This window comes from Herpailurus yagouaroundi, unplaced genomic scaffold (assembly GCF_014898765.1).
Source record: "Herpailurus yagouaroundi ecotype Mexico unplaced genomic scaffold, PumYag 100, whole genome shotgun sequence".
NCBI classification, from domain to species: domain Eukaryota; kingdom Metazoa; phylum Chordata; class Mammalia; order Carnivora; family Felidae; genus Herpailurus; species Herpailurus yagouaroundi.
Window position 1 is genome coordinate 49,620,647 of NW_024412391.1, and position 72,089 is coordinate 49,692,735.

Below are 72,089 nucleotides of genomic sequence, written 5' to 3' on the forward strand. Positions count from 1 at the left end.
CCTCTCTTTACAAACAGGGTGAATTCAAGAGAAATGAAATAAAATCGCAAATAATGTTAATATAAGAATATTAATAGAAATTAACATACATTCAAGAAATTCCAAAATATTTAATTTTGTCTCACTATATGTATTTTTCCTGCCTCATAATGCATGTTAAAGGTGCCCTGATTTAGCAATTTTATAAAGATCAAATTATAAACATGCAGTAAATTTCAGATTCTTGTAATTAGATTTTTAGCTTAAGAGATGTTAAACTCTGTATGTAAACGACATTATTTAAAAGCCTGTCTTCTAAAAGAAAATTGCTGTTTGACAATTCTATAGAATATTGAAGAAAGGTAATTACACTGCTCTGGTTGTTAAAGATGCAGGTATTGAATAAAGTCACTGCTTCAGCTTTTGCAAAAAAAAAAAAAAAAAAAAAAACTCCAGCGAGGAAGAGAAAGAAGTGTGAGGACATGACCCCAAATCCAAATCTTTATCCTCAGAATACTAGAATGTTGGTTCACACTCTTTCCCTCTCCTCTCATAGGTGATATGATAATGATCAGAAGAAAAAAAATTCCCAGCCAATGCAATGATGCAGAGAAGCTGTGAGGAGAGAAAGATTTCTCTATAAAATTCACACGGAGGGGTGTCTGGGTGGCTCAATGGGTAAAGCATCTGACTCTTGGTTTTGGCTCAGGTCACGATCTCATGGTTCACAACTTTGAATCCTGCATCAGGCTTTGCAATGTCATTATGGAGCCTGCTTGGGATTCTCTCTCTCTCCTGCCCTCTTTCACCCTGCCCCACTTGTGCTTTATCTCTCTCTCTCTCTCAAAATAAATAAATAAAACTTAAAAAAATTTTTTTTAATTCACATGGGTACTGGTATTAGATACTGAAATAAAACATCAAGCGCAAAATGGGAGAAGGAGGGCATTAAAAAAATAATCAAGTGCCATATAATAAAATAGGGGCCCAAAAAAATGACCACAGCAAAAACTGGTCTTGACTGACCCAGTTTTACAGAAATGCTTAGGGCTTTAACATTCATTTACTTACTCAAGTACAGGTAACATTCCTAGAGGCAAATTTAATTTTGAGAATTACAAATTTAATTAAACTCTTATCTAAATTACTTAACTCTAATGTCTTGTACTATTAAGAAATGTCAGGCCTAGAGAAACCCTAAATGTTTTTATTTTGTTGCAGAGTAAAACATTTGTAATGAACAGTGGATGTGGAACACCAAGAGAGCACACACATGCACATGCACACAGATGCGTCCCGAGTGGTCAGTATTAGAGGGAGAGGATGTTCTAAGGGATATTTAATCCCTTAGTTCAACAGCAATCAAAAGGCTTGTTCTGAGTTTGAATACATACAAAGTTTCCAAAAGACATTTATGTCATCCTTTCCACTGGATGAGGAATAGAAGTTAACAGATAAAAATACAAGACAAGTCAATAAAAAGACAAAGCAAACACAAAGGTTTTAGGTGTAAGGTACTTTATTCTCCTCTTCAGCCTTTCCAGATGCTTTTGGAACAGATACTTAGAATTGTGTTTGAATTGAGAAAGAAAGCATGGGAGTCTTGGTGTTTTTTTTAAGTCTCCAAACTATTCCTATATTTTTAAAAGAAATTTAAGAAAACAACAAGAAAGTCAGCCATTTTCTCTTACTCCTGTTGAAAATATACCCAAACAATCATTCTCGTGCTCTTAATTGTAGTAAAGGTCTTTGTCTCTATTCTCTTTCCCCTGACAATGTTTTGTCTTCTACCCAAGAGCTGAAGTCCCATGCCTTCTTTGCATTTTTTTTCAATGTCTCCAGCCACTGAATTCCTACAGTACTTACTGCTTATTCTTTAATTAATGTGTACTTGCACCATTATGCAACTTTCAAATATATGATGGGTTACAATGCAAGCAGCGCCCCTAGAGTTGTATAGGAGAGTGGCCCCTGAATACAGAGAGTGGTCTCTGTAGTATAGCTCCTACCTCCTTGATGACAAAGGGTTTATTTTTAAAAATACTTTTTTTAAGAGTTTTTTTCATGTTTGTTTATTTTTGAGAGAGAGCAGATGTGCAAGGGAGGGGCAGAGAGAGAGGGAGACAGAATCTGAAGCAGGCTCCAGGCTCCGAGCTGTCAGCCCAGAGCCTGACAATGGGCTTGAACCCAGAAACCGTGAGATCGTGACCTGAGCCTAAGTCTGATGTTTAACTGACTGAGCCGCCCAGGCACCACCAAAGGGTTTATTTTTCAGTCCCACCCCTCTGCCATACTTCCTTAGTGCTCTTCCCATAACTGATGGTCAATTGAAATAAACTCACTGATTTGAAACTATTCTATTTCTCCCTCTTTCCATTTTTATATAGCAGCCTGGGTTTACAAAGCACTTTCCACAGATAACTCTTGCTCGATCCCCACCACAGCCTGGTTAGAACAGCAGGGAAAGACTTCTATCCTGACTGCACACGTTAAGGAACCGAGACTCTGAAAGGGGTAGCATCCAAACTTGAACTCTCTCTGGTTGACTCCCAATCCAGTGCTCTTGCTACTCTCTCATGTTGCCTCTCCCTTTGGTGCCTGTCTCACACAGTTTTGAGTCATCAGAATTTAAAGAAGTAAAAAGCACCTACATACTGGCTAAGGCAGAGTTTGGGGGGAGTCTGAGGCAAAGGGAGTGATGAAAAAAGCTGCCGCTATATTGTCTTTCTTAAAACCGGGCTAAGTCTGTGCTGGGCAGGGGATGCGGGGAGTAGAACAGCACTGTGGTTGATGGACTGGATGACTCGAGGGTCCTTTGAAGCAAGTAGGTCTTAGAGCTCCCAACTACCTCTTAGTGACACCTATTACTGAGAAAAACCAAACACCTGCCAGGGGAATGTAGTCATAATGGTGATAACTTTAGGCACTAGGTAGTTTACCTTCTCATGAATAGACATGCTGTCTGAGAAACTTGATGGGCAGAAAATCTGAAGCTTCTTCTATGGTACTTGCACAAAGGAAACTGGCTTTCAGCTAATAATGAAAACATGTGGGTTATGATTTCTCCTTTGAAGTCCAACTTCCCCAAAACTAGACTTCAGGAAATAGCATGTAGGTGTCATGTAAGTTTTATTAACCTGTATAGAGCTCTTGGCCCCCAGGATTTATGCTACATTTTTTTTAGGACAGCGAAGCTGCACCATTTCATGTGAACAACATCCTTGGTCTACACTACACCAGAATTCTAGCACATTCTGTAGTTTTCTGAAAAATGCCAAGTCCTACTTCCCTGAACTTATCTCACCCTACCTTTGTTCTTGCTCTTTGCACACCAGCCTCGTGGATTATTTCTGTTCCTCAAACATGTGAAATTGGTCCCCACCTTAGGATCTGGGCACTTGCTATTTTTGTGGAGGGGAATGCTTTTTGCCTAGGTGATCTTGCTGGCATTGCCTTTTAATCAGATGGAAAATCACTCCTCAGAGAGAGGTCCATTTATAATTGTCCCTCAATTGCCACAGGATCTTATTTCATACTTGTGGTTTTAGGTTTTAGGCTTATAGAAAAACTGAGCGGAGAGCACAAAGTTCCTATGTATCCTTCCTCTCTCTCCCCCATCCTCACACCGTTTCTCCTATTAACCCCATCCTACATAGTATAACACACTTGTTATGATTAATGAACCAATATTGATACATTATTATTACCTAAAATTTATCATTTATCCAGATTTCCTTAGTTTTTACCTAACGTTCTTCTCTGTTCCAGGATCCCATCCAGGATAACATATTACACTTAGTAGTAATTTGTTACACTTTTGGCTTTCATGTTTATTCATGTTTCTGCTGTGACAGTTTCTCAAATTTTCCTGGTCTGCCTTTAAAAAAATTTCTAATTTTTTAATGTTTATTTATTTTTGACAGAAAGAGAGAGAGCGAGCGAGCATGAGCAGGGGAGGGGCAGAGAAGGAGACACAGAATCTGATGCAGGTTCCACACTCTGAGCTGTCAACACAGAGCCCAACACAGGCTCGAACTCATGAACCACGAGATCATGACTTGAGCTGGAGTCAGACGCTTAACTGACTGAGCCACCCAGGCGCCCCCTGGTCTGCCTTTTTGACTGCTGATTGCCAATGCTGAAAACAGTGACAACCCTATACCTGGTATTCAAAATATTTGCAGAGCATGTGTAAATGAATTAATAGCTTGAGTGAGGAATTCACAATTAGTATTGTTATTTGGCATTTGTTTAACACTTTCCAATTTGCAAAATAAATTCATTTATCTTATTCATTATCCTGATAATCTTGTGAGGTGGGCCAAGGGGACACATATTATTCTCTAAAAGACGAGACCTAAAGTTTACAGAAGTTAGTGAATTGCCTTTGATACAGGAAAGCTGATATCACACTCTCTGATGATTCTATTCTTTCTAGTACCTCAGTGGAGAGGGTGGACCAAGAAAGAAAATACCATTGCAGCCAACTTTATCTTGGGTGGTGGGTAAATAAAATGCCAAAAGCCTCTATAATTTTCACCAAAATAAATAAAACAAAACTTGAATAAACAAGCACAACATACAATAGATAGATCGGATACAAGACAGATTTACACTTGACTCTAAAATCAGGTCAAACTGACTTCACAGATATACTTTTTTCAACATGCAAGTAAACTTGTATTTGTTGAGTGAATGTTTAATGACTATTAATTGCATGCACCTTGTTAAGGTTTAATTAGAAGATGTAACTTATTAGCCTAAGGCAAAATTTCAAGAAGCACCATAGGAGGACTGCTATAGCTTTGGTAAAACATGTTATACTTGTTAATCCTGGTAAAGGTAACAGCTAGTGGGATGTCAATTAAACAATTACTTAATTCTGGTGTTCTAGAACAATCAAATGTTTAAAAGGTGGAAATCTAAATTCTCAGATTTTTATAGGAATTACTTCTTTATCATAAATAATGGTATACACTCTTACAGCTGGAAGGGACTTCTGTTATTTAACCTGTCGTTTCACAAGTGAGGATGCAAAAGGTGAAAGAAGTTGAGTAATTTCCCAAAATCAACATTAACCAGGTTGATGGTAAGAAGAGAGTTTTGATCTCACGTATTTTGGCATTCATTCCAGTGTTCTTTCCCTTGCTCAAATTGTATGTCTAATGCCTCCATCAAGGTGTGAATTGAGTTGATATTCTAATAACAAAACTTGGCTCTTTAATGTAAGGGTAACTACTCATATCCTTCTAAAAAGTGATGGATCAGTTCTTAACGATGAGCAAATACTGTTACGTCTACCTATCAAAACTGTACTGGATGAAAAAGGGCATGATCCCCAAATTTTTATGGAAAGCTATAAAGGAGAAGTAACATACCTGTGTCAATCAACCTATTGCATATTCATTATATTCCTCCTCGAGAGAAAAATTAGCAACCTTTGTGGATACTTCTGAAATAGAAAAAATATTCTAGAATAAGGAAATATTTTAGATTACAAATCAATACTTGCCATATTTGAGGGACACAATAATTAAAAATACCATTATAAATAAGCAAGAAACACAAAGGGCTCTGTCCATGATAAAGAACAGGTAGGGGGCGTCTGGCTGGCTCAGTCAGTTAAGTGTCCCAACTTTGGCTCAGGTCATGATCTCACAGTTCTTGGGTTTCAAGCCCAGGTCGGGCTTTGAGCTGGCAGTGCAGTGCCTGCTCTGGATTCTCTGTCTCCTCTGTCTGCCTCTCCTTCACTTACACACACACACACACACACACACACACACACACACACACACTCTCTCTCTCTCTCAAAAATAAATAAATAAACATTAAAAAAAAGAATGGGTGGGACTCAATACTCCTGTTACCATCTTCCTGTACTGCAGGAATTTATAATCCAGCAGCCACACCTATGTAAAGCTGGTGAATGTTATTTTTCAGCACCACTTGAGATGCATAATGCCTCCTGACCTGATTAAAAAAGCTTATTTGAAGGCAAATGCTATCACTTAAAATGTTATATGGCATTTGGTGATGTTGAGTAGGTTTGTGTCATAAGAATGGGAAAACCCTACTGATTCAGGGAAAGACACAGAAGAAGGTTTTTGTTGTTTTTGCTAATAAATTGAGTTACTTCAGACTTCTGACCAAGCAAGTTATTGAAAACCAATGTGTCTGGTAGAGATGATAGCCTGGATGAAATAAAGAAGCCCATAAAGAACTGTGATAAGGTTCCTGGGGCGATGTCACAACTTTACTTTGTCCTACCAGCCATGGTATAAAGAGAGCCTAGGTCATGGTGAGGGGAAAGCAAATCCCCCATAATGTAAGAAAGTAGCAGCTACTGATAGAGTTAGGCTGTGACATGCCTTCTTATTTAATGAACTAATTTATTTATAGGTAATGGATGTTATTTTTTTCACAAACACAGTCACAGACTGGTTGACTTTTGTTAAGAAACTAAGAGATGCAAGAAATGTTGAGGTATTTGGTCAGGGACAACATCTGAGCTGTCTACAGCCAGGGTACTGCAGAACCCTGCTGATAAAGTATCCACAAAGGTTGCTAATTTTTCTCTCGAGGAGGAATATAATGAATATGCAATAGGTTGATTGACACAGGTATGTTACTTCTCCTTTATAGCTTTCCATAAAAATTTGGGGATCATGCCCTTTTTCATCCAGTACAGTTTTGATAGGTAGACATAACAGTATTTGCTCATCGTTAAGAACTGATTCATCACTTTTTAGAAGGATATGAGTGGTTACCCTTAAAGAGCCAACTTTTAGTGGCTCAGATAAATTAGTTATGGAGTTTTCTCTATGTCTTTGGTTTGGGAGGGAGAAAGAAAGTCAGAGGCATAGTTATTGCTGACAAGAAATTTACAATTAAATCTTAGACTATAAATTAGGGAGCTCTCTTGTGCGACTGTGGGCAGACCACCTAACTTTTCAATCTTTGTTTGTTGCAAGAATAAAATAAGAGAGATTGCTCTTAGAAGAATCATGGCATAGTGTTTAAGACCATAGGCTTTAGATCAAGACCAAACTACATTTGATTCTTCATCAATGTTTACTAATCATGTGATTTGGGAAAGTGATTTAACTTTTCTATGGTCCCTGATAGGTAGAAGTGTTCCATAAATGGTAGCCATTGTTAATAAGAAATACAGATCAGTTTTATTAAACACAAACTAATCAGAGGGTTGTATATCAGTACCAAGAAATTTGTGAGCTTGTTACTATAAATAAAAGTTTTCCAGGATAGGGGCGCCTGGGTGGCGCAGTCGGTTAAGCGTCCGACTTCAGCCAGGTCACGATCTCGCGGTCCGTGAGTTCGAGCCCCGCGTCGGGCTCTGGGCTGATGGCTCAGAGCCTGGAGCCTGTTTCCGATTCTGTGTCTCCCTCTCTCTCTGCCCCTCCCCCGTTCATGCTGTCTCTCTCTGTCCCCAAAAAATAAATAAACGTTGAAAAAAAAATTAAAAAAAAAAAGTTTTCCAGGATAATTCATGAAAGAGATGCATTCTGTAGGAGAAAGAAGGAAATGTGTCATGTTTTATGAAAACCGTAAACATGCACCTCTTAACAGAGCTGTGGCATACTGTGGAGATAACAGTATGGCAGGTGTACCGCAACAGTACAGGGGTGTTCATGGCTGATTATTTGAAATAGCGAAGATTGGGAAAAACGTAAATTTTTCTAATAAAAATTATAATTACTAGCTTATTTTGTTGACTGTATTCTAAGTATTATTGTAAGATTTTTAAGTTAATAATTTGTTTCCCACAAAACCTCTATGAAGTAGAGAGCATTTTCATTCTCACTTAACTATAGTCATGTCAAAGAACTTATGTATATTTATATGTACTGTCCTGACATGTTATTGTTCATACAAAAATAAACAAGATTCAAAACTCCATTTCTCTGTCTCTTTCTCTCTCACTCTCTCTCTCTTTCACACACACACACACACACACACACACACACACACACACATGCACACACGCACACACGTGGTCATATTGAATTTAAAGAATTAACCTAAGGGGCACCTGGATGGCTCAGTCAGTTAAGCATCCGACTTTGGCTCAGGTCATGTCTCACAGTTTGTGGATTCAAGCCCCGCATCAGGCTCTGTGCTGACAGGTCAGAGCCTGGAGCCTGCTTCTAATTCTGTGTCTCCCTCTCTCTCTGTCCGTCCCTCACTCATGCTATGTCTCTCTCTCTCTCTCTCTCTCAAAAATAAAAACATTTAAAAAAAAAAGAATTAACCTAATAATATATTTCTTACAAAAGTCTCAGTTTAAATATAATGACACTGAAAAGCTAAAAGGATAGGAAAAGATATACCACTGTATTTCCAATATCAACAAAAAAATAAGAAATAAAATATTAAAAATATTATCTACAAAAGAATAAAGTATAACAAGTCTTCTGTAGCAAATCAAAGAGAAGATATTTAAAAGTTCTATACTAAATTCTACAAAAAAACTATTAAGATCAGTTAGAGAAGACCTCAATAAATGGAGGCATATACCATGCCAATGGATTAGAAGACTGAATAGGATAAAGATATTGATTCTCCCAAAACTGATCTATAGAGTCAATGTAACTTCAATGACTAACCCCAGCTGGTGTGTGCATATGTGTGTACCGCATGTGTGTAATTTGAAAACATGATGCTAAAATGAATGCAGAATGTAAAGGATTAAGAAATAACCAATGCACTCTTGAAGAAGAATATAACTTGAAGATTTACACTACCAGACGTGGTAATGACTAATAAATTGGGATTGGTTCAAGGATAGACAATAAACCAATGGAATAGACTAGAATTCAGACACAGATCCAAAGACAGAGGGTCACCTGATGTTTGACAATGCTGACACGACAGTGCAATGGGGAAAGGATGACAATTATTTTTTTCAATAAATGGTGCTGGGTCAATTGGATATCCATTTGGAAACAAACGAATGTTGAACCTTTTATCTCCCACCATCCACAAAATTCAATTCTAGTTGGATTGTAGATCTAAATGTGAAAGGTAAAAAAATAAAGCTTTTAGGAGAAAACTTAGGAGCATATGTCATGACCTTGGAACAGGAAAAGATTTCTTAAACAGGGCACAAAAACACTAATCATAAAAGAAAAAAAAAGAGGATAAATTGGATTACATTAAAATTAAGAACTTCTGGTCATCAAAAGACATTGTTAAGGGAGAGAGAAGGCAAGCCAGAGTGAGAGAAATTATTTGCAGTAACATATCAGACAAAGAATTTTATGCCCGGGATATAAAGTACTCCTACAAAATAACAAATGAAAAAAACAGTCCAACACAAAAATGGATAAGACGGCATGGCAATGAACAAAAGATAACCAAATGGTCATTGGAAAACAGGGGAATGCAAACATGAACTGCAATGAGACCTTTCATGCCCGCCAGACCAGCTGAATGGGAACACAAGCCACCCGAAGAACAGCAAGGACATGCAGAGACTGAAGCTAACGTACACTTCTGACAGAAGTACAAAGTGGTACAATCACCCTGAAAAACTATTTGTCAGTATCAACCGAAGTTGAATACGTACATTCCTATAAAAGCATAACCAGCACTTTGTCCTGTGACCATATGAATAAGCACACATATCGCTCACACAGAAATGACAAAATAGTCTGCACCCTGAGATACTACAAGAGGAACAGCCCACCTGCGCAGGTCTGGGACTCAAAATAAATGGAAACCTTGAACATTTCCTATAAGCCTTGCGTGACTTGCTAAAACAACTCTATCACTGACTTTTGCGGCGCTGGTATCTGGAAATAAGCCATGACCTTTGTGGATATGATAATGACATGAGAAAGTGGTTCTTTCCCACCATGAATAGATCAACTAACATGAACTTGGAAATCTTGAGGGTTTTGTGTGTGTGTGTGTTTAGATAATCTCCTGGTTTTCTATTTTTGTAAGTCTTCTGAAGCCTGAATCCTTTGCACCACTTTGTAAATAAACACCTTTTCTTCTTCAAATCGACAAGTACTCTTCTGACAATCTTAAAACAGACTAATTCTGCTCCTAGCTATAGACACAATACAATGAATGTGTATGTTTAACATGTATGACTGTTCACAGGAGAACATGAATAAATGAATCATGGTATAAAATGGATTGAATAGAAGGAAAAAATGAATTATGGTTTATATATTCAATGGAATGTTATACGACATGAGAATAAACAAGGCACTGTTGCATGCAACAACAAAAAGCCATCTCAACAAACACAATTTTGAGCGAAAGAGTCTAGACACCCAAAATACTCACTTCATGATTCCGTTTACATACAATTTTAAAACAGGTCAATTTATCTATGGTGCTAGATGTCAGGATGGTGAGATATGATTACCTTTAGAGGTGGATAATGGTTAGCTTGACTCATGTGCCAGTAATAGTCTTTTTTGACCCACGCGCTCGTTACGTGGAGGTACTCACTTTGTGAAAATTCATTAAAGCCTGCAAATAAGAGCTGTGAAATTCTTTGTAAGTATGTCATACTTAAAGTTTATTTTGCTTTATTTTTTTTAAAAGATTTTATTTATTTATTTTTATTCTAGAGAGAGAAAGAGAGCATGAGCTGAAATCAAGAGTCAGAGGCTCAACCAACTGAGCCACCCAGGTGCCCCAGATTTTATTTTTAAGTAATCTCTACACCCATCGTGGGGCTTGAACTCACAACCCCGCGATCAAGAGTAGTGTGCTCTACCAAGCCAGCTAGGTGCCTCTAGAGTTTATTTTAAAATGGAAAAGGACATAGATCAATAATGGAAAGACAAAAGCATGTGCTGTGACACGGTGTGAGGAGCAGCTCAGTGCCCACAGGCTGACTGTGAGTGACGTTTGTCTGGCTCGTGTATGAAAGAAAAACAAGCTGAACAGGTTTCTTAGAATCCTTCCTCAAATCCAGGAAGACTTTGATCGGGGTGATGGGGATGGGAGGGGGGCTGGTAGTGGTCTGAAATAGTCCAGGAGAAATAGAGGATTAAATTTCAACAAGAGCGGGAAGAGACTTGGGCCCATAGTGTGAGGAAGGCAAGAGAGAGTCAACATATTCAGTCAGGGTTCCAGCCTTGCCAAGAGTTGATGATCAATACATTTTCATCTGTGTTCTTATTTCCTCTAATCTGGCCCATGATTAAATTGGCTGGCTTAATACACCTACACATTTCATGTATGTCATATCCTTAAAGGATGGGTATGAATGTAGCTGCGTCACAGTACACAACCGCAGGTTTATTTGCTAGAGCTTCCTGACCATAATCTGCAAATGCTCGCATCAAGCGCTCTCCAGTATTTAATGACTGGCTTCTAAATATACAGGCACTGGGAAAATAGAAGAAAAAACTAAGATGTCAAATCCTCAAAAAAGCTAACAGTATACATGGGGATTTAGGGCTACCACGTATAAAACTACTGAGTGGGTATAAGAATGACATTCCAGTGTCGACCTTGTATGAAGGGCTAACACCAAAGCATCCAGCAAAGGATCTCAGCTGTGTAAAGGGATCATGGGGATACAGCATCAGGAAATACCTGGGAGGATTTTCTTGACAACAAATCTTCTTTATTAACAACCAAAAAAATATTATGTTTTTAAGTAATTTCTATACCCAACATGGGGCACGAACTCACAACCCTGAGATAAAGAGTTGCATGCTCTACCAACTGAGCTAGCAAGTGCCCCTGGAACTATATACATCTTCATGTTATAGTCATATTTAGGCTATTCATAGTATTAAACATGTTTTTACATAGGTGTGGGGACTAATTATTTTCCAACATATCCAAGTAGGGTAACAACATGATGAGTTTAAGCAATAAAAAATATAGATCATGGAGCATGGAAGACTCTAGATGTTGGAACTCAATCTTGACCCAGTAATTCTGGCAGTTTTTATATGAAATGGAACATTAGTAACACTTTAGAGCCCTAAAGGCCATCCCTGCTGATCATGAAAGAGAAAGAAAACTGCACCCACTATTTCACTTTAAAAGGAACAACTGAATTGACACAAGCTACGAATATCAAGATGGTGCCAAAAATAGTGAATTTCCTGCTCAAAACCAGCAAAACAACTACCACATATGGAGTCCAGATTTGACGTGACTTCCTCTTGGTCTGGCAGGTATCAGAGATTATGTAGATGGATTCACAAGCGGATATAAGGACCCCCAGAGATTACCAGAAATATTTGGGAAGAGTCACCATGAGAAAAGACTGGGCTGTCTTTCAATGGAAGGGATCAGAACATCAAAATTGGAAGCATTCTTGTAAATGTCACCGTCACCTCATCTATTTCCTCAAATAATCTGTTCTCACGCCAGACATGACTTAGTCCCTGGGGTGATGGCCGTGGATAATAGAGAGAAGGGGCATGCTTTCAAAGAGATTATATTCTAGGGGTGCCTGGGTGGTTCAGTCGGTTAAGCATCTGACTTCAGCTCAGGTCATGATCTCATGGTCCGTGAGTTCAAGTCCCTCATTGGGCCCTGTGCTGACAGCTCAGAACCTGGAGCCTGCTTTGGATTTTGTGTCTTGCTCTCTCTCTGCCCGTCTCCTGCTTGCTCACTCGCTCTCTCAAAAATAAATTTAAAAAATTACAAAAACAAAGAGGTTATATTCTGGTGGAGAAAGAGAATATAAACTTGAAAACAAATAGGTAAGTTAAGGAAAAGGGCTTAATGAAAAAATAAAATGGCAAAGGTACAAGGAATGCTTGGAATAGTCTTTCAGCCAGGGTTGCTGGCTGGGCCACTCTGCGGACCTAAATGGTGAGAAGCAGGCAACAGAGAGAAGACGGGGAGAGAAACAATTGCACAGCTCTGCAAAGCCTTGCACATGCTGGTTACAGTAGCACAGGGTGATTTATTTCACTTCTAGGTCACTGTTAAACATATAAACAACTGTCACTAATTTTCTTGGGGAAGTCCTATAGCCTCTGATATGCTAATGGATGTGCTGGAATCAACGGAGAAAGACAATTAGAGAAATTGTGCAAAGTCAGCATTGCCCTTGCATTGATAACATGTCTGAGGACAACCTACCCAGAGACACTCCCAAGCTCTGTCCTGACAGGAACATGCAGAGCTAAAATAATCCCTGAATGCTATGTGACTCTGAAGCTCTAAAAGTGCATTCAAATGCCTTTGCCAATGCAACCACACTGAATGTTACTACGGTCTTTATGTTTTAGTAGAAAGAGCTCAGATCCAGAGTGTGAAGACATGAATGTAGGCCTGAGCTCCACCTGTCAAAATTGAGTAAACTTAGACAAGCTACGTTCTTCATCTACGTAACCTTCTTCAACCTAACCATCTTCAAGCTACATAACCAGAAGGATGACACCAAGATCCCAGAATAATTGCAATGATGGTAAGAGATCAAGACCTACAAAAATGCTTTGTTAGTTCCAAAACATAATGCAAATATTTGTCAACGGAATTTATTCATCCTGAATCAAGTCCAGCCCCAACGTGGAATGACCATGTTCTGAAACACCAGCCACAATCCTTTATATCCTTTCGTGCCCAATGAAGTGCAAACCAAGAAAAGTTGACCGGCATCTTTAGATGAAGCATCTGACTCTGGCTTCTCTCTGTAAGGACAAATCAATTCTCAATTTCTTGGTTTGGGTGATGTGTTTATCCAATGCACTATATACAAATTCAGGGCATGATTCCATTCAGCCCCAGGCAGTTCATGTTAGAAATATTTGAGCCACACCTCTGCTCATTCACTTCTGCTTCCGATGGAGCCTGTGGCTATTCCTGACTCATCATTCATTGTCCAAGTCAGAGGGAGGAGGATTGCAGCAGGAATGTTCCTTGTGACAGTGGCCAAAGACCACGGCAATGGACTCAATAATAAATAGTCCTAGCATGGGTCCCACTTTTCTGGTCAGCTATCTTCCTCTAAGTTTCATATTTACATATATATATATATATATATATATATATATATATATATATATACACACACACATATATATGAAATATATATGAAATATATATGAAATATACATGAAATATACTTTTTTTTACTTAAAAAATTTTTAATGTTTATTTATTTTTGACACAGAGAGAAAGAGAGAGAGAGAGAGAGACAGAGCATGAGCGGGGGAGGGGCAGAGAGAGAGGGAGACTCAGAATCTGAACCTGGCTCCAGGCTCTGAGCTGTCAGCACAGAGCCCAATGCGGGGCTTGAACTCACAGACTGCGAGATCATGATCTGAGCCGAAGTCGGACGCTTGACCAACTGAGGCACCTGGGTGCCCCTATTTTTTACCTTTTACTTTATATATATATTATATATATATTATTAATATATATAATATATAATATATATATTATATATATATATATATATTTAAGAACATGTGAGTTAATAATTTCCAAAAAAATGAATCACAGGGCTACCTATCTCTGAAAGCAAGATACACGTGGACAGGGCAGCTTTATACTGAACCTTGTCCTTTCTAGTACAAAATGAATGAAATGCAAAGAACAGAGCCTCCAAAGAGGATTTAAACCAAGGATAGGTGAATAGTTATTACCAGGCCAGATATGGCCTACCCAGCTTTATAAGACTCATGGCTAATGTCAAAGCAAAAGGATTCAAGAGGGAAAAGTCTCCTAGTGTCTCCACAACATTTATAAGAAAGCTAGATATGGGCCTTTCAGCCAGAGAGTGCCAGGGCTATTCACTCATATACAGGGCTGAGTCACAGCATCTCAGTCTTATGAGAAGTTAGGACATCTGGGCTTACCATTCACCTGGTGTATTAGTTTCCTAGTGCCGTTTTAACAAACTACCACATACTGAGTCTTAAGAGAACACAAATTTATTCTCTAACCATTCTGAAGTTCAGAAGTTAAAAATGAGTCTAAAAGGGCTAAAATCAAGATGTTGGCAAGACTGATTCCTTACACAGGATCCAGGGAGAGTCAACTCCGTGGCTCTTCCAGCTTCTGAAACCTACTAGCATTTCTTGGCTTGTGTCACATCACTTCAGTCTCTGCTTCTGTCGTCACATTGCCTTCACCTATTACTCACTTTCACCTTCTGCCTCTCTCTTATAAAGATCCTTGTGATTACATTGGACCCACCTGGAGAATGTGGGATAATCTCCCCATCTCAAGATCCTTAATCACATCTGTGAAGTCCCTTTTGCCATATAAAGTAAAATTCCCAGATTCCTGAGATTAGGAGGTGGACGTCTTTGGGTACCATTATTCCCATTATTGGGTGCCTAGTTCAAGCTGTCCTGCCTAGCTGAGGATGAGAGGGAACCTGCCAAACAGAGGAAAAGAAAGTTCAGACTGGCTTAAATTGACAGGAAGTAGACACGTTTTCTTCTTCTAGCCCTTGACACACAATAGGTACTCAAAATGAGGAAGATTGCTAGTTGTCCCCCAATATGCATGTCACACTTTGTCCTTTGTTGGTAGAATGCCTTGGTTTAGTTGAGCACAAGGTTACTTGCTTTTAGGTATTTTCAAGTTCTACAGAAGAGATGTTTACAACTTCCAGAATGAGGTTCTAGAGTAAAACAGTGAGTCCTTCTCCTTCCTGGTGACTGGAATTATGACGTGATAATGGGAAATGAAGCCACTGGAAAAGACCGTGAGCTGGAAGCCATGAGCTAGCACCAACAAGACAAATGGAGCCTGGGTCTCTGACAGAGTGGAACTATCCTATCAGCGTGGCACTGTTTGTGTTCAGATTATTTCAGACAATTGAATTATGGAGCAATAAACCTCTTTCTTATTTGGGTCTTTATTGGAGAAGCCAAACTCATATCCTAATGTAGTTCTCAACGTTTCAACTTGATAGTAGAATAAACTCATTCTCTCTACAGCTTTGCCACTAAATGGATATATGATCTTACATAGATCAGGTTGCCTCCCTGATCCTTGGTTCCTTTAGTTGAAAAACAAATGATAATAATATGTACCTCATGTGTTACAAGTATTAAATGGCAGTGGACATGTGGCCATCATTTGTGAACTCTAAGGCACCTTATAAATATAGGGGTTGAAAGATTAAAATGTAATTTCTGATTCCTCCTCAGACATGTTTGGCTTTTTAACATTTTATTGTCTAAAAGCCTCTGGCAATTTTCTCATTGACTTTCATTTATTTAATAAGGTCAGGAACATAATTTGTAGAATATATATACAAACTTTTTTTCTTCTAGGACTTAATAAAACTACATTTATTTTGAATGGAAAAAAATACAACCCATTAATTTTTATTTTTCTGCATCAGCCTTGGTGAAAATGTTTGCTCACCACAGTGTAGGGGAGGAAAACTAACCTTTCCTTCCACCCTTGTTAGTTCTTGGCTGGGGGAGACACTTAAAAGACAGTTTAAGGTGAGAAAAACATACACATTTATTAAATGTAAGTTTTGCATTACATGGGAGCCCTCATAAGGAAATGAAGACCCAAAGACCCAGTTAGAGTTGAATGTTTAAATAATGAACTGGACAAAGAGTTTACATTATGAGAACATGACACATCAAAGGGCTTGGGCTGGGGCAGTTAGTGTCACAGGTAACTAGGAAGATAAGGGCTAGTTTCATAAGGCTTGTGAGTACAGATCTTCCTCTGCTTCAACTTCCCATCTTCGGCGATGAGAATGTTACTTTCCTCCTGGAAGAGAATGGACATCTTCATATAGGGGTTTTATCTCCTTCTCACGAGAGCACCCATTTTGCATCTGCTGTTTTCTCAAGTGTCTTTAGCTCAAAATAATCCTTATGCCAAAGTGGTATATTTTGTCACCCTTCACCAACCTTACCCAATGTCTATTTCTCCATCAGTGATGACGTGTAAGAGAACATAGTTACCCAACTGTGGATTTGGACCAAATAACCTGGAAAGGGAATGTAAAAGGCTGTGTGCTCTCTACAAGGTAAGATACAGGAACTCAGAGTGTGAAAGAGGTAAATAACCAACACTTTCCATACAAAGAAGGTATAGAACACCCTGTCCAAGAAGCAGGGAGAGAAAAGATTCTGATGTTCTCAGTCATGTGTTCTGTCTCCCACTTCAGATCTCTGAGTTCTAGAGTTAAGCCACAGCTTAAATTCCACATTCAGAATGCCCTCAGAGCAGAGTTGGAAGAACACAAATGGAGAAGGGTGGAAGGTGGCAGCTGGACATGTTCTTCTAGAATCCCAATAGCCATTTGGGTTTGGATCAGGGACTGAGACTAGCCAAGCAAGGACTCTATGAACTCCTCAGTTTGACTTTTTGCTTACTCCTTATCCTTCATTTTCATTCCTTCCCATTCTACCATCTGTGGGATCAAAGACGTGGCAGAATAAAATGAGCATTTTGGAACCAAAGAAAGAGGGTAATATTGAACTTTTAACTTTTTGGCATCAGCAGTACTTAAATAAAGTTTGTATCAATGTTTAATGATGGGAGAATGAAGTGATTACATATGGTTCCTTTTGTTAGCCTTTTGTCCACACACGTAAGACTCCTGCTTGCATTTTTTTCTTTAACAAAAGGTCTTCACTGACAAATTTTACCAGGTTTCTGTATAAATTTAAAGATGATCCTTAATAAGTAAGTGAATATGAAAGTTGCAACTCAGTGTCACACAGAGCTTTTCGTCTGTTCCTTTTGTCTTTGGCATATATTGGGCACTTTTCAGGAGCTGTTACACATGCAAAGCGTTGTACTTCTGGATGAATAACAAACTGGTGCATGCAAAACCACCCAGTACACCGTAATTACAAACTGGAAACTCATAATTGGTGCATGAACCACTTCCTTTATGAGTTGCTCGGCTTTATTCATAACTTTTCTCATTGGAAGGGCCATGTCTTCTGGCTCTGCCTTTAATAATGGTGATAATCATAATAACTGTAATAATGGAGCATTACTTTCTAATTACAAAGAAAATTTCTTCTGAAGGGCTCAGAGCACCTCACAGACATTATCTCATTCATTCTCATCATCTCTCTGTGCTGCTTGTCGGTCACTAGCATGGTCATAGTAACAGCTTGGTCATGTTCCACTTCTCTATGCACTCATAAAGCCAGAATGGCAAGGGGAACCTTTATACTTCCCAGACTCTGGTGGAAACTTTCAGCTATTTCTGAATAGTGTTAATTATGCCACTTTAGACATCAGTAATGAGACACAAAGCACTACATGTACTTGGTGGAAAAGAAGCTTTTCATGGTTTTGGCACCTCCTTCTAAGGACACAATGCTCTGCATTCTGTCAGTGGAGAACCCCCAAATGCACAAATTCACGCCAGTTGCTAATGGCATCCTACTGTGCTCTTTCACATAGTGGAGCCTAATATACTGAGCAGTCCTCCCACCAGTGCTCAGCAACTGTGGCTCATGGGCCAAATCTGGATAAGAATGGTCTTTATGTTTTTAAATACTTATGTGTGTAAAATAGTTCTATAATTCCCTAAATAATATCTTGGATTTTGCCTCTTGGATCCCAGAGTCCAAAATATTTACCACACAGTTCCGTAAAAGTTTGCCAACCCATACTACTGAGAATAGGACACACACATGAAAGCCTGACAGTAGGAGGTAAGCAGAATGGGTAATCCCTGAACCATCCCAGAGCACTATCAAGAAAGATCCTGATGCTAAGATTCCTAACACACCTGACAGAAAAAGGTAAGTTTACTGGTGCTCTATATGTCCATTTGATTTCTCAGTTAGATGATTTCTTAGGTCTTAACTATACTTTTCCCAGAAAAAAAGTCTACCTTTAATATGGCTTCACCGAGTGATATTTCTTTGTTTCCTATTGAGGTTCGGATCTTCAAGCCATTGTACAATTGCTGAGATAGTCACACTAATGTGTACTTTTAACTGTATACATTGCTTGTGTCTGGGCTGTTTTATTTGTACTAGAGAAAAGGATTAAAAGCATAGTTATGACACATCTTAGAGATGTTTACTAGTCTTTACAGTCAGTGAATAAGCAATGGGTGTGGTGGTTTTGACTTATTCATGTTCACATGGTGTTTTACTTTTCTGATCTGTCAACTTTGGATGAAGCCTCAGTCTAAGTTTTAAGACATTTGATATTCAGAAACTTCTTAGGGACAGAGTTTGATAAAAACCCACAAGGAAAGGATAAACTGGTTATTGGGCCTGGTCTTCCTGAGCCACAAATGGCAGTGGGACTATACTGTTTCTGAGGCTGGCACTGACTTTTCTGGTATTCTAGGTCCTCATGTACCTCTTAGCTTGGCACTTTGCTCACTTTTTTTCCTTCCTGTTCATTCCTTCCCATTATTCCCCCCGTTGAGCCAAAAATATGAGAGAATAAGATGAGAATTTGGAAACAAAGTAATAATTGGGCAATTCTATATTTTGAGATCAGCTTTGGTTTAGTGAAGACTTTACAAGTATTTGGTACACTGGGAGAGTAGACATGACTTTTGGGTCATATCTTCAGTTGACTGCAAGCTAAGCAGTAAATAGAGTTGATTCTGACAAAGACGGAATAAAGGCAAAGTGGAGCACATGTTCCTCAGGCACAGAGTTCTTAATATGTGAGTGTGTCCCAACAACAGATCCAGTCCTACCTGTGAGCCTGGGTATTGAATATCATGGACAGAGTTTACCTTGTCTTGTCCCCTCTCATGACTACAAAAGGGATTAGTCACCAGTCATGGCACCCTGTAAACCAAGAAAACATTTTTTTTTTTTCACAGAGCTAGAACAAACAATCCTAAAATTTGTATGGGACCAACAAAGACCCCGAATAGCCAAAGCAGTCTTTAAAAAGAAAACCAAAGCAGGAGCCATCACAATTCCTGACTTCAAGATGTGTTACAAAACTGTAATCATCAAGACAGTATGGTACTGGCACAAGAACAGACACTCAGAATAATGGAACAGAAGAGAGAACCCAGAAATGGACCCAAAAACATAAGGCCAACTCATCTTTGACAAAGCAGGAAAGAATATCCAATGGAATAAAGACAGTCTCTTCAGCAAGTGGTGCTGGGAAAACTGGACAGCGACACGCAGAAGAATGAACTTGGACCACTTTCTTACACTATACACAAAAATACTCAAAATGGATGAAAGACCTCAATGTAAGACAGGAAGCCATCAAAATCCTCCAGGAGAAAGCAGGCAAAAACCTCTTTGACCATGGCCGCAGCAACCTCTTACTCAACATGTCTCTGGAGGCAAGGGAAACAAAAGCAAAAATGAACTATTGGTACCTCATCAAAATAAAAAAGCTTCTGCACAGCGAAGGAAACAATCAACAAAACTAAAAGGCAACTGACAGAATGGGAGAAGATATTTGCAAATGACATATCAGATAAATGGTTAGTATCCAAAATCTATAAAGAACTTATCAAACTCAAACCCAAATTTATCAAACCCAAAAAACAAATAATCCAGGGAAGAAATGGGCAAAAGACATGAAGACACTTCTCCAAAGAAGACAATCCAGATGGCCAACTGACACATGAAAAGATGTTCAACATCACTCATCCTCAGGGAAATACAAATCAAAACCACCATGAGATACCACCTCATACCTGTCAGAATGGCTAACATGAACAACTCAGGCAACGACAGATGTTGGCGAGTATGTGGAGAAAGAGGATCTCTTTTGCACTACTGGTAGGAATGCAAACTGGAGCAGCCACTCTGGAAAACAGTTGGAGTTCCTCAAAAAATTAAAAACACAACCCAGCAATTACACTACTAGGTATTTATCCATGGGATACAGGTATGCTGTTTTGAAGGGGCATATGCACCCCAATGTTTATAGCAGCACTATTGAGAATAGCCAAAGTATGGAAAGAGCCCAAATGTACATTGATGGATGAATGGATAAAGAAGATGTGGTGTATGTATGTGTGTGTGTGTGTGTGTGTGTGTATGTATATATATATGCATACCATTATACATATATATATATCATTATACATATATATACTCCATTGTGTGTGCATGTGTATATATATATACCTATAGGTATATATATATACACATGCACACAAATGTCTATATGTATATATATACATGCACACACACAATGGAGTACTTACTACTTGGCAATCAAAAAGAATGAAATCTTGCCATTCGTAACTACATGGATGGAGCTAGAAAGTGTTATGCTAAGCGAAATTAGTCAGAGAAAGACAAATATCATATGACTTCACTCATATGAAGATTTTAAGAGACAAAACAGATGAACACAAGGGAAGGGAAGCAAAACTAATATAAAAACAGGGAAGGGGACAAAAATAAGAGACTCTTAAATGTGCAGAACTGAGAGATACTGGAGGGATTGTGGGAAGGAGGATGCGATAAATGGGTAAGGGGAACTAAGGAATCTACTCCTGAAATCATTGTTGCACTATATGCTAACAACTTCGATGTAAATTTAAAAAATAAATTAAATAAAAATTAAAAAAACATTTTTAATAGTAACAGATAACAAGAAGCAAGTTGTAAAAATAAACACTGAAAATCAATGTTAAAGTTCTATTTGAAACTTTAAAAAACAACTTTTGCTATGACCTCAGAAACACAGGCAACAAAATATAGATATATTGAACTTCATCAAAATTAAAATTGTTTGTGTCTTAGCAGAGACTATCAAGAAAGTGAAAAGATACCCTACAGAATGGAAGAAAATATTTGCAAATCATACATCTGGCAAGAGATTAATATCCACAGTATATAAAGAACTCCTACAACTCAACAACAAAACATATACAATCCAATTTAAAAATAGGCAAAGAATTTGAATAGATGTTTTCCCAGAGAATATATACAAATGACCAATGAGCACATAAAAAGAGACTCAACATCATTAATCATTAGAGAAATGCAAATCAAAACCACAGTGAGATACCACCTCACATCTACTAAGATGGCTATAATAGTAATGATCATCAAAATAATAAACCAGCAAATAACAAGTGCTGGTGACAATGTGGAGAAATTAGAGCCCATGTGCACTGCTGGTGAGAATATAAAATGGTGCTAGCATTATGAAAAATGGTTTGTTGTTTCCTCAAAAAGGTAAACACAGAACTACAATATCACCCAGTAGTAATTCCGCTTCTATGTCTATGTCCAAAAGGATTGAAAGCAGTAACTTGAACAGATATCTGTACATCAGCATTCATATCAGCATTATTCACCACAGCCAAAAGATAGAAGCAACCCAAGTGTTTGCTGATGAATGGATAAACTAAAGGTGATACACATACAATGGAATACTATCCAGCCATATAAATGAATGAAATTTTAATATATGCCACAACACTATGGAACTTCAAAACATTGTGATTAATGAAATAAGCCAAACACATAAGGAATACCATATATTCCACTTATCCGTGGCACCTAGAATAGGCAAATTCATAGAGAGAGAAAGCAGAATAAAGGTTACCAGGATCTGGGGGTAAGGGAGAAGGAAAAGTTATTGGTTAATGGATACAGCATTTATGTTGCGGATGATGAAAAAGCATAGGATATATATAGTGGTGACAATCACACAACGCTGTGAAAGTATTTAATGCCACTGAATGTATACTTACAAATGGTTAAAATGATAAATGTATGCTATATTTTATGTATATTTTACCAAATAAAAGTAATTAAAAATAATCTTTGAAATCACTTCAATCCTCGTGGGGTTTTTTTGCCAAAAAGCTAACATTTTTATTCTTATTTTGGACTTCTGTTGTCATCATTAGGAAGGTAGTTTTTGAACTTGAAACTGACAGCAAAGCTCCCTGAAACAGCAGCTGTGATTCTGTGCTCCTCTCCAGGAACTGGAATCGTGTCTGTAGTTATAATTTCAGCACATGTGAACTGAGCTTCTAATATGTGTATTATAGAGCAGAGCTACAATTCATCTTAATGATGGTATGTGAAAGAACATCTCGGCAGGGCACCTTAATGAAATGACAATTGGTTGAAGACTTAGAAGATTAAAAATACCCAAGACTTTCAGAGGCCATTTCAACTCCCATTTGGATCCTTTAAGGGATAGTGTAAAATAATGTTCTCTGCCAAATAACAAGAAAGCTTATAGCAAATAGAGTAAAAATCCTTTTAATATATTTTTCAAGGATGGAGCCATTAAAAGCGTCTAATCAGAAAAGCTAAAAAGGTGAACCAAATTCTCCAGTCTGAATATATCATAGGCACCTCTGGAAGAGACTTCCTAATGAATGGACCAAAATATTGCCAAAAATATTTAGATTCTCTTAAAATAAATTACATATAATTTCCTCTATGGAGTATATACTCTTGGTCAGGCCCTGTATTAGCCACAGTATGTCTTTCACTTAACTCTGAGAACAGTCTCATGAGGCAGGAAGTAGTAAACCCATCACACTGGTAAGAAAGCTGGGACTCAGAGATGTTAAGTGTGTTGACTGAAGCTCAAAATAGACAAAGCTTCATTGTCATTAAGGTATGACTATCATTTAACAGCAAAAAATGTCAACATAGTATATGTGCCATTTTGTAATCATTACATTAACCAATACAACAAAGAGAAAAATTATAGTCAGGCAAGCCTCTTTTTCTAGGTCCAACACAGCAAACAAAAGGCAACATATTCCATAAGAATTCTAAATTCTTTCCCTGGATAACTTGAGATAGGCATTCTTTGTCTTAGTTTCCCCAAGAAAAAATCATTGAGTATCTCTTATTCCAAGTCCTGTACTAACCATTTTCACATGCATTATCTCGTCTAATTGACTCAACCTAATTTTTGCTATTTTTCTTCTGCATAGCTAGCAGGCATGAAAGATGTGATAGTATCCTCTGTGAAAATTGATACACAAGTAGTCACTGTTTTTTTAAAGATTTTTTTTAAAGCAATCTCTACACTCAATGTGGGGCTCAGACTTTGAATCCCAAGATCAAGAGTTGCATGCTCTACCAACTGAGACAGCCGGGTGCCCCTTTCAGTACTTACTTTGTTAACATAACAAACTACTATGATGTACAATTAACCAACAATACTCCTCAAATTTTTCTTACATTAAAAGCATTTACCTTAAAAATGTTTAAGTAATATATTTCAGAATTAGCTAATTCTTTTCAAATTATTATGCAATGCACAATATGGGCACATATTGTGTTTGCCAATAACTTTGACTAATATTTGGATATTTTTTCCAAAAATAGGGTGTTCTGAAAACTTCCTTATATTCATATGGCGAATTCATATTCATAGGTGATTTAGAGATGAAGTCACCCTATCAAGGCTATTCTCTAAAGGCCAAAAATGTAGCAAAGATTTGATCATCTATGTTATGTCCATCTTGTGCTTTTTTGTAGCATCATCATTTAGTACGTAGTAAGAGGCCAAGAAACAAATATTAGGATACATTCTAATAGTCTAGGAATTTTAGTGAATAGTCTAGGAATTTTATGTAGAGTACATGAGTTAATAATTCAGGTTTTATTTATTTATTTTTTTTTTTAATTTTTTTTCAACGTTTATTTATTTTTGGGACAGAGAGAGACAGAGCATGAACGGGGGAGGGGCAGAGAGAGAGGGAGACACAGAATCGGAAACAGGCTCCAGGCTCTGAGCCATCAGACCAGAGCCCGACGCGGGGCTCGAACTCACGGACCGCGAGATCATGACCTGGTTGAAGTCGGACGCTTAACCGACTGCGCCACCCAGGCGCCCCGATAATTCAGGTTTTAAAGAACAGTTCTGTTCTACCGTGCACTTTAACCCCTGAGTGTTTCTGCATATCATGCAGCCCGCAAAAATAGTAGTGGGATTCTATAACCCTTGCATTGTTCCCTATACTAATGAACAACCATTTGCCTTATTCTGTCTTTATTACACTTCTCTATGTAGTCTTATTCTTCCTGGCTTCTGACTTTGTGACCTCGTTCTATTTATTCCCTCACCTTGGCTCTCATGCTTGCTCTGCAACACTGCTTCTCCCGTTTAAAACTTCTTTTGCTTTCCTCTCATGACTTAGGCTTTCCCCTGAGAAGACAGCCTTCAGTCTCTTTGCGTGAAGATGTTTAGCATGGCCCATTTTAGTCTCTCAAACACTTTGATTTAGTCTCTCAAACACATTCCATAAGTGTAGCACTACTGCTAGGTTTATGTTTGCCTCTGAGCAGAACCTAGGTGTGCTATATATAATTAGGATGATGATAGTAGGCCAAAGTTATCCTGAACTCAACAGCATAAACTAAGCACCTTATTATAAATCAGACACTAACTGTCCAAAAATCGTCAAAGGAAAATGAGTCATCTTTTATCATTAGGTTATTCTTTCATCACACACACGTGACGAATAAGTGGAAAACTTGATTTTGTTTCCTTTTTTAATGTTTATTTATTTATTTACTTATTTATTTAGAGCGTGGGGGGGGGGGCAGAGAGGGAAGAGAGGGAGAGAATTCCATGCCAAGCATGGAGCCTGACACAGGGCTTGATCCCAGAAACTGTGCGATCATGACCTGAGCCAAAATCAAGAGCCAGACACTTAACTGACTGAGCCACCCAGGCACCCTAGAAAACTTTATTTTAATGGCTATTATGTCATCTGGGAGACTAGTTAAAAATAAGGGATCAGTATGGCCAAAGAACTGAGTATATGAGAGATTTCCTATTCAAATTGCCATTAGCAATTTTATAAAGATTACATCTACATCACTCTTGACATTGATAAAAGAAATTGAAGATAACATAAATAAATGGAAAGATATACCATGCTCATGGATTGGGTAGTTAACATTGTTAAAATATCCATACTACCCAAAGCAATCTATAGGTTCAATGCAGTCCCTATGAAAATATTAATGGCATTTTTCATAGAACTAGAGAAAAGAATCCTAAAATATATGTGGAATCACAAAAGATACTAAATAGCCAAAGCAATCCTGAGATAGAAGAACAAAGCTGGATTTATCATGCTCCCTGATTTTGAACTATACTACAAAACTATAGTGATCAAAGCAGTATGGCACTGGCACAAAAACAGACACATAGATCAAGAGAACACAACACAGAGTCCAAAAATAAGGCCAGATTTATATGGTCAATTAATCTTTGACAAAGGAGGCAGGAACATACAATAGGGAGAAGATAGTATCTTCAATAAATAATTTTGGAAAAACTTGGCAACTACATGCAAAAGAATAAAACTGGACCACTTTCTTACACCATATGCAAGAATATACTCAAAATAGATTAACAACTTAAATCTGAGACTGGGAACCATAAAACTCTTAGAAGAAAACTTAGGCAATAAGCTCTTGGACATTGAAGTGAGCAATATATATTGGATCTGTTTCCTCAGGCAAGAGCACAAAAGGAAAAAAAAAACCTAAATAAGTCTACATCAAACTAAAAAGATATTGCACAACAGAGGAAACCATCAACAAAATGAAAAAGCAGTCTACTGAATGCAAGAAGATATTCACAAATAATATAACTGATAAGGGGTTAATATCCAAAATATATCAAGAACTCACAACTCCTTATCAAAAAAACAAACAATCCAATTTAAAAATGGGCAAAGAACCTGAATAGACATTTCTCGAAAGAAGACAGACGTGTGGCCAACAGACCCTTGAAAAGATGCTGAACATCACTTAACATCAGGGAAATTAAAATCAAAACCACAATGAAACATCACTTCACGCCTGTCAGAATGGCTATTAGCAAAAGGACAAGAAGTTACAGGCATTGGTGAAGATGTAGAAGAAAGAGAACCCTCAGGCATTGTTGGTGGGAATGCAAAATGATGCAGCCACTGTGGAAAACATTTAGAAATTAAAAACAGAACTATACTACAACGTAGTAATTCCACTTCTGGGTATTTAACTGAAGAAAACAAAAACTTGAAAAGGTATATGCACCCCTATGTTCACTGCAGAATTATTTACAATAGCTAAGATATGGAAACAACCTAAGTGTCCATCAGTAGATGAATGGATAAAGAAGATGTGGTTTATATAGACAATGGAATATTGCTTAGCCATAAAAAACAAATATGTTTTATAATTTGTGACAACATGGATATATCTAAAGGGTATTATGGTAAGTGAAAAAAGTTAGAGAGAGAAAGACAAATTCCATATGATTTCACTTACATGTAAAACCTAAAAAACCAAAACAAATGAACAAACAAAACAAAATGGAAACAGACTCAAGGATACAGAGAACAATCTGGTGGTTTCTAGGGGAGAGGGTCTTGAGGATGTGCAAAACAGGGAAAGGGGATTAAAAGGTCAAACTTTCAACTATAAAATAAATAAGACACGAGGATAACAATGTACAGCATAGAAAATAGAGTTAATAATATGCAACAGCTTTGTGTGGTGACAGATGGTAGCTAGATTTGTCGTGCTGATCACTTTGTAATGTCTATAAATGTTGAATCACTATGCTGTACTCCTGAAACGAATATTGTATGCCAACTATACTTCAAATGAAAAAAAAATGATTATCTCTACACCATGCTTAGTAAAAATGGTTAAGTGGGATGGTTAATTACAAGCTTTTGCGAACAAAGGAGTCATTGTACTGAGAGCTGAAGAATACACTAGAGATGAGGAAAGAGTAGTTTAAAGTAAACATATAGCTGCTAAATATAAACTTGAAGGAATGCTGATTAGATCTCAGCCAGAGGGAGAAAAAGGAAAAACACAGATTAACTTAGGCCAGTGGCTTTCAATTAGGGGTGATTTGTACCCCAGGAGACATTGGGTAGTCTGGTGACATTTTTGGTTGTTGCAACTGGAGCAGTGGAGTGTGTACTACTGGCATCTTGTGGGATGGCCAGGGATGCTGCTAAACATCCTACTACACACGGGACAACTGCTCACGACAAAGAACTGTTCGACCCAAAGTCCAGCAATAGTGCCAAGACTGAGAAATACCAGACTAGAGCAGAACATTCTGAAACCAGCTGGGTGATATTTAATCAATGTGATTAAAGGGAGAGCCTCATGTGAATAAACTTTACAGAGTATAAGCATACTTTGGGCACAGATCAAGTTTGCCTCTGCTATTTCAATCTTCTCTGACATCCTAAATCTGATTAGGTATAGTGTTCTTTGTGATGTCTGTATTCATCAATGAGTAAAATCTTACTCGAGAAAATTTCTAAAAAAACATCAGTCCCAACACAAAATGGCTTCCCATTTCATGAGCATTTTCTCTTAAAAGCGGCAATATTTTCATAGGCAATAAAACATGACAGATCACAAAGAATAAATCTCTAGTGATGGAATCTAGGCATGAGTGGGCTTAGAGTGGAAAGTTTTCATTTGAGGGAGTACTTTGGGGGACTTACAGTTGGTGCCTCTTCCATATGAGTAACGCTTTTCTCCATACAAGAATAGATCTCGGTAACTGTAGAAATAACACTGGGTGTGGTATTACCGAACTGCTACCAGGGGAAGGGATACATATAAACGGACCACAGTCATTCACAGACTACAAACCATCTTGGAATAACAGACTTCTAAATACTAGTAACATCACCATTCTGATGAAAAGAGTAGCTATGTCAGTTTTCTTGTAAATTATTCCAAAAATATATTAGAGAAGCCTATTTACTTTTCAAGATCTCTATCAAAATCAAAACACTGAATGGCTCCTTTAATTATGCCAAGTGGACTGCTGTTTAAAACAAGTTATACTGAATCTCTGTGCTCTTCTGCCTCAGGATGTTATTCTGTAATATGTAACAAGTAGCAAGTAATAAATATGCATATAACTATATAAGCACATATACAAAACATATAAAATGTTAAAATTAGAATCAATATGAAATCAGTACATAGTTACAAAGGAAAAACACATAAATCAAATATATGTAATACAAATATTTGTGGTCTGGGGCAGTGGGTGTCAAAATGCCTCTGCTGAGCCCTGGGTTTCAGTTATGCCAGGGGAGGCATGAGAAGGAGGGAGATGCCAGCTGACGTAGCTCTACCTTTATGACTTTTCATATAAAAGCTCTTACAGAATCAGATTTGGTTGGGAAAAAAATGGGAAAAAAAACTGCTCTAAGGGGTTTACAAGGAAAATTTTAAAAGTATATACCCTGGGACGCCTGGGTGACTCAGTTAAGCATCTGACTTTTGATCTCAGCTCAGGTCTTGATCTCAGGGTTGTGAGTTCAAGCCCCACATTGGGTTCCTCACTGGGCATGAAGACTACTTAAAAGAAAAAAAAGTATATATATATATAGTAAAACCTTGGATTGTAACTTCTGTGAGTGTTTTGCAAGATGAGCAAACATTTTTTTTTTTACTTTATTATGTTTATTTGAGAGAGAGAGAGACAAAGAGCACAAGCAGGGGAGGGGCAGAGAGAGAGGGAGACACAGAATCCCAAGCAGGCTCCAGGGTATGAGCTGTCAGCACAGAGCCCAATGCCGGGCTGGAACCCAAAAGCTGTGAGATCATGACCTGAGCCGAAGTCGGACGCTCAACCGACTGAGCCACCGACTGAGCCACCGACTGAGTCACCCAGGTGACCCCAAACATTTCTAATTTTGATAAACAAATGATGTCTTGCAATATGAGTAGCACATGATGCCAAACATCACACGATCACAACGGAGCTAATGGTTCTTGACATTGGCTTTGATATACAAGCGCTTCGGATTACAAGCATGTTTCCAGAATGAATTATGCTCACCAACCAAGGTTTTACACACACACACACACACACACACACACACACACACACACACACACACACCCTCAAAGATATTTTCAAAATATTTTTAATTCACTTGACTTTTTGGAATAAACATACCATGAAAAGTTCTGTGAGACAGAAGGAAAGTAAACAGCACAATGTTGTATGCAAAACCCTTCTCAGAAGACTCAGTTGCTCCCTCATCCATGTTACAGCCCAAATGAGCTCAGATAATTTTGTATTTCAGTTACATGTGTACTCATCTGTCTTTGCAAGACTTGGCTCCTAGAAGACCTGGTCTTGTTCAACTTTTTAAAACAGTCAGTGACAGGGACATTGCCAAGGCCTTAGTGGGATGTTTGTTGAACTAAATTTGGTGAACACCTGAAACAATTTTGTATTGTCATACTTCTGCCTTCACACAGAATCTGAACAACATTAAATACTCTAGCTGTTTTCCCCCTTCTTTGGAAGACCTATTTGTTGTCTGAGACCAAGACAACAGTTTCCAGAAAGATAAAAAGCTTCCCCCCCTCATCCCGCCCCCGGAAATTCCCAGAAAGAAATATACTACAAAGGCTTTCCCTTTATGGTAATAACTAATAAGAACAGAAACCATCATTCTTCAGTCTGAAGAGCCTACCTTCTTCATACACAAAAAAAGAAGCACTTATGCATGCAAACCAAATAATGGGCAATCAGGATAGTGCTAAGTCTAGACATCTCAGGTAGGTTAGTGGGAAACAAAGGAACTTTATTTCAAGTGAAAGCCATGGAAGTCTAGGTAATTTCAAGGCACCGCAGGCCAAGTTTCAGATTCATATGGGCTCAAGACTGTGGATGCATAAGTTTCCCCAAATGGAGAAAAGGATCACCACCAACAAAATAAAAAGAGGTAATACAAATCTATGTAAACCATAGCTAATGAGTTTCCCACAGTTCTGGAAATATGACTACTTCATTTCTTTTCCTTTTAATGTTTGTGAGCTAAAGTCAACCAGGGTATCTTGAAAATGGACTTCTTTGAAAATAATGTTAATCCAAACTTATTATTAACTTATGTGTAGGACTATAATTGTCTAAAGCAGTAACCTATAGTTCATATTAACAGCAACAGAGACTGAAACTCTATTTAAAAAGGATCATGGACACTAGCAACAAAGACAACAATAAATAATACAGACTAGAAAGGATAGTACCAATTTCTATTAAAGATATACTGTAATTAGCATCCAGTAATTTGGGATTCCTATAGCATGTTCTGAACGTGTAAGCCTTACGCTCACTTTGGCCATTTGTCTCCATCTCTTTTCTAACCTTTGTCTGTGTTTTACTCATTTCTGGCTTCTTTCTTCACCCTCTCCTTTGTATATTTTCCCTTCTATCAGTGCTTGAGCTAACTCTTATTTTGCCTTGTTGCTCACTTAAATCCCATCATGTAGTCAAAGCACACACCACAAACACACACAGATATACACAGACCCACAGGCACACATACAGACACACAGACAAATATTTCAAAGAGTTTCCACCATTCTCAAGATCACTCATTCAGTCTCAGGGCAATTTTTAGTATTTCTTCCCAGCGTTAAGAAGCGGATTTCACTGTGACAGTCAGACAGGGATTTTAGTCCGTAAATAAAATATTCAAAACAAACACATACCCAAGGAGATGGGAAAACAAAAGCAATGCAACAAAATTTTAAATTAGATGAGGATACATATGAGAGCATGTATTTTTCTCCTTATAAAAATAAAATATATTTTTCAAAAATTCATTAAATATACAGAAATATAAAGAAGGAAATTAAAACCCCTGTAATGCTGCCACAAAAGCCATAATCAATTCTCACCATTTGCTATATTTCCTTCCAAACCTTTCCTTGTCTGTTCATATGCATGTATAAACACACAAATTAAAAGTAGCAAAATTGGAAGCTTACTCTGTGTGTGTCTGTGTATATACACACACATTTAACTATACATTTAAATATGTAGCTAAAATTCTGTAGACTAAGCAATTTTTAAACAGTCTAGAATAATTTGGCTAAACTAATGAGATTTTTTAAACAGAAAGACAAAATAAAAACACTTCGCAAAGAATTTGCTACATGTCATCAAAGTAAAGATGTCTCACTGTGACTGACTGGGAAGGTATAACACTGATCTAGAATGGTGTTGCTAATGAGATCAAGTCTGTGAGTTCAATCCCTGAATGAATGAGTTTAGCACCACACATGCAAAAGCTCTATCCCATGGCCCCAGAATATCCCCCAACTCCAAAGAGTGGTTCATACTTATGCACCATTACTCAAGAAATGGGTGTCGCAGAGTATATGTGGTTGGTGAAATCCAGCATTTCATAAGCCTATCTGGGCACCAGTGCCCTTCATTTAGAGTAAGAACTTTTCCCATCCTGGAGAATTACTATTCCACAGGATGTACTTTAGGAAATGCTGGCCATAGTATTTAAACTTTCCAGTGTGATATCATATGAGGAACTTTGTGATCTGGCTCCATGTAATTTTAGAAACATGATGACAAAAATCCTGGGCTCTGGAATCAGATAAATATGAGTTTGGAGCCTTAACCTATGTAAGCCTCACTTTTCTCACCTATGAAAGAGATTAATAACAACAACTTGCACGTAGTTGTGAGGAGTAGAAATGAGGAGAAAGAGGATTTATCATATTATTCTCTCAATAAATGGTGGATATCTTCATTATTATTGTTGTTGCCTTTTTCACCACATTTACTCTATTCCATCACATAATCCCTTTCCACAAGCCCAGTAATTCCTTTTTTTTTTTTAATTTTTTTTTAACGTTTATTTATTTTGGGGACAGAGAGAGACAGAGCACGAACAGGGGAGGGGCAGAGAGAGAGGGAGACACAGAATCGGAAGCAGGCTCCAGGCTCTGAGCCATCAGCCCAGAGCCCGACACAGGGCTCAAACTCACGAACCGTGAGATTGTGACCTGAGCTGAAGTTGGACGCTTAACCAACTGAGCCACCCAGGCGCCTTAAGCCCAGTAATTCTTAACAGGCATCCCGCCAACCATATGCAAGGTATGACACCAAGTTTTAAAAAACATGCAAATTTTGTTGTTTGTACAATTGAACGTGTATTGGGTTTTGTCACTGCTTGCCAATGGAGTGTTCAGCTAAGAGGACATGGGGTATCCAGTAAGAAGTTGAGGCAAATTTATTCTAAAGTAAGCTTTACAGAAATACGTGACAATTATACCTTAGGAACATACATGAGCAGGGGAGTAAACTACTCAAACACAATCACATTGCTGAAGGGTGCCTGCTTGAGTAGTGTGATAACTACGGGTACTTTATACATGTTGGGATATATTCTTGCAGTGTAGTGCCAACTGGCTTATGGTTATTGATGGCTTGTTTAGTGTTACCTTAAGTCTTTTCATCCCTTAAAGAGTGCTGCCCATAATTCCAGAATGCCATGAAGACTTCAGTTCCTAGTCATGTCTAACCACTAATGGTCCCCAATACACCAAACTCTTTCTTGCTTCCTTGAGTTGGTACAAAAAACCAAAACTAACTTTTTGCCTGATAAACTCTACTTTCAACACACTCTTTAAATATTTGTTTACTACCTAAAATCCAAGGTTGAGGTAAATTATCAATAGTAGACTTGAAGATAAGAACACAAAAGTGAGAAGATATTAATGCTATAGGAAATTCCGAAATGATAGATAACTTGGTGAATGCAAAAACAAAAGAAAAATTTTAAGAATATGAGTATTTGGAGCCAATGCATAATTCTCTGTGACAGAATTTATATGTATTATTGGCTCTGAAGAGGAAATAACAATACTTCCCAGGCACTGCTGTTGGGGGATGTTGAATGGTACTACACATAGGAAGTGTCATGGCACTTAAGTTCATATCCCATGGCTCTTTGGTGGCTGAGAAATATATCTCTTTGGTGGCTGAGAAATATATCTCTGGCCTCAAGAATCTCAAGAACATGAACCCAGGCCAGATTGTTTAGTTATTCTGAATTAATAATTCCAAGGTGAGACTCAGGAATTCACATATTCTATAAGGCCACTAATTGATTCTGAAGCACATGATCTACAAAGTCTATTTTGAGAAACAAGTCTACAAGCCATTTTCCAGTCAATTAAAAAAAAAATCCAATAAGATATAACTGAATCACAAAACACGATTTTAAGACTTGGAGGATAATATCACATATATACACACATTCCTATGTTTCTAACATTGGGAACTAGAACCATGATTCCCAAGTACTGAAAACCACTCTAGCATTCTTTCTCGACAGATGGCAATAAGATCCACTATTGTGGACTGAGTTGTGTTCCCATCCCCTTCAAACTGATATGTTGAGGACTTAACTCTGAACATAACCATATTGGAGATTTAGGCTTTGAAGACATAATTAATGTTAAATGAGGTCATAGGGTGGGCCCTGATCTAATAGGACTGACATCCTTATAACAAGAGGTAGATACTGCCCCCACACAGACGAAAAACCTTTTCAAGGGCTCCATCTGCAAGCCAAGAGGGAGTCTTTCCAGAAACTAACCTTGCTGGCACCTTGATCTTTGACTTCCAACCTCCAGAACTGTGAAAAATAAATAAATTTCTGTTGTTTAACCCCTCCCCACCTCCCCCCAGTCTGTGGTATTCTGTTATGGTAGCCTGAGCTGACTAATATATCTATCACTCTAAAAACTAAGAATATATCTATGGCCTAAATATATTGTCTATTAAGTGGAAATTACCGATATGGACATAACCATTTGTCTCTGAAAGAAAATATTTAAGAAAAAAAAATATACTTACAGATTTTTACCCATGGAGAATTTCTTTTTTCTTTTCTTTTTTTTTTTTTTAAATAATGTTTTGGTTTTGGTATGGTACTTACGTGCACTAAAATTTCCTGATAAAAATGTGTAATTAAAAAAAGTTGAACAGACTGGAAAACAAACAACTCTTCTTTGATTTGCCAAAGAAATGAGGCCACAGGGCAAATGACTGCCCCAAATATTAGAGACACAAACAAGAGGATACTAGAATCACAGCTTCATTGAGTAGAAACCCACAAGCAGAAACCACTTATAAAAATCAGTGTGAGGGTAAGAAAATCTGAACTATACTGACTAATGGCTGGAAGCTTGTCATGGACAAGTCTGACAATTAAAATCTCCAAGGGGGTCCAGTCATAGGGCAGCCCCCACACTTTTGTGGCTTTTACTTCTAGGAGTTCTACCATGTTGTCACAGTAAATATTAGAGAAAAAAATCTCTTCTTGCTTCTCACAGGGGAAGGGGAAAAGTAAATACTCTTCTCAAAAATACTACCCTCAAGAGAAACTATTTTGCCAGAGCATAATCTGTCAGGGTTTTTATCAGAGCCTAACCAACCCGAGAGAAGGGAAAAACCCACCTCCAGCCCCCTCTAGCTATCCTGTCCCTATTAAATGGGGGAGAAAAACTGAGAAGCATTTGTGAAGTTCACAGCCCAGAGGCAGGCTCACAACAAGACTAATCTCTAATCATAGGACTATATATAGACTGTTCCCCTCCCTGCCATACTTCACCACCACATCACTAAAAATCTGTTAATTTTTTAAAATTATTTTTTGTGTAGTACATTGTTCTTTCCTTTTAACAAAAAAGTAAAAGGTATAACAAAAGGCAAAAACACAGTTTATAGAGATAGAATAACCATTAGATCTAGATTCAGATATGGCAAGGATGTTGGAATTATCAGACTGGGAATGTAAAACAACTATGGACTTTAATGGATAAACAGTATGCAAGAACAGATGGATAATGTAAGCAAAGAGATGACAATTTTGATATTGAAGAATCAAAAAGAAATGCTAGAGATTAAAACCACTGTAACAAAAATGAAAAATGTCTCTGTCATGGGCTCATTAGTAGTCTGGACATGGCTGAGGAATGGATCTCTGAGTTTGAGGATAATCAATGGAAACTTCCCAAACTGAAAAACAAAGAGAAAAAAGACTGGAAAAAGAAAAAAAGGAACTGAATATCCAAGAACTATGGCACAACCACAAAAGGTATAACATTTGCATAATGGGAATACCAAGAGGAGAAGGAAGGAAGGAAGGAAGGAAGGAAGGAAGGAAGGAAGGAAGGAAGGAAAGAAAGAGGAGGGAGAAAGGAAGGACATGAGAGAGGGAGGGAGGGATGAAGGACATGAGAGGGAGAAAGAAAAAGAAAGAAAGAAAGAAAGAAAGAAAGAAAGAAAGAAGAGAAAAAGAGAGGTTTGAAACAATATTTACTGAGATTACCCCTAAATTAATTTCAGATATCAATCCACAGGTCCAAGAAGCTCAGAGAACAAACACTAAGTGGGATAAATGTGAAAAGAAAAACAACAACAACAACAACAAAGACATCTGGGTCTATCATATTCAAACTGCAGAAAATCAAAGATAAAGAAAGTCAGAAATATATCAAAGATAAAGAAACTCAGAAAATGCCAGAGGGAAAAAACACCTTAGCTATAGAGAAACAAAGATAAGAATTATGTCCAACTTCTCAGAAACCATGCATACAAAAAGGAAGTAGTGGAATATTTCAAGTGTTGAGAAAAAAAAAAAAACAACCATTGATGAAGAACTCTTTATACTGTGAAATTATCCTTCCATCTTTCCAAACTGAAGGTGAAATAAGATCTGTGTGTCTGTTTTTGTGCCAGAACCATACTGTCTTGATGACTACAGCTTTGTAATATGGCTTGAAATCCATAATCGTGATGCCTCCAGGTTTGTTTTTCTTTTTCAGCATTTCTGTGGCTATTTGGGGTCTTTTGTGGTTCCATACAAATTTTAGGATTATTTGTTCTAGCTCTGCAAAAATAGTGGTGGTATTTTGATAGGGATTGTATTAAATGTGTAGATTGCTTTGGGTAGTATAGACATTTTAACAATATTTGTTCTTTCAGTCCCTGAGCGTGGGATACTTTTCCATTTCTTTGTGTCCTCTTCAATTTCTTTCATAAGTTTTCTATAGTTTTCAGAGTATAGATCTTTCATCTCCTTAGTTAGACTTATTCCTAGGTAGCTTGTTTTTGGTGAAATTGCAAATGGGATCAACTCCTTGATTTCTTTCTCTGCTGCTTCACTATTGGTATATAGAAATGCAACAGATATCTGCACCTTTATTTCATATCTTGTGATATTGCTGAATTCATGTATTAGTTCTAGTAAATTTTTTGTGGAGTCTTATGCGTTTTCTACATAGAGTATCATGTCGGCTACAAGTAGTGAAAATTTGAATTCTTCCTTGCCAACTGAGATGCCTTTTATTTCATTTTGTTATCTGATTGCTTAGGCTAACACTTCGAGTACTATGTTAAACAGTAATGGTGACTACAAAGCTGTCATCAAGACAGCATGGTATTGGCACAAAAACGGACACATAGACCAATGGAATAGAATAGAAACCCCAGAACTAGACCCACAAATGTATGGCCAACTCATCTTTGACAAAGCAGGAAAGAACATCCAATGGAAAAAAGACAATCTCTTTAACAAATGGTGCTGGGAGAACTGGACAGCAACATGCAGAAGGTTGAAACTAGACCACTTTCTCACACCATTCACAAAAATAAACTCAAAATGGATAAAGGACCTGAATGTGAGACAGGAAACCATCAAAACCTTAGAGGAGAAAGCAGGAAAAGACCTCTCTGACCTCAGCCGTAGCAATCTCTTACTCGACACATCCCCAAAGGCAAGGGAATTAAAAGCAAAAGTGAATTACTGGGACCTTATGAAGATAAAAAGCTTCTGCACAGCAAAGGAAACAACCAACAAAACTAAAAGGCAACCAACGGAATGGGAAAAGATATTTGCAAATGACATATCGGACAAAGGGCTAGTATCCAAAATCTATAAAGAGCTCACCAAACTCCACACCCGAAAAGCAAATAACCCAGTGAAGAAATGGGCAGAAAACATGAATAGACACTTCTCTAAAGAAGACATCCGGATGGCCAACAGGCACATGAAAAGATGTTCAGCGTCGCTCCTTATCAGGGAAATACAAATCAAAACCACACTCAGGTATCACCTCACGCCAGTCAGAGTGGCCAAAATGAACAAATCAGGAGACTGTAGATGCTGGAGAGGATGTGGAGAAACGGGAACCCTCTTGCACTGTTGGTGGGAATGCAAATTGGTGCAGCCGCTCTGGAAAGCAGTGTGGAGGTTCCTCAGAAAATTAAAAATAGACCTACCCTATGACCCAGCAATAGCACTGCTAGGAATTTATCCAAGGGACACAGGAGTACTGATGCATAGGGGCACTTGTACCCCAATGTTCATAGCAGCACTCTCAACAATAGCCAAATGATGGAAAGAGCCTAAATGTCCATCAACTGATGAATGGATAAAGAAATTGTGGTTTATATACACTATGGAATACTACGTGGCAATGAGAAAAAATGAAATATGGCCTTTTGTAGCAACGTGGATGGAACTGAGAGTGTGATGCTAAGTGAAATAAGCCATACAGAGAAAGACAGATACCATATGGTTTCACTCTTATGTGGATCCTGAGAAACTTAACAGGAACCCATGGGGGAGGGGAAGGAAAAAAAAAAAAAGAGGTTAGAGTGGGAGAGAGCCAAAGCATAAGAGACTGTTGAGAACTGAGAGCAAACTGAGGGTTGATGGGGGGTGGGAGGGAGGAGAGGGTGGGTGATGGGTATTGAGGAGGGCACCTTTTGGGATGAGCACTGGGTGTTGTATGGAAACCAATTTGACAATAAATTTCATATATAAAAAAAAAAAACAGTAATGGTGAGAGTGGACATCTTTGTCTTGTTCCTAACCCTAGAGGAAAGGCTTTCAGTTTTTCCCCATTGAGGATAATTTTAGCTGTGGGTCTTTCGTATATGGCCTTTATGATGTTGAGGTATGTTCCATCTATCCCCACTTTGTTGAGAATTTTTATCAAGAATGGATGCTGTATTTTGTCAAATGCTTTTTCTGCATCTATTGACAGGATCATATGGTTTGTATCCTTTCATTATTGTGGTATATCACCTTGATTGATTTGCAGGTATTGAACCAGCCCTGCAGCCCAGGAATAAATCCCAATTGATCATGGTAAATAATTCTTTTAATGTACTGTTGGATTCATTTTGCTAGTATCTTGTTGAGAATTTTTGCATCCATGTTCATCAGGGACATTGGCCTATAATTTTCCTTTTTAGTGGGGTCTTTGGTTTTGGAATCAAGGTAATGCTGGCTTCATAGAATGAGTTTGGAAATTTTCCTTCTATTTCTATTTTTTGGAACAGTTTGAGAAGAATAGATATTAACTCTTCTTTAAATGTCTGGTAGAATTTCATGGAAGCCATCTGGCCCAGGACTCTTCTTTGTTGGGAGATTTTTGATTACTAATTCAATTTCTTTGCTGCTTATGGGTCTGTTCAAATTTTCTATTTCTTCCTGTTTCACTTTTGGTAGTTTGCGAGTTTCTAGGAATTTGTCCGTTTCTTCCAGATTGCCCAGTTTGTTGCCATATAATTTTTCATAGTATTCTCTTATAATAGTTTGTATTTCTATGGTATTGGTTGTGATCTCTCCTCTTCCATTTTTATCTATTCGGGTCCTTTCTCTTTTCTTTTTGATAAGTATGGCTAGGGGTTTACTTGTTAAGAACCAGCTCTTAGTTTCTTTGATCTGTTCTACTAATTTTTTTTGTTTCTATATCATTTATTCCTACTGTAATATTTATTATTTCATTTCTTCTCTTAGTTTTAGACTTTATTTGCTGTTCCTTTTCTAGATCCTTTAGGTGTAAGTTTAGGATGTATATTTGGGACCTTTCTTGCTTCTTAAGATAGGCCTGAATTGCAGTGTACTTCCCTCTTAGGACTGCCTTTGCTGCATCCCAAAGGTTTTGCACTGCTGTGTTTTCATTTTCGTTTGCTTCCATCTATTTTTTTTTATTTCTTCTTTAATGTCCTGGTTAGCCCATTCATTCTTTAGTAGAGTGTTCTTCAACCTTCACATATGTGAGGGCTTTCCAAATTTTTTCTTGTGATTGATTGCAAGTTTCATAGCATTGTGACCTGAAAATATGCATGGTATGATCTCGATCTTTTTGTACTTGTTGAGGGCTGATTTGTGACCCAGTATGTGATCTGTTCTGGAGAATGTTCCATGTGCACTCAAGAAGAATGTGTATTTTGCTGCTTTAGGATGAAATGTTCTGAATATATTCTTTAACTCCGTCTGGTCCAGTGTGTTATTCAAAGCCACTGTTTCCTTGTTGATTTTCTACTCAGATGATCTATACATTGCTGTAAGTGGGGTGGCAAAGTCCTCTACTGTTATTGTGTTATTATCAATGAGATTATGTTTGTGATTAATTGATTTATATATTTGGGTTTCTGCCAGTTTGGGGCATAAATATTTAGAATTGTTAGATCTTCTTGATGAATAGGCCCCTTAATTATGGTATAATGTCCTTCTTTATCTCTTGTTACAGTCTTTGTTTTAAAATCTAGTTTGTCTGATATAAGTATGGTTACTCTGGCTTTTGACATCCATCAGCCTGATAGATAGATGGCTCTTCATCCCCTCAATTTCAATCTGCAGGTGTCCTTAGGTCTAAAATGAATTTCTTGTAGGCAGCATATAGATGGCTCTTATTTTTTTATCCATTCTGATACCCTATGTCTTTTGGTTGAAGCATTTAGCTCATTTCTATCCAGAGTGATTACTGAAAGGTATGAATGTAGTATAATAGTGTTACCTGTAGAGTTGGTGTTTCTGGTGATGCTCTCTGGTTCTTTCTAGTCTTTGATGCTTTTGGTCTTTTTTTTTTTTTTTCTTTTTTCCCCACATGAAGAGTTCTCCTTAAAATTTCTTGTAGGGCTGCTTTAGTGGTCACAAACTCCTTTAGTTTCTGTTTGTCTGGGAAACTCTTCATCTCTCCTATTCTGAATGACAGACTTGCTGGATAGAATGTTCTTGGCTGCATATTTTCCCCATTCAGTGAATATATCTTGCCTCTCCTTTCTGGCCTGCCAAGTTACTCTGGATAGATCTGCTGTGAACTTGATCTGTCTTCCCTTGTAGGTTAAAGACTTTTTTTTTTCCTTTCTGCTTTCAGGATTCTTTCCTTATCTGTGTATTTTGTGAATTTGACTGTAATAGGTCTTGGTAATGGCTGGCTTTTGTTGAATTTAATAAGAGTTATTTGTGCTTCTTGGATTTTGATATCTGTGTCCTTCCCTAGATTAGGGAGGTTTTCAGGTATAATTTGCTTACATAAATCTTCTGCCCCCTTTTCTCTCTCTTTGTCTTCTGGGACTCTTATGATAGGAATGTTATTAAGTTTTAATAAATAGCTGAGTTCTCTAAGTCTGCTTCCATGATCTGTGACCTTTGTTTCCCTCTTCTTTTCCACTTCATCATTTTCCATAATTTTATCTTCTGTATTGCTAATTCACTCCTCTGCCTTATCCATCCTCATTTTTAAATTCTTTTTAATGTTTATTTATTTTTGAGAGACAGAAACAGAGCACTAGCAGGGAAGGGACAGAGAGAGAGGGACACACAGAATCCAAAGCAGGCTTCAGGCTCTGAGCTGTCAGCAGAGAGCCCGACACGGGGATTGAACCCACAAACTGTGAGATTAGGACCTGAGCTGAAGTAGGATGCTTAACCAACTGAGCCACCCACGGGCCCCATCCATCCTCGTTTCTATAGCCTCCATTTGGGTTGGCATCTCGGTTATAGTATTTTTAATTTTGACCTAACATTGTAGTCCTTTTATCTCAGCAGAAAAGGATTCTCTGATGTCTTCTATGCTTTTTTAAATCCCAGGTAGTATCCTTATAATAATTCTTTTAAATTCTAGTTCTGACATTTTCCTTATATCTGCACTGATTGAATCCCTTGCCATCATTTCTTCTTGTTCTTTCTTTTGAGGTGAATTCCTCCATCTTGTCATTTTGGAGGAAGAGAAAAGAACAACAATAATACTACTAGAGTAAAATAAAAGTTAAAAACAATTTAAGTCAAATGAAGCTGGATCCTAGGTGTGTTTTGGTCTGCTTGTTAAGAGAAGCTGCTGTATTCTCTCCTTCAAATTAGGCAGATTGTTCTATTAATTTTCAGACTGATTTTCTAGGTGTTCAAAAACAGGTTGATCTTGATCTAGCTGTGTTCAAGGGATGAGACAAGCCAAGGGTCCCCTTACTACTCTGTCATCTTAACTGCAGTTTCTAAATGCATATTATTAGGTGAATGAAGCCAATCTAAAAAGGCTACCTTTGAAAAAAAAGGCATATTATTATTATATCATTTCGACTATTCTGGAAAAGGCAAACTTAAGGAGGGATCACTGGGATCACTGTGATCACTGATCACTGGATCAAGGGATCAGTGATCACTGATTGGGATCACTGATTGCCAAGGGTCAGGGGAAAGAGGGATGCATAGAAGAATGCAGAGGATTTTCGGGATAGTAAACATACTCTGCATTTTAGTTAATGTCACTGAAAGGTTTTGCAAGTTCAGGTTTGATACAGAAAAGAACTGGAGGTAGAGACTGATACGGTAGAGGCTGTTCAAGCTTACTAGATTTGACTGTTAAATATTCAGGAATTTTGTGTGCTGATTGTTAAAACACTGTAGCTTGAAACCACCTGGTTTCAAGTGGGAGAAACCAGAGAAGTTGGCAAAGGCTACAAATCAGGTTTTGGTTCCCCACCCTACCCCCCTCTTCAAAAAGTAGTCTACCAGCACACCACCGATTAGAGACAAAATCTGAGAACTATAAAATGGGAGTAGTTACACTTTCTGCATAGTTACTTACTTTGAGGTATATCAATATAAGTTGGCTCTATATGTGAAATACCTTTAATCCACACCCTAGGGGCAATTAATTACCATTTGAAGTAATCTAATCATGAATACACACTCTAGAAATCGTTATAACTTGTACTTTAGGTGTTATAGACATCTGCACCAGAGGTTTATTAGAAAAAGAAATGCTAGCGATAATTTTTGTTGGTAGAATGCAGTGAAATGAGTGGTGTTCAAGATAAGCAGGGGCCAAAACAGGTTATAAAAGTCCAGCAAGTCCTCCAGAGAATATTCTTGAGTCATCTTAGAGTGAATCTTCCATGCAACATGTTTGTTTAGAATGTTTGAGGATAGAAAGTAGAGATATCATCATCCTGTAATAACAAGTTTTAAAACCTGTTTCTGTGTCTTCTTGATAATAATCAGCAATGGATATATAGTTGGCATTGGACTAAGATCTGCTTGTATTGCGCTATGTACCTGGTAACAATGGTATGGGAGAGACACCAGTAACTACCAATTTTTACCAAAAGAATCTGGGTTTTGAGCAGCTGTTTTGACCGAGGTCAGTTTATGATGGAGGTGAATAGGAGTTGATAAAGAATTGAGAGCTTCAGCCTCTAATTCATGGGTTGATGCCAAGTCCTCCCAAAAGATTTTTGTTTCCGTGATGCCTTATGTCTAATGACCTTACATATCACTTTAGGATTAATCTTTCAATCATGATATTCTTCTACTCTAAAACTTTCCGTGATATTCTATTAACTAAAAAAAATTACATCTCTTAATCATGTATTCAAAAGTATTCATCATCTGGTTTCAACTTATATTTGCAATTAAATGTCTCACTTCTTCCTTCATTATTGCCAGACTGCTTTAAACAGTCTTTGAAACAAACTATGTGCTTTCCTTTGTAACCAATGTGCTCTTTTATAATGCTTTACCTTGGAGATTCTCAAAGTGTTGTCCCAGGACCAGCAGTATAAGCATTGCCCAGGAATTTGTTAGAAATGCAAATTCTTGAGGCCCATCCGAGAACTGCTGAATCCTAAACCTAGAGGGTAGTTCCAGTAAATTGCATTTTAACAAGCCCTCTAGGTGATTCTGATGCATGTCTTGAGAAACACTGATCTGATTTATTCTTCATGTTCTTTCAATGAATACTAGCTAAACCCATTAGCATTACACTTTAAGACCCAGATCAAGCCTACCTTCTCTGGAAAGTCTCTAGCATTTGAAAATCTAAAGTAATAATTGTTTTATACCACATATTACTATTCTATTTTTTAAGACACATATCTAATGCTCATCTACACTGTAAGTAACACAACCATGTCAAGACAATGAAGGTGACAGCTTAAGTGTGAAATGAAATTCTCAGGCCAGGAGTCAGGAGAGCCAGGAAAGAAAAAGCAAGGGGTGAGAAAATAGAAAAGAGTCCAGGACTTGAAGAATGCTGGAGTTTCCTAGCTTTGTTTTTCCTTAGAGAATATTGAGTTGGCTTAACGTACAGGAAAAACAAAAACAGGATAAGTTGCTGGGTTAGAATCTGAAAGAGAGGAATCCCGGGGTGTAATGTCTGTCCTTTTATCCCAAAGAAAATCCTCTTCACATTTCCACTGACCTAGATTAAAACTATCTACTCAACAAGACAGAGTTACATCTTTTTATCCCAAAAATAATAAAATTATTTTTTCTGATTATAAAAACTGTATGCTATCATTGTGAAAATTCAATGGAGAATCACAGAGGTTTTTGCTCCAAATTTCATTCGTGACAGACATCTACTGTTTGCATTTTAGTGGTCATCCTTCCAGATGAACTCAACAATATGCTCTGATATCTACAACTATAGAGCAAGATAAATATTTTGAATATATGCACAAGATTGACAAGTCATAATTTATTTTTAATTGCCTATAAAAAAATAGATCTTTTCCTATAAGCAAGATGGTAGTGAATAACCATGTTTGGACATCCAGGCACACTTGTTGGATTATCTTTTCTCATTAAATTCCTAAGAGAATTATTGTTGAGTCAAAATGAATACACATTTAAATTTTAGATTGATATTGAGAAACACAATAATTTCATAAGTCAGTCAAATGGCCTTAAGAAAATTTAATCTGAGGGTGTCTGGGTAGCTCAATCGGTTAAGCAACTGACTTCAGCTCAGGCCATGATCTCATGGTTCATGTGTTTGAGCTCTGCATCAGGCTCCCTGCTATCAGCACAGAGCTTGCTTCAGATCCTCTGTCCCCCTCTCTCTGCTCCTCCCCCCACTTGCATGAGTGTGCACTCTCTCTCTCAAAAATAAATAAACATTTTTTTAAAAAAAGAAAATTTAATCTGGTGCAGCTACTGAGTTTGACAGGTTTTGCACATACCTCACCTCTTTGAGTTTCCTAGGCAGTATAAAGTCTCTGATGTTGGCTGTGGCATGAAATCAACAACCATTTACATTGCAAGTAAATTTCTCTCCACAGTGCATATGCTGATATTCAAAAGTCCTGATTTCCTAAGGGCTTACTGAATTATCAAAATCAAGTTAATGCAGGTGTAAATGCAGAAATATCATTAGCAATCTGAAAATTGCCTCACAGGAGATGGCTTAGCCTCTTCTAAATTATCCCTCCTCATAACTGCTTGTAAATATGTGTCTTAGTCAGTTTGGACTGTTAGAACAAGATGCCAGAGACTAGGTGGCTTAAACAACAAATGTTTCTTTCTTATGAGTTTCTGGAAGGTGGGAAGTTCAAGATCAAGATGTCAGTAGATCCAGAGTCTGGTGGGTCCAAGATGAAGACACTGTCAGATACAGTGTCATTTACAGAAGTCCATCTTCTTGTTGTATCCCCACATGACAGAAAAAGGGCTAGCTCTTTTCCTCTTGTAAGGACACTGATCTCATCAAGGGGGCCACACCTCCATGATGTAATTAACTCCAAAGGCCCTACCTCCCAACACCATCACATTAGGGGTTCAACACATGAATGGGGGGACACAAACTTTTAGTCCATAACAATATGTTCTAAATATTTGTTTTATGTTATTTAAAGCCTTAAAATTGTGTAATCTTTCATTTTCAACACCTTACCAGATATCTCCCCTTGGATGTTCTATAGACTCTTTGGAACCAATCAAAAATGGGAATGACAATAAATACAGGCACACCACAGAGATGTTGTGGGTTAAATTCCAGATCACTGCAATAAAGTGAATATCACACTAAAGCAGGCCAAATGAATTCTTTGTTTTAGCAGTGCATATAAAAGCTATTAAAAAATCTATTAAGTGTGCAATAGCATTATGTCTAAAAAAACAATGTACATACCTTAATTAAAAAATATTTTATTTCTAAAAAGTACTAACCATCATCTGAGCTTTCGATGAGTCATAATCTTTTTGCTGGAGGGATGTCCTACCTGGATGTTGATGGTTGCTGACCAAGGCAGTGGTTGCTAACAGTTGGGGTGGCTGTGGCAATTTCTTCAAACAAGACAACAATGAGGTTTGTCACATAGATGGACTTTTCCTTTTATGAATGATTTCTCTGCAGCACAGGAGGCTGTTTGTCAGCATTTTGCCCACAGTAAAACTTCTTTCAAAGTTGGAGTCAATCCTTTAAAACCCTGCTGCTACTTTATGAGCTAAGTTTCTGTAATATTCTAAATCTTCCGTAGTCATTTCAACAATCTTCCCAGCATCCTCACTGGGACGAGATTCCATCTCACGAAACCACTTTCTTTGCTCATCCATAAGAAAGAACTCCTTATCCGTTCAAGTTTTATCATGAGGTTGCAGCAATGCAGACACATCTTTAGGTTCCACATCTAGTTCTAGTTCTCTTGCTGTTTCCACCACATCTGCAGTTACTTTCTTCACTGAAGTCTTGAACCCCTCCAATCATCCATGAGGGTTAGATCAACTTCTTCCAAACTCCTATTCATATTGATATCTTGACGTCCATGAGTCATGAATGTTCTAAATGGCATCTAGGATGGTGATCTCCAGAAGATTTTCCATTTACTTTGCCCAGATCCATCAGAGAATCACTAACTATGACAGCTATAGCTTAACGAAATGTATTTCTTAGGTAATAAAACTTGAAAGTCAAAATTACTCCTTGATCCATGGGTACAGAATGGATGTGTTAACAGCCAGGAAAACAACATCCATCTCATTGTACATTTCTATCAGAGCTCGAGGGTGACCAGGTACATTGCCAATGAACAGTCATATCTTGGAAAGAATGTTGTTTGTTTTTTTTTAACTGAGCAGTGGGTCTCAAAAGTAAGCTTAAAATATTCAGTAAACCAACTCTGTTGTAAACAGTACTGTTGTAAACAGTAAAGCCGGCTTTGTTGTTCCATTTTTAGAGCACAGGCAGAGGATGAGTAGTATTCTTAAGGGCTCTAGGATTTTTGGAATGGTAAATGAGCATTAGCTTCAACTGCAAGTCACCAGCTGCATTAGCCCCCTAACAGGAGAATCGACTTAGGAAGCCAGGCATTGACTCTCTCTCTCCAGCTAGCTGGCATCTTTTCCCAATAGAAGGCTATTTAGCCTACACTGAAATTCTGTTGTTTAGAGGAGCCACCGCCATTAATGATCTTAGCTAGGTATTTGGACATCTTGCTACAGCTTCTCCATCAGCACTTGCTGCTTCATCTTGCACTTGTAGGTCATGGAGATGGCCTCTTTCCTTAAACCTCATGAACCAACCTTCACTAACTTCAAACTTTCTTGCAGCTTCCTCGCCTCTCTCAGTCTCTAAAGAATTGAAGAGAGTTAGGTAGGGTTTGGCTCTGGATTAGGCTTTGGTTTCAGAGAAAGTGGTGGCTGATTTGATCTGTTGTTCCGACCACTAAACTTTCCCCATTCAGCAATAAATCTGTTTCACTATCTTATCATTTGTGTCTTCAGTGGAATAGCACTTTTAATTTCCTTTAAGAACATTTTCTTTGCATTGACACCTTGGCATTCTTAGGTGTTTGGCCCAAGAGGCCTATCTTTTGGCCTGTCTCTGCTTTCAACATGGCTTCTTTGCTATGTTTGATCATTTCCAGCTTTTGATTTAAAGTGAGACATGTGTGATTCTTCTTTTCACTTGAACACTTAAAGGACATTGTAGGGCTATTAAGTGGCCTAATTTCAATATTGCTGTGTCTCAGGTAACAGGGAAGCCAGAGAAGAGGGAGAGAGACCTGGAATGGTTGATGAATGGAGCGGTCAGAAGACATGCAACATTTATTAATTAAATTCATCGTCTTATGAGAGTGCAGGTCATGGTGCCCCCCCAAACAATTACAATAGTAACATCAAATATCACTGATCACAGATCAACATAATAAAGAATAATAAAAAGTGTGAAATATAGCAAGAATCACCAAAATGTGACAAAGAGACACGGAGTGAGAAAATGCTGTTGGAAAAATGGTGTCAAGAGAATTGCCTGACACAGGGTTGCCACAGACTTTCAATTTATCAAAACGCAACATGTGCAAAGTACGATAAAGTGAAGCGCAATGAAGCAAGTTATGCCTACAACACTACTTGAGTGCGTGCTAATGCATCAGGTGCTGCCACAAAAATGCGTTACCACTCATCTTCACAGCGACACTGCACAGTAAGAATTATCTCATTTTTAGAGATGAGAGACAAGGGCTTCTTCAATAAATGATTTGGGCAAGGCCACCACCCAACAAGTGAAGGGAGAAGAAACTCTCATCATTAAAAACCCCACTATGTTCTAGTTGTTTTACATACTTTTCGTTTCCATGTAATCCTCATAGTAACCCTGCAAGGTAGTTGTGATCTCCATGTGGGGGAAAACAGACTTAAAGCATTTCCCACTCCTTACTCTGGTTTTAAACACCTAAGACAATGCCAGGCACACAGTACGCCTAAGTGAATAAATACATGAGTAGCAGTGGCCCTCAGCAAACCATGGGCTTCCAGAGACATACAAAACAGCCATTTAATTGTCTCATCAAACTTCTTATCTCTTTCAAGAAAAATCTCTTGAGTTTACAGACCTAAGAAACAAAAGGAAAAAAATACAAGTGATCACTGTCCATCATTATCCTGTGTCCATCAGCCCTTGTCAAGAACTATAACAGTGTCATACTGATGGTGGGAGGGGGATGTACACAGGAAATATAGTATCTTAGTGTAGTTTTCTCTCAAATTTAATCCTAAAATAATTACATATTATTTACAAATTTCAAGATCTTATCTCCCTGTATCATGGTCTCCGTAATAAATAAAGACTAATGTTTAAAAGAAGATGAATAAGACAAATAATTTCAAGGCCAAATATGTGTCACTTGTAGATTAAATTTGCAAATCTATTCATTTAGTATGCTCGATTGGGAAGACGAGAGATACAGAGTTAGTCCCCTAAGTGACCTTTCCCTGAGAAATAATTAATTGGCATGTGCTGTGCTTTGTTAAAGAAAGCAAACACCCTTCATGAATATGAATTTAATGCCTTTTGAAGCAAATAGAGTGAGATTTTTTTTAACTACCTCTCCCTTCTTTTTGGACTCTGCATATTTTGAGAAACCTAATAAAATTCTATATAGTCACATAGGTTTTCACAAACAAAAAGCTTCCGGAAGTCGTCTTCTATTCATGGGTTTCCCTGAACAATTATTGGACGTGTGACCACAGTGTATTATAACTCATGTGCAAGGTATTCACAATGTGTCAGAAATGAGCAATGTCTAAAAACACTGGATTTACCACCCCCACTCATAGAAGCCAAAGACAGAGCTACAGACAAAATGAGATGTTCTGCTTCTACAGCAGAAGGAAACATAAAGTGTAAATATGTTGATACTTAATGCAGAATACAAATAAGGGTGAGGAGATGTCCCACCTGCCTTGTCCTCCTCTTGGTCTCTTCAGGAGGAGCAAAATGCAAAACCTGCAAGATGGGAGTCTATAATGGCAAATGCAACACCATGAAACCTCTAACTCTTTAGTTTTGTGTGTGTATGTGTTCATTAGGATATTTAGGAGACCTATGATTTCTCAAAGCATTGTGGGAAAACTCCTGACATGGAAGAAGTTTTAAAACTGAGGAAGTCTACAAAGATGATTTTAAAATGTCCACAGAAAAGCCTTAAGGAAGAAAAAGAGAGAGAGAGGGAGTGGGGAGGGAGAGAGAGAAAAGAGGGGAAGAAAGCAAGGGGAGAGGGAGGGTGGAGGAGGAATGAGAGAGAAAAAAAGGGACAGAACTAAGAGATTTAATCTTCAGAGTTTATTATGTAAGGCAAAATGCTTGGTAGTTATTATTTGCCCAAACTCTTCAAGACAAATGAGTCTATCTTCTGATGAAACAGAGGGGAGGGAGAGAGAGAGACACACACACAGAGAGACAGAGAGAGGGAGAGGGAGAGGAAGAGAGAATGGCTCTGTCCATTTTAAAGTTAATCAGTATCCATGGTGATGTATTTCTCCAAAATAATAAAATGGATTAAGCAGGAGCTAAAAAAGAGGGTAGCCATTTTATTGCCCCCCCCCCACCACATCCCCATTCAGATGAAATATACATAACATAAGAAAGGGCCATGGGCAAGTAGCCACAGGAAGAGCACCTGGAAGATTAAAGCTGTGGCCATAACATTAACAAAGTACAGACCACACTGAATTAATGAGCACTGGAGATAGACATTCAGTGGAGTCTTAATTTATTTTCCTTTTCTAGCTCATCCTTTAAGAAAATGACAGTGTCTTCTTATCGATTTTACACTCAGAGATCAATCAGAATTGCCCTGACTCAGACAAAATTTACAGCAGTCTCTGACACCGCCCCGAGCATGTGGGCCCAAACAGACATTACAAGGAAGCAATAGATCATGTTTGTATGTAGAGCTTGACATGCTTAAAAATAAGCTAATCTGTAGTGGAATTTCCTTCTTTTTGACAAGTTGCTCTGCCCAGCTCTTCGGCCCCTTGTTATGAATTTCTCTCCCAGCTCCACTATTAATTATCACATGCGAAAAGGATTCATGCATTTAGGCCCTGAGGGAGGTCATCTGATCTGCAGTTTTAGATAAAATATAAACTAACAGATCACTCCTACTTAAACAATGTGAAATGTCACTCTGAGGCACTCCATAAAAAAAAAAGCTAGAGGTGTTCCGTCAAGAGCTATGATCAATTCTGACAACCCAACAATATCAGGGCTAAATGATGGGCCTGTACATTCCTAAACAGCCCCCAGTGGAAATTGCTGTATCCGGAAGCTCTTTTGTGCACGTAACTAGCTGTATTAAACGCAATAATTACAGAAAAGACACTGACTGTGGCGCTCAGGCAGTTGTTGGCTAAGCTGACTTGTTTCCACACCACCATTTATCTTGTAACTGGGGCTGCACACTGACTTGACACACTGGAGGGAATGTCTAGGGAGCTTCTCCTCCCAAGCCCACCAGAGGCTCTGGCTCACAGTGTGCCAGTGGGGAGAATTATTCTGGGACGCATTTGTTCAACAGGGACAGAGGAAAAGCATGAAAACAGTTGCTCGGGGGAAATGCATTCTGTGTGTGGATCTGACTGGAATGGGGCTGTGTGTGCCAACAGCTCAGCTCCAGGGAAAGCGCTGGCTGGATGGATGCGAGACCTGCCTCCATGCAAGGTTCTCCATAGCTAAACCTCCCGCAGAGGCAGACACCAAACAAACCAGTGGAAAAGTCCAGTGACACACTTCCCTTACAACTAGTTGCCATATATTAAGACAAGGTTCCCCTATATTGCTATCTGGTAGGAAATGAAACCATTTAGATATTAGAGTATCCATTTTAGCAAAGAAAGTGATTTGGAGCAGTTTGGGAGACTTCTGTCAAATCACCAATGGAGGTATTTGACCATATTACAAAACAATTAAAACTAACTTTAGGGGCACCAGGGTGGTTCAGTCCGTTGACCATCTGACTTTGGCTCAGGTCATGATCTCGCGGTGCATGGGTTCAAGCCCCGCGTGGGGCTCTGTGCAGACAGCTCAGAGCCTGGAGCCTGCTTCAGATTCTGTGTCTCCCTCTCTCTCTCTCTCTGCCCCTTCCCAGCTCATGCTCTGTCTCTCTCTCTCTCAAAAATAAATAAACATTAAAAAATGAAAAAAGAAAAGTAACTTTAAAACATACATGGAGAGTAACATACTTATTCTCTCTTATAGGAAGCAATGTCATAACTTTTAGAATTTGATTCTTAAAGTTATCTTTTTAAAAAAAATCTACCCACTCAAACACATCAATCTTAGAAATATTTAAATTGTTAAGAAGGTAATTCTACAAAAGACTTCTCTTCCTATAAAAGAAAATACCATTGTATTAAGACTCCAGATATTTCAAGGATAGTGTTTTTGTTTTGTTTTGTTTTGCTATAAGCCACCCACATTTGGACTATGAAATTTTATTTTGCCTGGAGATAATAAATATTCAAAAGCAGCAATGTAATTTAAAACTACTTACTGAAAAATGCCTCGGTGCCAGGCTCTGATAGACCCTGAGGATACAAATGAAAAAGTTATGACCACTTTCCTAGGCTGAATGTAGTAGGAAAAAGGGACAGGTCAACAATTATCTTAATTCATTGTGATAAGTGTTCCATAAAAGTGTGCAGTGCTTTAGAAACACAGTTGAGGGATCAAAGTTGCCTCAGGAAGAAAGAGGTTTTCAAGAAAAAGGACCAAGAGAAGATACCATTTCATTTGTACCTGGAAGGATTAGCAGAAACTCTCCAAGGTGACCCGGAGGAATGGAGAGGAACAGCACGAGCAAAGAGAGGTATGGAGGTGTGAGAATGTGTGCCAAGGTCCTGCAATGGTAAGTACTTAGGGAGAGCCACAGAAAGAGGGATAATAGGGCACAAGCACAGATAGACACACTCTCATACACACACACACACACACACACACACACACACACACACACACACACACGAGCTTGTCTAGCGGTAACTTAGGATGACTGTTTCCCAGAATGCAAAAGTGTCGAAGCTGGATGGGTCCTTTAGGCAAAGCTCTGATAGTTCAGGCAAGCGATGACCCAGCTTTCACCTGCAGGATGGTTGCTACATTTATATGTCCCCCAATGCTTTTTCTCTATCAGGTCACATTAATTTCTCCTGCTCGAAATTTTATAAATACCCATTGTGTCGCTGTGACTAATTTTGTTGTGCTAGTTCTAGGTAACAGGTCCATAATCCCTGGGAGCAGTGATGGAGTGCAGGGGTTGAATGCCTAATGATTCAGTGCTTGGCTCTGCTTCTCATTCATGGTTTGACTTTGGACAAGTTACTGAGCTTTGCTATGCCAGGGTGACATCCCATATAAAATGGCAACAATACAAGCACCTACACTTTAGGCTTATTGTGAGGATCAAGTTAGTCAATGCATTAAGTGCTTAAAAGGGCATCCCAATTGCCAGATCCCTGTTGTCAAATGTGAAAAGGGATTTCAAAACTGGCATAACAGAAAAATGATCTAGACCTGAATATTGTAATATGGTCAAATACGTTGACCTGTGATTTCAGGGAGGTCTCTTAAATTGTTTCAAATCATGTTCTTTCTTAAGATGAATATTCTGATACCTAGCTGGCATCCTTCCAGGTATATCTAAATATCTTGCTATAAATATTACTCTACATGATTATTCAGACTCATTTTCATATGTATCAGAGGTGTTATAAAGTACCATTGGTCAAAAAAGTGAGGATGCTGAGTCATGACAAGTGAGACCCAAAGAAAATGAACGGCATCTGGATGGCTCAGTTGGTTAAGGGCCTGACTCTTGGCTCCTACGCAGGTTCATGGGCTCGAGCCATGCATCAGGCTCTGCGCTGATGGTGTTGAGCCTGCTTGAGATTCTTCTCTCCTTCTTTCTCTGCCCCTCCTCCACTTGTGCTCACTCTCTCTCTCAAAATAAATAAATAAACTTAAAAAACAAAAGAAAATGAATGGGGTAATTAAAAAATGTCAGGGCACCCACAACGCTGTTATTTGCCTCCCCCCAACGTCGGAAAACCCAGCAAAGATACTGCTACAGAGAACTGGAGATTCCCTATAGAGGACATATTCCAGAAGACAAGACACTGACAGAGTCAAAGTGGATTACTTCTGAAAGGCGAGAAAGACATCTGGTTTCATCATATCAGTACAAACATGTGAATGTGGCATTTATTTATTTATTTTTTAATTTTTTTTTAACGTTTATTTATTTTTGAGACAGGAAGAGACAGAGCATGAACGGGGGAGGGTCAGAGAGAGAGGGAGACACAGAATCTGAAACAGGCTCCAGGCTCTGAGCTGTCAGCACAGAGCCCGACGCGGGGCTCGAACTCACAGAGTGCGAGACCGTGACCTGAGCCGAAGTCAGCCGCTTAACCGACTGAGCCACCCAGGCGCCCCGTGAATGTGGCATTTAAACATGGGACTTTAACAAGATGAGGGACCAGGGACCCTGTAGTAGTAACGCTAAAAGGTTTCCCTACAGGAGAGTGTTAAGAAACAGCCCTACCAACCTTTTGTACTTCTAAGTTTTTATCTTTTTCTTTTTTGGATTTACTCAGGTGTGCTATTTTACATTTTTCATCTGACCGGGAATTCTGAAAAGTGTGCCAGATTTTTCATCTCCACTCTCTGTACCCTAGTCTAGTGCTGTGTTTCCAACTCTGCATGCAGAATGTCTTTATTATATTACCTACTCCTGTCCCCAGCCCCTTCTCTAGGCCAAAAAAAGGGCAACAGCATTCACTTAGTGTCAATAAGGGTCTGTGAAAGCAAAGCCTGGAAGAGGAATTTTTCTGACGGTAGCAGAGTTACTCACTTCTCTTGTTATCTAGAATATTACAATGATTCCCCCTGGATGTAAGTGAACTTGGATTTAGTTCCCAGGTAATTTGAGAACTTCAACCTCTGTCATCTATAGGTGACGGAGTACATCATGCAGTAAAAGTGATTTATAAACTTTCAAACTATAGAAAAGCAAGTGCAAGTCACATGACACCTGTGAGGAAAGTTAAGTTGAAATCAAGAGACTTGCTTTTCAAATTCATTCGTATTTTGAAAACGAGTTGAATTAGTGGATTTCACATTTTGAAGTTCGATTTAAAAGTGAAACTAAGAAATAATAACTGTCCACACTTAATACGTGGTATGGATTCAATAAACATTTATTGAATGAATGTTTCTGGTTTCTAAAATAGCAATTCCATTATGAATGTTTAGTTATTTTACTTTTTAATTAAAGTAAAAGGTCTCCAATAGTATAATTGAACACATACCAAATGTAAAACTAAATAGCTCGATGTCTACTATCATTTGGAATAAAACTAATGTTAATAAAATGGACAGTACAACAATATGAGTATCTACACCTCTAGATTTGTGAGGTGCAAAGACCCAGTCTTCCTTCTAGAAGTGTTCAGTTTCAAAAACCCAAATGTTAATTTATATTATCATTCCAAAGTGATGGCTAGGTAACCGGTACTTTTGCTATGATGTAACTCTTAGGCATGTAACTCATCAATTTTGGTTCAGTCTCTTCTTATATAGGAGCATATTTGTATCCTTCCTGGTATACATTTTACCTTGGTGGTGTCCTTACCTTCATTCGTTCATATTATAGTTGTGGTAAACCATCTTTAATTATGCAGTTCAGGACTGTTAGGTATATTCACATTGCTGTACTACCATTACCACCATCCATCCACAAAACTCTTTTTGGGGAGCCTGGGTGGCTCAGTCGTTTGAGCATGCCACTTTGACTCAGGTCACGATCTCACTGTTTGTGAGTTCGAGTCCCACATAAGCTCACTTCTGTCAGCATGGAGCCTGCTACAGATCCTCTGTCCCCCCCTCTCTCTCTCTCACCCTCCCCCTCTCACTCTCTCTCTCTCAAAAATAAATAACCATTTTTTTAAAAGAAACTCTTTTAATCTTTCAAAACTGAAGCTTTATACCCAGTAAATAATAACTGCCCATTTGCCCCACTCGCCAGCTTCTGGCAACTACCATTCTACTTTCTGTTTCTATGATTTTCGCGATTCTAAGTACCTCATCTAAGTGGAGTCATACAGTATTTGGTTTTGTGTGTGAGTGCCAGGCTTATTTTCACCTCGCATAGGGAGATTCTACTCCATACCCATTATGATGGCTACTCTCAAAAACCAGAAAATCACAAGTGTTGACAAGGATGCAGAGAAACTGAAACACTTGCACACTGTGGGTGGAATGTAAAATGGTACATCCGCTGTAGAAAACAGTATGGCGTCTCCTCAAAAAATTAAAAATTGAATTACCATATAGCAATATAGCAATTGCACTTCTGGGCATATACTGTAAAGAATTGAAAGCGGGGAGACTCAAAGAGATATTTATATATCTGTGCTCACAGCAGCATTATTTACGGTAGCTAAAAAATGAAAGCAATTCCAGTATCCACCAATTGATGACTGGACAAGCACAATGTGGTACAAGAGTAAAATGAAATATTATTCAGCCTTTAAAAAGAATGAAATTCTGATACATGCTATGACATGGACACACCTTGAGGATGAGAACTGATTTTTGCTACCATGGCCACCTTCACCCTTAGGTGAGGTTGCTGTGGATGCCAAATGAATTGTATGCTCCTGAAATAGTGACATTGGAGAAGGCACAAATAGGCAAAGGAAGGCAAGTACTTATTTGACCTTTCAACTTTGCATTTGTGTAAAAGGAATACACAGATATTTTCATTTTCCCACCTAACTGGTAAAGGAGTGACTCTTTTTTCCTCACCTAGTCTCATAAGAAATATTAAGGAGCATTTCCATTGTTAGAATCGATTAACACTGCATTAATGAAAACTGCATAGTTTGTGGTGAATAAATGGATGTTTGATAGTTTCTTCTTCATTCTAACTTTACAGATTTTGGCTTTATCTTCCATACTTATAAACTCAATATACACCAAGTTTCATTTTTGAACTTCGGGGTTAAATATTATGGAGTTGCATAGGAGAAAAAACTATGGAACAGAGAAATTGGCAGTGCTAAAGTAAACATAACTTGTCTCCCAATCACAAATTTAATAATGTTTTGCTGTGCACCATGTAATCATTCCTAGTTTAATTTAACTCAGTGCTACTGAGTATAATTGTAAGGATCTTGTCCATTAGGTGATGAGATAAAGTTATATTAATTCATTCTTTCTTTTTAAAAATTTAACCAATATATATTGATAACCACATGTGTTCTCAATTTGAGTCAGCTGCTGGAGCCTGTTTTTATTCTCATCCTAAGAAATATTTCCATTTGGTCATTACCCTTCCCATAAAATTCTATTTCCATTCATTTGTCCTATTATGCTCATTTGTCTTATTAAATCATTATTTTATCAATTTGATCTATGTATTTTCTCTTCAGAATGACGTTCTACTATTTTAGTCTCCCCTTGACTCTTTAAAGCATTCTTTCTGTGGCAAGAGAGAACAGAAAAAAAATAATCTTCTGAAATATCTCCTATATTAAGTTCAACTAGCTCCACTCAATTTTCTTTTGTGTAAAATGCTTCCTGTTTACCAATTAAGTTTGTTTTCCTTCCTTAGCAACTTAATTGATTTAAGGTAAACAACCCAAAATGGATGGATTTAAAAAGCAGAAGAGAGTCGGGGCACCTGGGTGGCTCAATTGGTTGAGCGTCCCACTCCAGCTCAGGTCATGATCTTACACTGCGTGAGTTCGAGCCCTGTATGGGGCACTGTGCTGAGCGTTCAGAGCCTGAAGCCTGCTTCAGATTCTGTATCTCCCCCTCTTTCTGCCCCTCCCCTGCTCATGCTCTGTCTCTGTCTCAAAAATAAATTAAAAAAACTTTTAAAAAGCAGAGGAGATGTAGAAAATTATTTAAATTCACTAATTTGCTGTAAGTTCCTTCCCAGAAGTTTGCTTTCCATCTCTCTGCACCTCTTGCCACTTGTTCTCTTGGTGGTTCAGACTCTCCTGGAATTCCAGGGAAACTCCCATATGAGTAATGTCCCATTTGATTTTGTTTGTGCTAATGATGGCTCATACTCGAGAATTGCCTTAATTTATGAATCAGATATTTTTTTAAAAAATAAGTGAAGTGATAAACTCTAACTTACTTTATTATACTATTTTTCTCCTATCATACTATCAATATATATTCATTGTAGAAAATATAGAAGAAGAAACTAAGAATCTAAATCCTCTACAATTTTAACATGTTACCCAGAAATAATCACTGACAAGAAGGTATATAATTCTGGTCTTTTCATTATTATGTTTATGTATGTTTAAATAGATCTGTATTTCTGTTCTTAATGAAATAATCATGTAAAGCTACTCTGTATCCTTTTTAAAACTTAAAAATATTTTTTAAGTTTATTTATTTAATAAACTTTAATAAATAAGCCAGGGAGGGCAGAAAGAGAGGGGAGAGAGAATCCCAAGCAGGCTCCACACTCTTAGCCTAGAGCCCGACAGGGGGGCTCCATCTCAGGAACTATAAGATTGTGACATGAGCTGAAATTAAGAGTTGGACGCTTAACCCACTGAGTTAATAGTTATGGTAAAAAACAAACAAACAAAAACAAAAACATAAAACTTCCCATCTAACCAGGTCCTCTGCATCCTTTTTTAAAAGTAAATACTTTCACATTAACATCTTTCCTATTTGATAAGCACATTCTTTTTTTTATTATGGAATGGCTACACTTTATTGAGCCAAACTCCTGTTGTTGGTCTTGTAGGTTATATTCAAGTCTTTGGTATGATAAACTATTAACATTGTAGAGTAAGTTTTGCCCATAATCTTCATTATTTCTCACGTGCACTTTTCTAAAAAGTAAAAATATTTGATAAAAGAAAAATATTGGTTATTTTCTCAGGGGACTCTCTCCACCTTTTCTTCAAGAATAGCTAAAGCAATGAAAAACTGATCCACTAAGTATCTTTTGGAGTATTTTCTCTTCCTCTGAAGGGAGAGCAAAACCTGAGAACTTTTTGACTCCCTGTTTTCTTCCCATGCAGGGCGGCCCTAACTTTCTTGAGAGATCACAATGGCAGAACAAGTAATAGGTGCTTAGATAAATAGATTGAACTATGTAAAATTGCCATTTTTCTAGGCCAAAATTGACTGGAAATTGGCAACTTTACAACGCTCAAAGCTAAGACACTTTATGTAATAGTACAAATGGCTTTTTCTCTGGCCCACCTCATTTAGAGTGTTTTGCTACTCTTGTGTGTTTGGGTATCCTCAGAAACTTTTATTTGGGGGCTTGTGATAGAAAACATTGTTTATCATGCCAAAAGTAGTTAACTGATTTTGTACAGTAGATGCACTAAATCAAGTCAAATACACCCCCCAAATGTACATAGGTTCTCTGTACGTTCTGCATGATCATAAGTTATATTAAAGGAGAATAATAATCTCAAACTTAGTTTGAAGATGTACATGTTAGTTGAGAGGATGTTCTGATTTCATTTTAAGGAAGAAAGTATTTCAAAGTAGTATTGGGTGTTCCAAGTCATCTAAAAAGAAACACACCAGCAGTTATACCATTGGCCCAGAATTTACAATTATGAAGATTCTACATTGGCATGCTCTGCGGGCCAACATAAAGATACTGCAACATATTCCTGTGAAAGAAAATATAGAACTTTCATGCATCAAATGAGCAAGGCTTGACAGGCAGTTCCATTTTGATATGGGTCATGCAGCTCATAACTACCACCCTTTTTAAAGGTTACATTTTAAAGGTTACATTAATGTTGAAGTTGTGCATGAAGATGAGTACCCTGTATAACCATAAGCTTTATATTTCATTCATCTCTTGTCATCTTAAAAATATAGTTAGTGATACAAATAGGACATAACATTTTGAAGAGCTCACTTGGTATGATAAAGACTTACCCAACCAAACCACCATTTTTTCCGAGTATTAATTCCATTAAGGGGGAAAAAATCCATATGACCTTATTTCTTTCCTGTCTGCTTTCAATCATACCACCATATTATAAAACAAATTGCTATTAACCATGAGACTGTCATATTCAGGAATGAAATGGGTAAGCCCAGAGAGGCAAGTGATTGGCACAGTGCAAGTTTCTTTTTATCAATTACACCACTCAACAAAATACCAATGTTTGAAAGGGTCCTACAGAGTCAAGAACTAAGATGGACCTCATTTACTGAACACGAGGGTGTCCTCATGGAGATTCATTTTAGAGCTCACCAATGAACAGATCAGAAATCCAATAACTATGGATCACAATTCTTGCCTGCAAAAAGCTAAGTCACTTCCAAGGATTTCATAGGGTCCTGGTATTCTTATCTATAAATGAAGATAGCAATGTCCAATTTCATCCAAAAAAATACATATTACTAAAATCAACCTGAAGAGGCGTGAACCCTGAGCCTTAAAACCTATACCTACTAATAATTTGAGAATTTTCATAAATCTCCCCACACACACTTCTTCCTTTGATAAAAAATTTTAAAGGGACTCATTCATTCAAAAAATAGGTATTGAGCTCCCATTGTGTATCAGGCACTGTGCTGAGTTGAAGCCAAAGCAGGGAGCTGGGCAGACGTAGGCTCATTCTGACAAGGAAAACTGAGACCAAAACACTGAACTGAGTGAGAGAAAAGCTGAGAAACACATCAAGTGTCTGGTTTCATTTTTGATCCCCATTGTTCACCAGTAGTCTCCAGATCAAAGTAAGATTTGGTTATTGAGTTGAGTGCTTTGCCAGCTCTGTTGGCTGAGGTTCTACCTCCCTGTGGGTGAGATATGTGGGAGGAGTGGAGAGTAATGAGCAGGGTATACGAGAACCTGACCATCCACCTCAGATACCAACATCACAATTCTACTTTTTTTTTTTAAGTTTATTTATTTATCTTGAGAGAGAGAAAGAGGGAGTGCATGCAGCACAAGTTAGGGAGGGGCAGAGAGAGAGAGAGAGAGAGAGAGAATCCCAAGTAGGCTGTGCACTGTCAGTGCAGAGCCCGAGGCCAGGCTGGAAGTTAGGAACCATGAGATCATGACCCGAGCTGAAATCAAGAGTGTGACGCTTAAGTGATGGAGCCGCCCAGGCGCCCCTGCAATTTCACTTTTAACTTTACTTAGGGGATGACTGCACTTTGCTGTTCATTAGAAAAAAGAAGAAACTCTCTAGAAAAAAAAATCTTTTATCATTCAGATAGGGCTATTGAGAAAGAGAGTAATAAATAGACTTGTTGAAGGTGTTGAAATAATAGCACACCAAGGGTTGGAACCCAGGCCCCTGAAGAATTAATGTAGGCCTTTTTGTACTTTGCTCTTCAGTTGCTTAGGCATGTACTCAGCTGCCTGTGGAGTAACTTGCAATTTTTAGCTTTTGAAAATTATAATCTTAGAGCTACAAAAATGTCGAATTATCTAATGCAACCCCCATGCTATGTAACGGAGTTTTTCAACCTGTGGACTGTGATCATTAGTTGGTCAAGAAATTGATTTAGTGGGCGGCAACCAGCATATCTGTCTTTTAAGGTGAAAGAGAATAGAACAGTAAATATCGGAATGCATACTGTGTGGGATAAGACTAAGAGTTATTTTATAAAACCTGTACATAAATGCATAAAAGACATATATATACATACACACATATATTAAAATGCATACACAGACATATATATATGTATAAGTACATGTGGGTGTGTATGTATATAAATATCTATCTATCTATATCTATATCTATATATATTTGTACATATAAAGTCATGAATAAATGTGTTTCTTGCTGTGGGTCATGGTCAAAAAGGTTCCAATACCAGTGATACATAGGAACCCCTTTACCATTCCTCTAAGATGAAGACTCCAGTAACAGAGCCACGGAGCTCTTATTCCTCCCCCAGGCAATTGCTTCTAGTTCTACTAGATCAAGATAGACATAAAACATCATCCTTTGATCATGTTATTATTATTACTTTTTATTTTTATTTTTATTTTTGCATGTTAACCATTCCTCATTTCTTCAGTAGGTTGTCCTGTGATAATTTCCAGACCCTTCTCCATGCTGGATGTTGTCAATGGCTTTCTTAGAATGAGGTGTCCTTAATGTAAAATAAACCTCCTGTTAGAATCAGCTACATAATGAAAATAAGGAGCTTCCTGTTCAAAAATTATTGACTTTCAGAATAGGAGGGCAGAACATTAAGCCAAGTATGGAGTCCATATGGGCACTGAGCCCTGTGTGACTACACAGGTAGGATGTCCATGAAGCTGGCCCTGCCTCGAGGTACAGGCTGCCTCTCACAAGGTGCTGTGGGTTTCTGCCACTGGTCGTTCAAGAACCACTCCTCTATTATCCCAGCTCTGACCACATGAGTTTGTTATTTCCAGGGCGAATAGTGACTACAAAAGTCCCTTGCCTACAGAAACTCCAGCTAGTCTCCTAGCACATGGGGAAGAACTCAGCCTGCTTTGTGCACCCTCGTTTGTCCTGGCCACACCACCCCCTTGCATCTCTGCTCCTCAGGCATGGAGGTCTTTGATGTGAAATTTCATGCTCAATCTCATGGTAGCCAGACCCATGAGTTATGCGGCGTTCAGGGTTCCAGACATGGCATCATGCCTGGCTATGAAGTTTATCTCAAAAATGCTCTGTTCAAATAGTGAGTTGCTCATTAAAATGCCCTAAGTTGGTAAGATATCCCTAAAATAGATGTTTTGTAAAAAATCCCAGCAAATCTGTGAAAACCCCATACTTCGTGAAGATTAATTATGATATTACTTAGAAAGAGCGCTATGAAAAGTCTATTTCATTTTAATAAACAAACCAAAATAAGATCATTGTATCCTAAAATGATGAAAACAATCAGGTATTTATCTTAGAAGGATCTCATGAGTAAGAAGTCTCCATATTTTATTTTAGAAATATTATTCTAAATTGCAAATATATTAAACACAGGCCAGTTGAAATTTCAGGGTAAGTATTCACTGAATATCAAAACGCAGCTTAGGGACCAAAGCCAAATTAACTATATTCTTTTATAAGTCTTTATTATGAAATTTCCCTTACATCTATTAAAGCAAGTAAAAATAAGTATTGGCATAAAATTTAACATACTAAATGTATTGGCACACTTTTTATAGTGGACTATTTTAGGTAGAGCAAGTCTGCATTTAATGCAAAATTCTGTTCTTGGGTCTGCAATTTTCTGCTTTTTCCCACTTCTATTTAAACATGGTTTGTTCTCACATGAACTTACTTAATTAAAAGAAAATAATTTTAATGCTGCATTCTAAAAGAAGTCTCTGTTGTAGCTGACCTCAATGCATGCCACCAGACTATGAGGCTCTTAGAGAGGAACTGTGGTTCTCACCATGTGTCCCCACACGGTTGGACTCACAGAAAGTTACCAGCAAATGTTCACTGAATGACTGACTGGATTCCTCCAGCCAGGCCTCCACGATTTAGAGAGTCTCCTTGCTGAGAAATCATCACTCTGGCTCACAGACATTTTTTGGTGTAGGAAAAGTAATTCTGCATTTTGGTTTTGGAATGGCTTCCCAAATAGTTAAACATGAGTGGAAGCCACATCAAACATTTCTCTCCTTCAAGATCCTCTTGTACGGTACATGTTAAATAGAATGGGTGTCTGCATCATTCAGGACTTATGCAGAAGTAGTAGGTTAAATTTTTTTAGGGTCCATCTCCTTAGATTTTAACACCATTCTCCCTCCTGAGTCTATTCTTTTCTTTCTCTGCTGCTCAGCTAATTTAGGATGAGCCCTTGAGAAATCTGCCTTAAGAGAGAGAAAGGAGGTATTGCGATGTACGGGTCTCCATCAGTAGTGTCTTATTGGATGGAAATTTGCTTACATCGAGATACCAGTGCCATCTACCATTCCATTACGTGATTGGCAATAATGTTTTCCACCCAGAAGTTGAAATGTAAGGAACCCACCATTGTTGGAGAGTAAACTGAAAAAAAAAATGTAAAGAGAAGAATTATACTGATTATCAGGCAGGGACATACTTGTGTAAGAAGTGATCTCACAGAAACCTATGAGGAATCCTGGACGGCCTGGCTGGCTGAGTTAGAAAAGCATGCAACTCTTGATCTGAGTCTTGAGTTTGAGCCCATGTCAGGCATACAGATTACTTTAAACAAATAAATAATTTAAAAAAATTTAATGTTTATTTATTTTTGAGAGAGAGAGAGAGAGAGAGAGAGAGAGAGAGAGAGAGAGAATAAGAGCAGGGGAGGGGCAAAGAGAGAAGAAGACACAGAAACTGAAGCAGGCTCCAGGCTCTGAGCGGTCAGCACAGAGCCCAACACAGGGCTCAAACTCACAGACCACGAGATCATGACCTGAGCCGAAGTCAGACACTTAACCAACTGAGCCACCAGGCAATTTTAAAAAAAGAAACAATTTACACAATTTAAAAAAAATTTTTTTAAAAAGAAAAAAGAAAGAAACCTATGGAGAATTCTAAACCCTGTTGTGCACGATCAGGCACTTGGGAGTTCCCTTCCCTTCCTTTTTCTTTTCTTCCCTTCTCTCCCTCCCTGTCTACCTTCATCCCTCTTCTTCCTCATCCTCTTCCTTGTTCAATGGGAAGACAGTAATAACTTTCAGACTATATGAGTTAGAATCCCAGGTCCACCACTTATAAACCATCTGATTTAAAATTTTTACTTAATCTCTCTGAGCCTCAGATTCCTCATTTATTAAGTGGGGTTGATAACAGTATCTACCTCATACGGTTATTGGGACTACTAAATGGATTAATAATGCCAAATACTTAGGGCAGTACCTGGCTCATAATAAAGCCTAACTAACTAAATATTAAACATTGTTTATTATCATTACTAGTATATCAAATAGTCACATTATCCCTAAAACAAACAGATGAACCAATGAACTGTTTATCTCAGAACTGGGTTTTTAAAGTTTATTTATTTTGAGAGAGAGAGAGAGAGAGAGAGAGAGCGAGCACGTGTGTGCACACGTCACACGCAAGGGAGCAAGGGAAGGGCAGAGAGAGAAAAAGAAAGAGAAAGAATCCCAAGCAGGCTCCATGGTGTCAGGGCAGAGCCCAACGCGGTAAGCGATCTCACAAACCGTGAGATCATCAAGAGTCGGAAGCTTAACCGACTGACCTACCCAGGCTCCCCCATCTCAGATTGTTGATCCTGTTCTACACATTTTGTTAAGACTTCTCTATGGCATGCTATTTCCATCTGTTCTTAAGTTATACAACCATTCCAAGGTGAATCACGGTGAAAAAGTCATTCGATAATTGGAAATAAGAGATGTGAGCTATTTTTTTTACGGCGATATTTAACAGTTTATCTTCTTGTAAAGAAGGAATGAAGGCCAAGTGAGCTCAGAGAATTTCTGCTTCCTTAGCAGCAATATTATCAGCGGTGGGTGAAAGCAAACTGCTTCACACAAGTTATTAAAACAAACAAACACACTGTCTATGAGGGGTCAGTTAGTACCTGTATGGCCAATCTAGTTTATTCCTTATTCCTGTTTGCGGTAAACGGATGCTGTTAGTTATAAGTAGTATGTGATGAGAGAGAATGAATGATTCTCAAGGGTTCACACCCTGTAGGAGTGCAAGGAATGGCAGCAGCCACAAGAGGACACATAACAAGAGGTAGTTTCCTAAAACTGTGGGCAGCCTGAAAACTTTTAAATACACTATTTTTTGTTCATAAATGAACGAACCTATTAAATCTACTCAAGATATTTATTAAATAAAGATATCATAAATTCTGAAATAAATGATCCTTTTCTAAGCTGATACCCCCCCAACATCTCAAACCCTATATTAATCTTTGCAGCAAATCCAGAAATTGGTATATGAGTCTGTATAAAGGGAACTAGAAGGTGTTCTCCATCTTCTTGTTTTTTCCCCAGTCTTCCCCATATTTTGGGTACTGGGCCTTATATATAAACCCTCAGGGACAGAACATGTGGTTAACTGCCATTTAAAAGACTAGGGAATATGCACAAGTGTCCAACAACTGACCATAGCGGAGCAAGGATTGGGATATCAAGCAAGAAAACACCTAGGTTTTGCTTAAATCAGTGTCAAACATCTCATGTACAATCTCCAAGAACATTTCATTGGTGCGGTAATTTACTTGCAGATCACTTGAAGTGGAACCAACAACTCCTATTTCCCCAACCTTATTCCAGCCATGCCCTCACCCCCCCCCCATCCCCCAGCCCTACTCATTACAGGAAGAATTCCGTTAATTATTCTTTCTGCAATTACTTTGAAAGAGCTTTGGACTAGAATGACCCGGTTCCAACCATCAACAAACTCCAACAACAAATCCTAGAGTATGTTATTGAACAGAGAGATGAGATGGACTAAATGAATATTTACCGTACTTACAGTGTGCAGGAGTCTTTCCAAAGGAAGGAGAAAAAAAAGAGAGAGAGAGAAGGAGAAATATTTGCAGGACCCTGTGTAAGCCCTGGCATTTATAAGAATTCTTCCCTCTGCAAGGAGAAGTTGAATCTGAACATCTGAGTTTCTTAGAGTCTTGTATGTAAAACATGAATATCAATACCAGATCCAAATCACATATAAAGAGAGAAAGAGTGAAAGAGTCAGTGACTATTGGGCACACTCCATCTATTTCCTCAATAACTACTTAAAATATTCTGGAAAATCAAATATTCAGATTCTATATAAAGCACCTGCCAGCCAACTAGCTTTCCTTCCATAGTTCAAGAAAGAAAAAGTAGAAGCTGAGAAATGAAGCTCTTTGGTAACAGAATGCAGTCTCCAGGGCCAGAATGCCCAGGTTCTGACTGGGATGAGTCCCAGAGGCATCACCCAGATCTGTATCCCAGATGCATCATTCATTCACCGCACGTCCTTGTGTCAGCCTCTAAATCTCCTCAGCTTCTGTTACCTCATCTATAAAATGGGCATAATAACAGTACCTTCCCAATAGGACTGTTCAGAGGAATAAATTAAATGAGCCAGTTAAAGTGATTAGCATAGTACCTGGCATCTCATAAGCCCGGGCTACCTTAGCTGTTGCAATTCTTACCCATTTCCCCATCACGGGACTCAGTAATTGTCTAGAAAGGTGAATGATGTGAGTGACAGTTCACGACCAACCTCTGATGGTAATGTTGACAGTAATGACTGCAGTCCGTGCTAACCCACGAGTTTTTCCCCTTTCGTAAATATCCACTGCCCCCATCCAGCAAAGATAAAATTGTCCTAAGTCTTCCACAAAAGTTACGTAACAAAGTCCCTCCACAAAGTGAGAGTTTTTCTGGGTCCCGATCCCAATTAATGGGACACTTATTTTCAAATCCTGTGGTTTAACCAATTAAACACCCAAGCAAATGTCACTCTCTCATCTCTAAATATATGACCACATTTAAAGTTAGGAAATTGAATTGGGTACTAATTATTCCGAAAGAATATATGCTGCTCATATAAAATAAGAACTGTATTAGACCTCAATATCCCAGTGAAATTGGTTGTTATGAACACTTTCAGAAGCAGCAGATAATAAACACATTTCGTTGCTTTCAAAGAATGAGATGCTGTGCTGTAAATAAATCATTACATCACATCAAAGGTACTAAAATCAACAATCACCTGATCATCATTGGCAGGCCTTGTCTGAACTCCATTTTTTTTCCTAATTAAATGAGAGAAGAGAGTAAAAGAAATCTTTGCAAAATGTCCCTCATACAATAGAGTTTCTAACTGTAGGGGGTAGAACGATGCATCCATTTCCACTTACTGTATTAGGGAACGAATAAATTACGTGTAGCTCCCTTTCTGCACGTACCCTTGTGAGTAATGATATAATTTTCTAAATCACATAAAAATACATAAACAGGATTCAGTACAATTCTGTGCCCCATCTTTATGAGAATTCAGATGGGGGCTAATTTTATAGACTGTTTCTTAAGAGAATTTTAAAAAGAGGCTATCTTAGTTCTGTTGCGTGAACTATCTTAGTTCAGCCTACATGTCTGTATTGTACATGTTTTAAGCTTTGAATGTGCAGAATGGTCATGTTTTTCTGTGTTTTGGCAACTGTATGCAGAACCCGAGATCTTAAAAATTCACTATTTCTCAGCTCACTCACAACTTTCTCTTATAAAATTAAGCTTTCACTCCCAGTCTTAATATTTCAGTCATTTAAGGCTCCTTTTGAAATGTTGAGTGACCATAAAATCAGTAATGTGAGTTTTATTTTAATTGATTTTTGTATCTTCATCACCACTCCTTAAAAAGAATCTTGTCTTACTACTAGAGATAATGTATGTGTCAAAAAAGAAGCCTCAAATGCACTTCCTGTGCACTTGACAGGGTGACAAAATATTTCTCCTATCCTTTCCTAATTGAGCCGCAGTACAAAGGAGGACATTATAATAATATTAATAATAGTTACATGGATATTTGTAGGTACTGTGTAACCCTTCAGTCCATTTTCCCAGACAATAGTGGCTACAAAGAGGCTTCAAAATAGAACATCGCACAATATGAATGCCACTTTTTTCTATCTTACATTTTAAAAACATCATTGAAATCAGAAAGTTCATTTACAAAGGACTGGCAGTTGCAATCACAGCAATAATGTAGTGCTGAGAAAAAAAGGGTAATTGGTTTGGTAAAGATCGCTTTCCATTACACCATAAAGCACTACACAATAGGAAAGGTCGCCAATTAAGCAATCATGAATACCAAGTACTGAAGCTGATGAAAATAGGGCAGTGGTTTAAATAGATTTGCAAGCAATTTACCTTTTCACAATGTTGGCAATCTGATGCAATTTGCTTGCAATTTTGTCTGCTTTCAGTAGCACTCGAAGCTGACACTACACAGACCAAATGGCAAAGAGGCCCTGCATAGAAAATGTAAAACTATCTTGGCTGCATCAGGAAACCAGAATGGTGGTTCATCAGGAAAATTACAACAATTAACATAAGTGCTGCAAAAATCAACACTTTAAATGTCACACTCACTAGTCTGTCCAAAGACTGTAAAAGTACCATCCCCATTGCCGGACTAACAGTAAATATGAAGCAATCACCACCAAACCTTGGGGCTGATGGCTTTACAATTGATGTGACATTCTCTGAGTGATAAAATAGCCTCTCATTTTACAAAAGTAAGTATTTTTCTTTCTTAGACTTAACCTGGATTATGTCAACACAAAATTTACGTTTAATTTTTTTCAACTTTTTTGACAAAGCCATTTTGTGCCAGTGTGGGTGTAGTTGGTCTTGACATTTAAAAAATAACTTTATATTTCAGAGAATTAGAGCCAAGTTGATAAAAAATAATCCCTCCTCAAATATTGATCTGGTGCTTTCAAATGTAAATCATGTTCCAGATTTATGTCGAAAGCCGTTATACTGTGTGAGGTACAGTGTGTCTGACCAGAGCCTGTTTTATTATCTCAGAGAGGGCTCCAAAAAAGCGTCTGTGGCTATTCCCATGAGGACTGGCTGGAATTACAGATGCCATCACATATCTATATCAATGTATTCCCAGCTAAAAGTTAGACACCTCAAAAATAATTGATAACTTCTGCTTTGGCGTCCATGTTTTGGGAAGCTATAAATTTGTCAGGCTTCGAGGAGAATTGGCTTATAGTGTAAACCTAATGATTTCTCAGTGAACTGGGAGGGATCCAGTGGGGAGAGAACAAGAGTGGAGTGTCAGAAAATCTAAGTTTAATTTTCAACTCTATATTGGCTTGACTGTGGGAGTTATTTCAGGGCTGTGTCTACAGAGGGCCCATCTTCCATTTTGAGGGACTTAACTGATTATTTCAGCTTAGGAAGAAAGTTGGATTTTCCCCCTCATGAACATCTCCTCCTTGCTTGAGTTTGAGCACTATGGTTTCCATGCCAGAAAAGAAGGAAGAGTGTCACACATGCATGCATGTGATATGCGTGCAATTAAGAGTAAACAATTCTACGATGAGCTTAGTGACAAGATCCATTGTAGTAACAGCTACTCCACCCCCATTTACTTTCACTGCACAACAGGGCTCATCTTTCACTCCTTCTAGGTCTATCAAAAATCATTTCTTAAATAAAAGAGAACTCAGAGTTGGCCTGTAGAACCCAGGTTGGTCCAAAGCTATGGAATCTAATGTATGGTGGTGACACATATCTCTGGGAGCCCTCCCTAGATGACCCTTCAGGTCATCACTAGTGAGTCCTCTCATTCTGTCAGGAGTTACTTTCCCCCAAATACCTTACTCCTGACACTCTGTATTAAGCAACAGCGTCAACTCCAGGGAAAGGTTTAATCAGCTGCCTTTTGCTATGATCATCTTAATGAGCATCAGTAAGCAGTACTCTGTGGACAGGGTCTCTGCCATCCATGCTGCCCAATGAAGGCCATCCCTAAACACTGGGGGCATTGTCCAGAGGGCTGGGGCTCAATGTTGGCAATGCCAGCTCTTCAGGAAGTTGTTCATTGCTTGGCTGAAAGTTGAGGGCTTAGCCTCTATGAGAGCTGCACTATCCTCTGAGAAGGGTTTACATTTTCTGTGAAGGGAAGCTGGCAGAATTAGGTAATGGTTTCTTCCCCGGCTTTAGGTGGCCTGTTTGCAAACATTTTCTGAAAGTATGTGTGCATTTGATACCTATTCTCTGACAGATTCAGAGAGTAAGTCACCACAGGAAGGGAGTGACCTTCTGTTGCCATCTACAACATGACAGGGATGATTCTATGGAAGGATGACATCAGTAGTCTCAAGAGTAAATTACAGGCTGGGAACAGCAGTAAGACATTTGCTATCTCACCATACAAAATACTTAAAAGTTTGTAAGATTGCTTCCAGAGAAACAAACAGTGAGAAGAATTAGCTTTCCTCCCTGTACCGCCCCCCTCCGTGTACGTGTGTATAAGTGTGTGTGTGTGTGTGTGTGTGTGTGTGTGTGTGTGTGTGTATAATGCAGCATGATCAAGAGAGTGGTATACAGGAGGGTGAGGAGAAACTATAGTTAATTTTGATAAATATAATGACCTGTGGGGTTTTTTTCTCAGCTGTTGATTGGTGCCATGAAAACAATTATTACTGGTTAATTTAGTTGCTGGCATAGTGCACAGTAAATATTTTTGTTGTATCACTCTTTATTAACTGCAGAAAAGGCATTTGGATTTTATTTATCAAGTTAGTCAAAAATCACACACAGCAACCATATGACCATAAAGCAGATAGTATCAGAATGATCAAAACTATTTCAAAATCACTATTATAATCCCCATGGTCTATCTCAGAGAAGGATCAGAATTTAATATAATCTAGTCCTCAGAGACTTGAATCTAAAAGATAAAATTTGTCAAAGAAGAGATTCAAAATCTTTGCTAGTTTGGGTTGAAGTAAATATATACATTGGTTAGACTTGCCCAATATATCATGTAAATTCTTATAAAACTACTCAGTGGGACTTGCTACCATTAAGCAAGCAAAATACATAAAAACCACAGCCCCTTTTGGGGAACACTGCCACTTATCCAAATAAACATTTTTAGCCCTCAAAGTATTTTAGAAGACAGTGAAATGAAAAGTACTTCTAAATAAAAAAAGTATTTAAAATATGAAAAAAGATCGCCTCAAATGGCAGTTATACAATCACTTTAAGGCCAGATACGGATTGAATTTTGACTCTTCTATTTCTTAGCTGGGTAGCCTTCGGCAAATCTCGTAATCTCTCTGAGCCCAAATTTTGTCATCTGTAAAATGGAGAAAATAAATCTTACAGAGTCTGTGAGCAGTAAGAGTGTTGCATGAGATATGGCCTATACTAGATATTTAAATAAAGATCTTCCGCCATTATGGTCGTGGTTGTTGTTTTTGTTGTGAATGATGCTGCTGCGGGTTGGGAATCTACCTGGTAAACATTTAAGAGCTTCTATTTTAGTGGGTTTTTTTTTTTTTTTTTTTTTTCTGTGCAGTTCAAATGCAGACAGTGTATCCAGGGATAAAAATGGAAATAGCTGCTACATTCAAATGAGGTAACCTATATTAAAAAATGTTTAAATGTGCAATAAAACTCAAGTAACATTTTACTATTTCTTTTTCAAAAAGAGAAAAAAAAACTTTCTCAAAAGGTATTTTTCAAGTCAGAGCAAAACCACATTTCAATTCCGTGTCTCTTGGTGAATTGGTACAAAGTAATTTCTGAGATAGAACAAACAAAATTCCAAAAGTTTGGCATACGTTTGAAAAATGTAAATTGTTGGGGCGCCTGGGTGGCGCAGTCGGTTAAGCGTCCGACTTCAGCCAGGTCACGATCTCGCGGTCCTTGAGTTCGAGCCCCGCGTCGGGCTCTGGGCTGATGGCTCAGAGCCTGGAGCCTGTTTCCGATTCTGTGTCTCCCTCTCTCTCTGCCCCTCCCCCGTTCATGCTCTGTCTCTCTCTGTCCCAAAAATAAATAAAAACGTTGAAAAAAAAATTAAAAAAAAAAAAAAAGAAAAATGTAAATTGTTTAATTTCCCTAAAATCCAC

The 72,089-nt window shown here is 38.1% G+C and overlaps 1 long non-coding RNA gene across 1 annotated transcript; it reads left to right on the forward strand.

The window, feature by feature from the left end:
- The first annotated feature begins 21,821 nt into the window (after positions 1-21,821).
- On the forward strand, positions 21,822-41,276 carry LOC121028098 (uncharacterized). The gene is made up of 3 exons (XR_005789067.1): positions 21,822-21,936; positions 35,986-35,995; positions 41,266-41,276. It is a non-coding gene; the product is annotated as an uncharacterized LOC121028098 (long non-coding RNA).
- The last annotated feature ends 30,813 nt before the right edge of the window (positions 41,277-72,089 follow it).